This window comes from Augochlora pura, chromosome 7, assembly GCF_028453695.1.
Source record: "Augochlora pura isolate Apur16 chromosome 7, APUR_v2.2.1, whole genome shotgun sequence".
Classification (NCBI taxonomy): domain Eukaryota; kingdom Metazoa; phylum Arthropoda; class Insecta; order Hymenoptera; family Halictidae; genus Augochlora; species Augochlora pura.
In genome coordinates, this window is record NC_135778.1 from 37,514,126 (window position 1) to 37,586,214 (window position 72,089).

Below are 72,089 nucleotides of genomic sequence, written 5' to 3' on the forward strand. Positions count from 1 at the left end.
TCGTTCCTAAACGATATAATGATTTTAGCAAAAAATAACCTTCGGTTTTAACCATTAGACATTTTGACCCATTTGATAAAAAAATTGAAAAAATTGAAAAAATAGCAAAATGGAAATCCGTAACCGAGCAAGAATCCAACGCAGGCAAGAAAGAATCGCGTGGCGAGCGCTACGTATTTTCTTGTACCCTGGAGAAATACGGTTTTTGACGTCTACAATGTCCGGTGAATCATCCAGACGAGTTCGAAATTCCGGGGAAACCTGCCGACCAGGATGCTGTTGTGACTCACTCGCGCGAGATGTCCATCGGTACGCATACGTGTGTGACGTCGCGGTGAAGTTTCTCAAGGGACGCAAACTAGGTCGACGTAAATCGAATTTCGAAGAACTTTGTCCGGAACTCATTATTGGTCGACGCGGCGAGAACCGTTCGAGAAATTCGTTAGGAATTCCACGGTTCATCCGACAGAAAGGATTTTTTACGATCGATCGATCGATCGATATCGACCACGATCACGGAATCACTCGAGGCACGCGTCGTGTCGGTTTCCCGGAAATGTGTCTAGCATTACGATGATGCGCGGAATTAATCTTATCCTGCCCGAGATCGATTTGAAGCGGCATTTGCAACGAAGAATGGAGAATCGACGATCTTTTTCGAAATTGTTTGTGCTACTATGAAGAATAATATTTTTATGCATATGATATTATGCTTGCTTTATAAATACAGTAATATTTGAACACTTTACAGATGCAAATGATTTATTGAATTATCTTATGTGACGAATTTTTGATTATAATTAGACATTAAAAATATTATTGCATCATTTTCAATCTGTTAGACCTAGTAAAAAGGATACAAATTTTTTATCTCTCTCTTTTTGAGAGAACATGATAATTTCCAAAACGATTGTGAATACTAATTTGAAAAACTTAATCAGTATCGAAAAGCTGTTGCTATTTAGATAAAACAGTTTATAAATATTGCAACTGTTTAAAATTACAGAAACTTAATTCTATCCCTCTCTCCCTTTGAAGGTATGTGTATAAACTGTTCGCGTGCTTGTAGTATAAGCAGTTTTATAATAGGCGGCACGATAACGTCACTGCATTAATATACACGTGCAATTGGACATACACACATATTATAACCAGCTGTGCACGCCGATTGCATTGTATACTTCGGTATTGAAACTAGATTGCGTGTTATGAAAAAGAGGGTGTTTTTCTCGGACCATTTTAAAAGATCTTTGTGCAGTGCATTGCCATCGCAATCGTTCGAAGTGTTAATCATTATAATACAAATACGATAAACTTTCGTATATTTAAACATAACTTTATAATCAACATAAGTGCCTATTCGACAACGAATGGACACCTTTGACATAACTATAATTTGATCATAATATAAGACTAATTTTTATTTTAAACATTTTTATTTTGTCCTCGTTCGTAACAACATAAGAGACGTCCAAAGAATTTTTAAATGGCAACAAACCAGCCATTATGAATCAAAGTGTTACTCCGAATTAGGTAGATAAGAAGCTTCATTGAAAAGCGTGCATACGAGCGTTCGCACTTTATCGATCGACGTGATAAAAGAATTCAAAAGAAGCGATGTGGAAGATGGAAATCCCTGGACGTATCACTGCACTGCGGGTGTATATATATGTATATATACATATATAAAGAGAGGGAGGGAGAGAGAGAAAAAGGTTTGATAGATTCAGAGCGGAAGAATTCTCGCATACCATCGCACGATCGCTACATTAATCCAGATTCTTTTAGAATTTATTAATGATATTTACATCTTTAACGAGTGTTACCTTGATATTAAGCGCACCCCTAATTACATCGAAGTTTATCGCGTGCTCTAGTGCCACCAGATGTCGCAATGCAAATGAAAGGGGGTCGAGAAATGCGAACAAATTGTTTTCCACCCTTCTCTCAATCGAACCAAAAAATTTCGACGTAATCTTATGTATTGCCATAGCACACGATAATTTTTATTGCAATGAAATGTTTTTATAACTCTTCCGCTCGTTCTCCATTTTCAGACAAAAGCTACAATAAGGAAAATTGTTCTTTTAAATAATTCTCCCGTATAGAAGCAACAATGGAATATTTACAGAAGAATACATGGTCAATAGAATCGGGATACAAGCATAAAAATGCAGCTATATGTCCGTCTATTATTATTGACTTTGCGCAGGAAAGCGTCCATGTATGATATTGCACGCGAGAGCAAGATTACGCAGAGAATCGATCGATCGGCAACATCGAACGAACGTTTTAAAAGCTACCACGAACTTGACATCGGCCTCACGCAAGCTCTCTTATCCGGGAACAATCGGTCAATGCTACTCCACCCAGATCGGCAAGCTTTCTTTCGAAACCTGACCAAAATACGAACGAAATTTTCGTGCGCGTTCTACCGTTCGCGTACCATCCATTGCTCGACCGTAAAATAAACCGACGTTTACCACAATAAAACTGTCACGTCTCGCAATAGATAATTATTTACTCGAAATAAGCGAAACAAGTGGTCGGAAAGAAATACCGTTCTTATTGACCTTTTTACACGGAAACGTACCGAATGTACCCTAAACCAAGGATAGAATAACAATAATAACAAGGCGATTCGGTCGTCCGCCAGTCCTTTTATTCTCGCTATTGCACGTCCAGTCGCACCACCCACCGTACACCATAGGTGCACCATGGTCATTACGTGCACGTACCGTTTTTATTTCTTCCTCGTCGCCGATACGAACGACAATAATTCAACGTATATCATCGTCGTTCATCAGGCAAAAAGAAATCGTGGGACATCGATGCATACGAGTTAAGCATCTGGGCTCGAGAACAGTTAGGAACTTACCCTGCGTGAAGTGCTTAGCAACCATGATGTGCGTGGCTCACGACTCAGAACATTATTCTCCACCCCCTCGAACGAGGCTGCTGCAGGGTAACGATATATCCGGCCAGGAAAACCTTCACTTTCCACGCACGCGATTCTCGGCGTTAACGGACTGTACTCCCCGTTAAAATCACATGTTCGCGATCTGTCTACCGTTTGTTCACGTACCGGGGTGTACATGCAATTTATGCACTATGTACGACTCGAGAGACGCGACTAAGGAACACGAGGGAGGACGCACATGCTCGACAGTTGCCACCCGACTGATGCTCTGCTACAGCTTGGCTTTTCAAATGAACTAACCCTGACTACCTGCGCCACCATGTTGCCTTGTTGCTTCCCCTCCCCGTGTTCTGTTTTAACGATCGACGAAACCATAGCTGCCTTACCGACTGAACAACGTGCACGAGTAGTTTTTCATTCGGAAACGACGCGTCAGCACTAACTAAATCTTTGTGGCGGTAGTGTCGCGGAGGCACGTAACTTCCATTTCCGTTATGTCCCCAGAACCGGGTACTTTGTTTCACTTTTATCTCTTACTTTTTGCCCTAAACGGAAACTAAAACTTTTATTTCTTCAATCAGAGGTTTGTGCAGCTGTTTTATACCTTTATAAAATATTTCTGATTATGTGGCGTCCTGAGTTCTGGTTAATTTGAAGAACTCTGTATTTTTTAATCAACCAATCTTGAATCGTAAACATTTTTCAAAGTAGATATCGTTCTGTGTGCATTTAGTATGCTGTTATTTTTTTTAAATATGTGCTCGTAGCTGATAACAAAAGAAATCTGAACGAAGATAATTTAATTATGTACTATGTAAATGTAATTGATAGCGATGCCCGCTGCATGACGTGACACGATCGACGTATCGTATAACTTACGATTTTTGTATGACGTCGTGTAACATGAACTTTGATAGCATCATTCTCCCGCTACCCTGAACCCGGTTGCCATTTTTATGCCGTAACCTGACAGTTAATATTATATTATATTATAACTGTTAATTATTATATTTCCTTATATCTAATCGAAATCATTATAGACAAAAACATTGATGTTCTCTTCTTGTTTTATGATTAACTGGAATTAATCAAGAAATAGAATGCAATATGCACTAAAGTTAGACCTTAAATTAGACTTCAATTATAGAAATTGGAAATGAAATAAAAACATAGGTAATAGAAATAGTAGTAATAATAATAGTAATAGAATGACTTTGACCCTCTGACGGTTATAAATGTTTTATTCAGATATTATGACATATGTAGATTCCCGTTTCTTCCTCCATTCATTCGGTTTCCATTTCTTATAAACGTGATCGTGCGCTCGAATAAAATTAACACGCGATCTCAGGTACAGTAAGTGACGACCGTACGACCATACTTGAATCCGCAGGAACTTCCTGCCTAAACGGAATTAAAGTTTGACACGTTTTTCTGTCACCGTACTCTTTTCTGTTATAGGTGACGCGTTACGTCATAGTCCAATCGGCTATGAATCACTATGCACCGAGCATATCGTATAACACGGTTTTTCAAGGCTCTCAATCTATGATCGCCCACAGTCCTGGATATCAAGTGCTGGTTTTGTAATTATCGCCACAGAAATCAATTAACAGTTCTTCATTAGGACAAAGTTAACGGTATATCTTCTGATATAGAGTAAAATCTTCCATTAACATATTCACCGCAAAGATTTTTGTTTGTATGTTCCAAAATATTCTAGTCTTGTATATTACGATTATATTATAATCGAATTATATTCGTTATTGTTGCTGTCTAAAATAGACACAGTTCTGTAAGGATAAGAATTTGTACAGGACATGTCGGTGACCAGCGTCATTCGAGCGAGAAGTATTTACTGTGTTAGTAATCGATAGCTGACGCAGCAGAAAATCAAATATTTATTAAATATCATACAGTTCTACCTTTCTGATAGGAATTACGTGCATTTTAGTTGTAGAGCACGTATGCTATAATAATCCGTAACTAAAATCAAAATTTATTTTCAGGAACGTTTCGATGTCTTTCATTAATGTTGATCGAGACGCGTCTATTTACGCTGGACTAGCTAAAAGTATCAATGGTCGCCCACGTAAATTCGTATAGAACTGCAACAGGCACTGAATTTAGCGCAAACAGCGAGAGAGTTGCGCCAAGAAGGGGAGCCAGCCAGTGTTTATGTCGTTGGCCGCGGACCTTGCCGGTTTAGTTCAAGACAAATTACGCGCAGGCTCACGAGAGAGTTGCTGAACCCGTTCCTGGCAGATAGTTAATTCGTAGGAGGCCTACAAGACAGAACGAGTACGCAGGATACAGCAAAACTTCCTCCCTTTACGAGATTATGCCAAAAATTTCGAAACGGTTCGTTGACCTGCGTAGTGCACGGACGCACGGCCATACATCAGCGTCAGTGACGAGTTTAGCGCCGTCTATGACATTATTTTCTATTTACGAAACACGGCAGGCAGGTGGTCACGATTCTACACTCTTGTCCTGGATCCGTGCCCACCGATGATGCGTAATCTCCAGCTGGATAACAAAACGACACGAATTCCCCGTACAACCGCCGTTACGCGCTAGAGAAACCGCAAAGCGTTTGATTTAGCTCTGTCGGTTTGCTGCGTGGGCGGCTCGCCATCTCTCCGTTCACTCTCCGCCACTGCTTTACCACCGACCAATCGTCTGGTGACGTCACATTCCGTAGAAGGGGAATATAAAACCTGTTCGACCGTCTCCTTCCTTTTTTCGTAGTTCCCGTGTCCGATTCGTTCTATCCTATCTCGTCTATTTCATCCAATGCCGAGTAAAATAATATTTGAAATAGTAAACAGTAAATAACATATTTTATAGGAATCGACTATACATATCCAAATATAAAATATCCTATTTGCTATTAGAATGCGTCATATGTGTTTATTGAAAATTTGCGTCACATCGCAAATATTATTTTGCCTGCGCCAAGTTTGTGGTTGAAAGGCAAAACAACCTGAATTATATTTTTAGAATATAAAAACAATTTTGTTGTCTTCAAAATAATAATTCGGTAAAACAGTAGTTCAATATTTTAATAAATGAATGCCGGTTTACCTGAAGTAAAGTTACGTCAGTTGAAACAACTGGAAAAATTTAGAAGTTTAGATAAGATATCCATTTTGATGATAAATTGATATGACAAACATTAAATCAAAATATCTTCCGAATAGAAACGTGTGACTTGTGTCATTTTGTATTCCAATCACAGATTCACCCTCCGTAACAGTATTGTAAGACACTACATTGAATCATAACAATTTAAATTATGAAAAATAATTTGTGCTCCATTGTAAGGACTAGTTATGGAGATTACTGTTTTTATTCTTCATAGTTATCAGCTATTCTCTAGTCCTGCTATGTAATGATTAAATATATTATTTACACCACAATGCTAAATACTGTTTCCATAAATAAACTATGACTTATGGTTCATAAAAGGAAGAAACTCTATCATGCAATAGCGTAGTTTTGTATGATTTTCTTGTTTAGCGTGTCGCACTGTAATCGCGGAGTGTATCTTTCAAACAGAAACGTATGACTTACGTAGTTCTGTCTTGCGACCACAGAGATGGTGTCTAATATTTTACATAGCATTTGGAGCATTTTTTCTTGAAATGTTACCCAGCTCTGGTTTCATCTCCCTTTCTCTTGCTAGCTTCTTTCCGCTCGCCAGCGGCGTTTTTTCTTTTACCGTCCGCGCGTTTTCCTGCTCGCCGCGCCGTCATGAGCAACGAGCAAATGTGCTGATCACTTGAAATTAGGGATTCGCGCGCGTACGCGCATGCGCGGACACGCAATTTTTTGTCTCGGACGGCGGCTCGCCAGCAGTCGTCCGTCTGTCGAGAGCGTGTTAAGGACGATGGTGGTCGTCGTGTGTGAATCGCGACGACGACGACGTTTCGTAGCACGGCGGCGCCCGTCGACGATGCCTTGTCTGCGTAGCGTCGTGACGAACTTGGTATTCGCGTAACGCGAACCAAAAACCGCGAAGTTAGTGAGGAAAGATACACGGTGTACCGTACCCTGAGCAGTCCATGCGCTCCTCGTAGCCATGGCTTCAGTGAAGGTAGCCGTAAGGGTTCGACCCTTTAACAAAAGGTGCGTGTCAATATAACCATCGAGCATTCGTAATGTTTTGTCAGCGTAGAGCAGTTTGGACAATTTAATTCAGCTCGAAGTACATCATCTAGCCTAGTTAACGAGTTCGTCGATTCGGTTGGACGGCTCGTCCAGGTCCAACGAAATTCTTATGACAATGTCTACGATACGATTCCGATTATTATTCAACATGAACGCGGCTTTTCGGAGCGACCAGACAAATCCAAATTTGGACCGACGATCAATCGTATGCTTTCAATCGACCATAGTGCGACGTGACAACCGTGCGACGAGATTCTGCCACCTGCTGTCATTCGACCCCGTATTTAATATGTTTCTCCTTGTTCCGCCCATTCTCTATCGAGCCGCCGCCTTTATTTTCACGATGATTCGCGGGTGGACGAATCATCACCGAAAATGCCGAAGTGCCAAAGTTACGTGCGTGAACCTGTTCCGATTTGTATTGCAGGGAACTGGCGATGAACGCGAAGATGATTGTGCAAATGGATGGCAAGAAAACACGAATATTCAACACCAAGGTATCGTAGCGTTCAAAACCAATCATTTCGGATATTGTACGACACCGTTGCTTATTAAGGTTAAACGCTTCCTTTGTAGTGTAGTATGTATATACTTGGCGCACTGTCCGCGACGAAGCGACTCCTGCCAATCCCGAGCTTCGTCCTTAACGATCACGAACGAACTTTCTAAAAAAATTTCTACTGCAGCAAAACCATCCTTTTTTTCTGTTCGTTTTGTTATTCTTTCGTTTATTTGAAAACATTGGTGACCGCGAACCTAGCTTCGCTACGCTAAGTATAATTCCCTCCCCAAAAACGATGAACAATGTCCAATATATTAGGAACTTTTTAAATGAAGTAACGTTTTAAAACATATCATATACATATGCAGTTATCTTATCTTGACTTGAAATACAATTGTTTGTACATAAAATGTCCATTATATAATTTCATCGGCTTGCATGTATACATATATATAACACTGTTTTTGACAATAAAAATATTCCAAAATAAACCTCCATCATTTTCAGTAATTATTGAACGTAGAATACTGTTTCCAAGAATAGTGGCATTATGAAATTTATTGCGATAAATAAAGGGTTCTCTTTCCAAAACATACACTGTTTACTATGCCAAATAATGTTTCACTGGCCAGTTCGATCGCTTCGATACTCGAAACCGTGTCATAAATTCCGATTATACAGGGATGGCTATTGACCGATTAAACGCCATCCGGGCTGTAACTTCGTTGCCCGTGAACTGCAGTATCTTCATCCAGCTGAGTTTATTTGTTGTTTCTCGTTACATCATTGATATCCACGCTTGTCAAGCGAGAAATCTCTGACCGAGATCTCGCTGTCGAGATAGCGAACGGGCACGTCATCAGATCGGAGAAAGTGCGAAAATCGTTTCTGGACCAATCCTGGACTAGTTGCTTTCCGTTGTGCAGCACTGACCAATGGTCATCATCGCTGACGCACGTTTCGTTCAAATAGAAATACAGAAGATAGAACAACGGGTCAAGCATGGTCCGCTGGGTTGAAATAAAAAAATTGTTCAACAGCATTCAATCTATTTGTACATAACCCTGATAGAAATTCTGTTCTATTTGGCTTAGTACTAACTGAGTCACCTTTCCCCTTCTCGAATGACTCAACGATATAATAAGAAATCGGCGTTCTATGCGGTTTCTCGTTATTCACTTTTCTGATCGGTACGCAGAAATATACGATTCTTTAAATAATGGATGCGGCGTCCTTTGTAAAAATAACCTCCGCCATGTAATTACTAGAATGTATTTATGTAAATTTCTGTCTCCGTGAACACGTTTCAAGAAAGAACAGCTTAATAGAAGGTTATTTTCTGTAATAGTAGTATCATTCTGATCTGTACATTTTATTGTTTATTTGAAAACTTTGAAATTGAACGTAATACAGTAAATTCTCTCGAATTGTTCCTTCACTTTGTAAATAAAAATAGTAACAAATTCATTAACATGTTCCAAGTATGCGCAAACAAAAGTTGTACAGTTATAAAACGGACGTTTGTGTAATAAATAGGACTTAAAGATTAGAAGAGTTGGAAAACGAATTTGTTTAGCAATATATTGATTAAAACATATGTTTTCAACGTTCTACGTTTACGAGCTGTCCAGTGGAGCTGTATATTTGCGTAAAAATATGTTTTTCTTTTCAAATATCGGTAATTGTGTTTTTTTCAATTTAATGTTTAAAGAAAGCTAGCGAAAACGAAGCCAATGGATGGAGCACAACTGACGATTTCGTGGAATTAAGTACCATGACTCGAGCACAGTAGAAACATACCATTGAGAACCTCGAATTTCTTGCTGCATTGAGCACACTGAACGCAGCTCTCGAACGATAATGATCCTCACCTTAGCTCTCGCGCTTATTGTGGGTTGCATGATGGGCAAACATAAGGAGTTTTACTTTTTAATTGGCCGTTCGCTTTGTTGCGTAATATTGCGGCCTGGCTCTCGATAGCGAGCGATTAGTTATGTGGGATGTAGCCTAACGAATGCACGTGACATAACGGCCGTAATTCGCTGGTCACTTGCGAGCGGTACGCTTCCTTCTGTCATCACCCTGACCGCCACTAACAATAAGATTTCTTTCATCGAATCAAACAATCCATTCCAAGAATAATGCTATGATAGATGTATTGTACACAAGGTGAAATATCTATCGGCGGATGCCGTGGTAGCATGGTTGCATTTTAAGCGAATGGCCAGTGCACAATTCTTGATTCGAACCTATTAATCGCTAATCTTGAGAGTCGATGAACTCTCCAGTAAATGTGTTAATGCTTTGCTATTTTGTTCATAATTGTTTGATGATTATAATTGAACTTGAAAAAATATTCTACATTAATGGGACGAGGTATTTGAATAAAGTTTATCTTATTGTTTTTCAGACACCGGGTAGCTGTAGAGAAATCGACAGAGAGAAGTACAAAGACTTCACATTCGATCATTCCTATTGGTCCTTCGACACGAATGACGACCACTACGCGTCACAGGAAGAGGTACAATACGATTGCCATATTTTCTTAATCAAATTATTAGAACGACGTTGTTCCATTTTTTGTGGTGACACAAATAACACTATGGAGTTGTTGGCGATCCAAAATAAAATCTTAATAATTAAAATACATGTCATATTCGAAATATAAAAAAAATGTTTATACTTTCATAATATACGTATCATAATTCACTTTTACTTGCCAGATCTTTTTGTTAAAGTATTAGAAACCATTTAAATTTGTTGTATTGATATACGTTTATTGTTAATATAAATAAGTACTTATATAGATATATATGTATTTACAAATTACAAAAGCGTAGACTTTGAAGAGATTAATTTTAATTTTGACGATAGATAAACAGATAGACCTTTAAGATCGTATTCGGCAACGTTTTGACGATGAGCCACGAACAGAATTAAAATAGAAGACTGGTACGCTTACACTGAGTACAACAGACATTGTCGTAAGAACAAACTTTAATTTAGAAGATTTTCCAATACTTTCAGAAAATATATTACAAAATATACAATGGACTATCACGTTAGTCTAAACGCTAAAGAAACATGGAAGTGCTCCATCTTCATCGCGTGTACTTTTATTAAACATATAGTTCACTTTTTGTAGACCGTGCACACTACGGTAATGCAATTATTGAGGGTTCTGAAGCGTTTAGCACTCAAATCTGTTGCAAATATATACGTTAAATAATTCTTACTGACCGGGTAATAAATTATCCGGCAACAACTCTTTGGACGTTGTGTACCGCTATTAAAATTGGCTCCGCCACTGAATACAGTTAATATATGTATACATACATATATGCAAACACACATACTTACATACGTCAGGTGTGTATGATTTCATGCGTGAAGATAGCAGTGATCAAAAATATCTCTCCACTTTGAATCGAGTATAATGTCTTGTGTCAATGCACTAAGTAAAATTTATAAATCTTTTGTTTTTCCTTTTTTAGGTCTTCTATGATCTTGGTACGGACGTAATAGAAAGTGCCTTCGAGGGCTACAATGCCTGTGTCTTTGCCTACGGCCAGACGGGGTCTGGGAAGACCTTCACGATGATGGGTTCACCGGTAATATTCCAACAGTACTACGTTTTACAAGAATTCGTCCATCGTTCATCATTTAAGCATTTTCGAGCTCGAAATAATTAGAAGGTCGCATGCTGAAATTAGGTTTCAGCAGTTCACTGCTACTAGTAGTCCCAATTATATCCAACATTTTGTAATAGTTCCATTGTACAAGGCTATTTGTCGGCACTTGTGGAATGTTTCTCTAAAAAGATATGATTTAGATTATAATATAATAATGAGTGACAGAGTTTGGATATAAAAATTGATAGATAAAAGATTTAAGATTAAAATTTAAATCAAGATATAAAAATATACATCATATTCGATGTAGAAACATTCCCCTCTTGTTTAGAATCGATAACATGTTATTTTTACCAAAATACCAGAGAATCGTTATCATTATAAAATCAACGTATAACTTAGAACTGTTTAAAATTTTTTTAAATATATTTCGTACATATGTAGGAAAATCAGTTGACTCGAAAGTTCATTATTGGACACCTGATTGTTCACGAGTGCTCTTTGAACTGTGAGAATATATCATCTTGTGCTAATACTACTTAACATTTTAGGCTAACGATCGGACAGTAGTATAAGACGACATAGATTCGGCACAGTAGAGGGGGTAGTGTATTATCATATAAATACATAGTAGTAAATATCGCACGAATAAAATAAAAAAACCATTTCTATACTTTCCATAATTCTCTATGATTTTCTTATTCGCTGAAAATAAATTTGTTCAAGTTTCGCTAACGTCTGATTATCATATTATCATGCTTGGACGCACATCTCACGATTGATCGCAACCAACCGCCGAGATTTATTGTACGGCTCTAAAACACATTCGATCGCGACTTTCACTCGACTGGCGATTTCTATGAATTTTTCACGTACGAAGCAGCACCGTTCATATTTTTTATTTTTTGTTGCATGCACGTAGGAGGCTCAGGGACTGATACCACGGATTTGTAAGACGTTGTTCGCCAGAATGGCTGCAGGGAAAGAGAGTGGAGCGTCGTATAGAACCGAGGTGTCTTTCTTGGAAATACACAATGAGAGAGTGAAAGACCTGTTACGACTTGACCAGTCACAGTCTCATTCTCTCAAAGTGCGGGAGCATCCTAAAAGGGGACCTTACGTTCAAGACCTGTCCAGCCACCTCGTGTACGATTATTCAGACATTCAGGTAAACGGATCTTCCCTCCCACGCCCTCCGCTTCCAGCGAACCATTTGTAACAGTCTTTCCCTTGGTTTCGCAGGAATGCATGGTAAGAGGTAACACGCACAGAACTACAGCTAGCACAAATATGAACGATGTGAGCAGCAGGAGTCACGCAATTTTTACAATAACATTCGTGCAAGCCGGACTCTCCGAAGGCAACATGCCGTCGGAGACCGTTTCCAAGGTGCATCTTGTCGACTTGGCCGGAAGGTAGTTGATATATAGATTTAAACACGGCTCTTAATCCCTAAAATGACCTGATTACAATATAATCTTTAAATATGCAAAGAATTATGAGTTACATGTTGTTCTCCGTTTTAGTGAACGTGCAAATGCAACAGGAGCTACTGGTCAACGACTAAAAGAAGGTGCCCATATCAATAAGTCTCTTGTGACTTTAGGTTCTGTGATATCAGCGCTCGCGGAGGTCAGTTCCACGAGCGATGTGTCTTCGTCCTCGAAGCGAAACGTCTTTATACCTTATCGAGATAGCGTGCTAACGTGGTTGCTAAAAGACTCACTTGGAGGTAACTCAAAGACTATTATGATCGCAGCTATTAGTCCGGCCGATTGTAACTATGGTGAGACACTTAGTACGCTCAGGTATGCAAACAGAGCGAAAAATATTATCAACAAACCAACCATCAACGAAGATCCGAATGTTAAACTAATAAGAGAACTCCGAGAAGAAATTCAGAAACTGAAATCGCTTATTGGGAAAGATATGGCAAGTACACAAGGACATAAATATAAAAAGAATCGTATTAAATTCTTGTTGCACTCGCTAGCATCCTATGATAGCTTTACTATCATGAAGCGTACATAAGAATATTATGATAAAGCGTAAGAAGTTTGTTTTATCGTCTATAATCTTGCAGAGCATCGAGAGGCCACCACAAGTATTACTAGCACAAATTCATGAGAAGCAAGAGCAAGAAAAGGTATTAACGGAAGAGTGGACGGAAAAATGGCGGGAAACGCAACAAATTCTCCAGGAACAGAAAGCGTTGGGTCTTCGCAAGAGTGGCGTGGGGGTCGTTCTAGATTCTGAAATGCCGCATCTAGTTGGGATCGACGATGATCTTCTCAGTACTGGCGTCACGCTTTATCACCTAAAAGAGGGCAGAACGTTAGTTGGAACAGAGGAAGCGCCGAATGCACAGGTAATATAATCGAATTAAACTCTGTATTTATACCGGACGTCTCAAAGTTTTTCGATCGACATTGTACGAATGTTCTCGCACAAATATAACCAAAGAACTTTGAGACACCTTGTATAGAATACCCCAGTTATGTAAACATAACGCACAACTCGATGTGTATAGGATATCGTATTGACCGGCGCGGACGTCGAGCCAGAGCACTGTGTGGTGGAATTAGATAGTGGCGTAGCGACCCTTCATCCCCTTTCTCCCCACTGCTGGATCAACACCGCCCAAGTGGATAAACCGACGCGACTGTCGCAGGGTTGTATCATTCTTCTGGGCAGGAACAATATGTTCCGATACAACGATCCGGCGGAAGCGGCGAAGCTGAGAAAGGAAGGTGGAACGGGTAACGGTAACTTACAGTCGACAGTCGTCAATCTCTCCAGATTGTCGCTCTTGAGCTGGAGTGTCTCGGATTTGCATGCCTCCTCCTCTAGCGATAACCTGTTAAACTCGAGCGAGGACCTCCGAGCGCTCGAGGAGTTGGAGCAGCAGAAAGCTGCACTTATCAAGGAAAAGGAGGATTTCAAGGTTCGTGAACAGATGAGCCAGCATTGCTACGCTTGTTCCGCGCATTACACGATAGATACTGCTTTTTAAGTAGGACAGTCAATGTCAAGAAAGGTTGTTAGAAGTACGCAATACGCTCCGAAACGATAGAAAATTTAAAACGCCATGGAATTGCGTGTGTTCTCTAATTTGTATTGTTTGTTTTCACGCATGCAGAGGGAACAGGAGGAACGAGAAGAACGGTGGGCAGCGCGAAGAGAAGCCCTGGAAGGAGCGCAGCGCGAATTGGAACGAGAATGGGGCGCCCAGTGGAAAGAATGGGCGGATGCCATAGCGGCTCTTGAGTCACGTCAACGCGAGTTACGTACCCGACGTCACATCCTGGAACAAGAGAGACGTGACGAAATGACGCAAGTAAGTGACACGGACGCGCCGTCCCCGGACTTGAACGTAATCTCGATCAAGTATCAATGTTACCTCGTACTTATTGCTCTCGGTGTCCTTATTTGTTTGTCTGGCAACATCATCATCTACTCGCACGTTTGCCCGTTGAACATGTGACCTATATCCAACAAGGAACCAATCGGTCCCTCGTGCTATTCGAACTCGAATTATATCATACCTTGTTCACTTAACAATCTGCCATCAAGCGGCAACGTACGGGTTGTTTCATCTTCATTGACAGTGGTAATAACGATGAATCTCGTTCTGACTTAGATAGTAGAGATTTCATTAAAAAGACTAAGGGTGCTTTCAATATGGCGTCTATTAGATCTACATATGAACTGTATCATATGTAACGTGCATAATTGTTAATGAGACAATATTTGACCGGTACTGTGTATATATTATGATATATGTATATAAATATAAATATTATATATAAATATATATATATAAATATTATATATATAAATATTATATATAAATATATATAGATATTATATATATGAATATATATATAAATATTATATATCATTTGTAATCTTCGTTTTTATAAAGTTCGTGCACATGAAATTACCATTTCGTGTACCAGAATTTAATGTCGATTTCATTCGAACTGCTTTTTTCATTCAACATAGTTTTCATTTGTACTGTATTCACTTTTCGTACCAGAAGTGTTCAATTTTATTTTGAAATTTCCAGTTACTTAAAAGTTGTTCAAATTTTTTAAAAAATCGAAACGTTTATTGTAAGCAATTCCAGGGAATAGAAAAGATGAGATGGCTCTTAATATTGTAATGAACATAGGATTTTTATTATTTATATAAACTGAGCATTTGCAAATAAAAACTAGTTGCATAGTTTCTAATTCTTCGTGTATTACTATAATGATCAATTTTATAAATCTATAGAGAAACTATTGAGCTATTATTCGTGATCAGCAAATTTCATGTGCATTGACCCCGATTCATACGTCCGTGATCTATTTTTTCTTAACACCAATGCGCCTAATTTTACAGAGATAACATAGCTACCTAGAATCTAATACGTCTATTTTATCTAGCGATTCTAAATAGAAAAAAAACAAACTTAACATGTGTATATGTATATATACGCATACCGCCGGATCTAAACTGTGCCAGTGTTGACGAGATATTGCCGGACAAATGGCATTCCGTGGAATGTTATTACCTATTAAGTACCTTAAGTAGTTTTTAAGGTGGTACGTAAGGAGCGAGAGCGAGAGAGATAAAAGTTATGTACATATCTGGGCTTGTTCATTTTGTAGAAATTGTCTATATGGGTTTGTTATGCGAGAAAGGAGAAAAACAAAACGAAACTATTGTTATACCGATACTTGTTGATTAATAAAATTTTCTTACGAAAATTGGCCTACGATCTTCCACGATAAGTTTTGCACGCACACTGTATTTCTGTTTCTCACGTACTCGTTAAGTAACATGTCGAAAACTGTCGAATTAACGACTCCCGATTAACAAACCCAATTGTATCTTTGTTGATAAATACGTTGGGGCACGTCCGCGCGTGCACTGTGTCTCAAGTGCTAACATGGGGATTAGAGAAACTAACAAACCGAGTTCTCAAGGTAACGTATCGCGTCGACTTCATTTGTCTCTACATTTTTTTAATTCTTTTTTGATATTCACCCGCATTCTTATTGAAAAAATATGTTGGTAGATTGAAATTTGAGTAAATCCAATAAATCTTGATCCACCTCACGTAAAACCTTTTTGTATCGTCGATACACAGTACAAAACCAGCATGTTTCATTTATTTAGACCCCTTGAAATTTATTTTTTTGTATACCAAGACTTATGCTTTTTCCAGATCTGAGCACTGATCGAACATGATTATTTCAAAGTGATCACATTCTTTATTTTTTTTTTATTTCGATAATTATTCCGTAGATACGACATTTCGATTCATTTTGTATATAGAAGAAGTTAAAAGTATTTGGAGTAATACATTATTTGAATTCTCATACTTTAATCTTGTGTCTAATTTATATCAAGTTTAATCTTTGGTTAACAATTCGTATAATTCGAGTTTGTTTAGTTGTTTGCTCGACAGTATGATTACTGCATCTTAATTATTTTCTATTTCGTTTTAATTTTTTGTTAATGCATCCATATGTATATGTGTGGTACCAGGTAGGAAGTTTATGTAGGGAAGTTACCTCTCTGCGCACGACATTGCAGTCCAAGCATCGTCAGTTCCAAGAGTTCATAAGCAATCATGAACGTGCTCAAAGATATCATCTATGGTGGGAGAAGGTAAGATTTAGAAAAAGGAAATTCAATAATTGCAGCACGTGTAATCTCTAAGAAAGCACGAATCATATAATCGCACGCTACACAAATTGTGCATCGTGACTCGTTTTTCTTTATTTATTTTTTTCATTTTCATTTCGATTACGTGGGATTATTGTGTCGAGACCCGTCGTACCGTTTCTTAGTTCAGAGAACAAAATGTATCATTTCAGACGGACGACGGAGCTGGCAGCGACGGCAGCTTGCCAGAATCCTGGTCAAGTCTGAATGATGATAAATGTGTCGACGCAATGCGAGAGCTTGTTCATCACCATGTAAGTTGATATAAGAGCACATAATTCATTGTTATGGTTTGAATTTTTTAAACCAAAATCAACTGTATGTCATAATGTCTAATCCTGGATATATTTTCTATTGATCCATTATAGGATCTATTAAAATATTTCTAGTAAATTCATTGACTACTTTGTGCACAATGGTTCTTAGGATTAAAAGAATGAATTACGAGATAAAGTTGTGGATTATACTGGCTTTTTTAGAGAAAGAACTGGCAATGTTTACTTTTCAGAAGAAAGAACTGGCAGCCTTGGAAACTGAGCTACAAAACAAAGTGAAGTCGCTAAACGAACATCAAAGCAAAGTAGATAAAATGGAGGAAGAATTGATGGAAATAGCGAAGAAGCAAAAGCATTTGTTGAATTTGGAAGTAAATACCCTAACGTTGCTTACTGATATACATGTATCCAGTCGACGGTTCAAAAATGATAACGATGCGATACTTCATTTAATAGATTAAATATCTGAGATCTTAATTATGATTGTATAGAGCATTCTTCTATATTATTTAATATATTAACTTCAATTTTTGTACACCGTCGACTATTTTCTCTGTATTTTGCTGTTACTGATCATAAATCTACCTCTTTGCCAGTTGGAAGGAGACGGGGTTACAGAGAAGAAACTGCTTCTTGCAAAACGATCTCAAGAACAACTTCAGGAGATCTTACGACGTAAACAGAGCCTTTCGTTAAATTTGAAACGTGCTTTACCCGCATCGCCCGACGAACATTCATTGAGCGGTGACGAAGTCAATTCGAACGGAGACCCGTTCCTGAACGTGTATAATAGAAAACTCCAAATAGCGTCCGCTTTGAGTCTACTGCCACAAAATCTTCCTAGTTCTGTCGAGACTGCGGACACCTTCCACACAGCTGCAGCCGAGTCTCCGGAGCCTCGCATTCTATTCGAAGACGCGAACACTAAAGAGTCTCAGGTCTTATTGGACACTGAAGAAAAGGAGCCAGATAAAAAACAGATTAGTCCCCAGAAGATTTATTTAGAAAATGATCGAGCCAAATTACTCGAGTTAGATAGTAAAAGTTTGAATGTAAGTAGGAAGTCTTCCGGTGAGAGCATCACAGAATCAGAGAAATATAACGGTAGTGCTAACGGCGAGAAAGCTGAGTCGAAGTCTCTCACGAACTCTACGGTGGAGGAAGATGTCCTCGAAGACTCTCTGGAGTCGCCGGTGCAACGGGATCCAGCAATGAAACGACTGAACCAAAGAATTGCTCGTCAACGAATGATGGTGATGAGATGTCTCGAAGCACCCTCCAAGGAAGATTTGAACCGGCAAATAGCGATCCTGCAAGATCTTCAGAAACAACAGATCGAGTTGGAAGTGTCACTTGTGGAGGACGAACGAAAGTGTAACGAAGAAACCAAGTCACAGTGCGGCGATAATAGACTAGGAACCGGTGATGTAAGCGATCGTGTAGAAACTGTAGAATCAAAAATGTGCAGTGATGTAGAGACCACAAACAACTTGGCCACCTTGTTGACAATGTCTACAACGCGATCCCCGGTCTTTAGGTACAATAGGCCTAACACCAACGAGGAGCATGTTCTATCAGAATCAGTCGCAGCTAGAATACCTTCTGGAAGAGGATATTCTACAGTTTATTTAACGGTAATTGTTATAGCTACTTAGAAATAATATGTTCCTGTTAATATATCTATTAATCATTTTCTAATTTAGAGTCAGAATCGAGGTGATCGATTGAGTAGTCCATACTCTTTGACAATCACGAGGTCTTTGCCATCCTTGATAGCGAACGATACTGACTGCGACAATGTAATCAACATGATTGTTAGTATACCCTCCTACGTAATAAGAGGAGCTGGTACCTCCAGCCACTATGAGTACGAGGTACGTGTAGTAGCCCAGGATGATAATTGGACTCTTCTAAGGCGTTACAGAAGATTCCGTGAATTGTACATTTCAATGAGACAAAAGTATGGTAGTAAGGTAAATTGTTCTCCTCTTTTTTTTTCACCGAAAAAGTTATTCTAAAAGGATATATGCTCAGCAACTTCCTTTTTTTAAATTGTTTATACAGGTAGCAGCAATACGCTTTCCACCCCGGCAAGTTTTCCCAAGGTCCGAGGTCGTGGCGCGACAACGTAGGAAACGATTAGAAGAATATTTGCGACGGTTGATACAGGTCTGCTCAGAGTTGCCGCATTGTGAACCTCTTTATAAGTATAACGGCAACTTGAGTAACATAGATAAGCAATCATTGTTAGAATTTAGTTCATTCTTCCGACGGGGAACATTCGAAAGCAGCAAATACGGTACAAGTTAAAGGATTTAATTCCCCTGAAATACGAAAAATGAACTATCCTGAACAGTGAATATATGTATAGGAGATGTTTAGAATTCGTTGTATTTTTTTATAATGATGAACTGGAGGTAAAATATTAAAGTGGGAAAAATATTAGCGAAACAGTTACCACCTTGTGCGATGATTATCATTTTATATTTACCAAAATACGTTTCCAAAAGTTTATTGTTTATAAGACTGATGTATATCGTGTACGTAAATATCTGTTTGTACTTAGTATTAGCGAAAACGAAAAGAATTGATATTTAAGGGAAATGCAAGATCTGGCTAGTCTCGAGAATATTTTCCATATAGATTCTGATGAGCGTATTCTAGCTTCAGCAGAACTTTGCAAATGTACGACTAATTGTTACGGGTTGTGGGTATTTTCCTAATGTTTTCCTCTCTTGTTACGGGCAAGAAAAGTAATCTCAAATTGTACAATTCCTGCTTCGTTTTTTAAGACTTGTTGATTTCAAATTCGCGCGCGCCTCTATCGTTGATGATAAGTACTTAGACCAGTATTGTTATACAATGTACGCACGATACAACGCTAAATTCGTTGTGCGCACAACCACGGTGACCATAATATATTCTATAATCGGGCATGATCAGTGCTCGTGATAATAATTAGATTTTCAGAAATGATCGCGTTTATTTTTCCGTCGGACTGCGTCTTTTACACACTGTCGTCGTCGTGACTGAGAGAATCGACTAGATATATATTATTAAAAAAAAACGAGAAAAAAATGAACTTCCTCCTAGTATGTAGTTAATAGTAAACTTATTGAATCATCATAATTTTACGAACTGCAAAGGATATCATATCGCTGTTGAAGTTCTTCCGGTTCCGGGGATTTATATATAATATATATTGTATATGTATACACTGCGTATATCGCGGCGAAGTTTGTAACAATAAGGAAAAAAAATTGGATAGCGGTGTTAAAATATTAACGTGATACAACATGCTTGGCAATGAAACCGGATTCTTGTTAATCAATGCTATAAAACTTTCATAGTGATCTGTCATTCTTGGCAAAATGTTTAACCATTGTATTATAAACATTGCTTGACGACAGACGAATAAGTTATGGTAAAAATCTTTATAAAAAGTGTATACGCTTATCAAAATATGCAATTTGAAAAATTATGATTTTGCAATATACGGCCAATGGTCATTTTGCCATGAATTAAAATTATTCGAACTTATTAACGAAACCAGTGTATATTCGATTACGATTGCTTGTTGTTTAATTATTAAATGGCGAATGAAACTTATAGCAATACGTATCGTGTATTATTCAAATGAATTTTCCAATTTGTAATTATGGTAATAATTACTTATTCCATGGCTGTGTTTAAACGGACTTAAACCCCAAGGAATTATCCTGATGGATGACTAGCGTTACTAGTGGCTCACAGCTATAAGGTGTGTACATTTTAGTGAATTTGTTTAGGCAAACATTATACCTCATGTTTCATACGGTTTCTGAAAGAACGATCATGAATTGTTTTTTTATACTTGATCCGTGCGAGTTATGTTCTCTAAATGTAACAATGAAATACAATAAATTGTCGTAGTTACATTAATATAATTATTTTCAGTAGGTATTTTCGTCATAAAATAAGTGATCAGAAATAATATTACTTTAAAAGTACGAATACAAAATTGTTACAAAGTTAATGTTCGCAATACAAACTAAATATTATTCAGGATATCCGAAATTCTCTATGTACCAGACAAATACAATTGTTATTTATTATTTTTCTTCTCTTACAAATGTAAACTGTCTTTTGTTTTTAGCACTGTTCGAAGTACAAGTCTGAAGAGTGTGGAACATGAACGAAAAATTTAAATGAAATAGGAGATCTAGACACGATCAAATGTAAATAGCGATTACGTTTTGTAATAAATAATACTAAATAAGATGTTATGATCATCATACCTATCGTTAAATGAACACTTGCTCGCTTGCTAAGCTATCTGCAAATGGCGCGACGATTACTCTGGTAGCAAAGTAAAACGTTAAACCAAAAGTGATAGAAATTGGCAGAGCTGGCAATGCTTTCCTAAATATGGCCAATAGGAGAGTCGTCAAACCCAGACCCTAAAAAAAGAAAATATTGAGATATTATTTATGTTACGAACACAAATACAATTTTTTAATTGAATAACTAAAACGCGTACAATTACGATTACATCTATAAAGTTCGCGAAACTGCAATGAATGAATACGTACAATTAAAATAGCAATGAAACAAGCCAAGGTTGTATTCCAGTCACCATAACTAGAAGCCTTTCCGACTAAGACGCTGTAGAATATAAAATCTCCAAGACCCAACTTGAATCCCCGTTCTTCCTCGGTAACCGGAACTATACGCCCTTGTGGTTCACGTACTACACGATTATCTTGTTGCCTTGAAGCTTCTGTCTGTGTAGAATTATCAAGCACTTCTTGTGCCCTCCTTGCGCCTCTGTCGCCTAAAAGTGAAGCTGTATGTTAGTCATTTTAATTGCCGGCAAGGTGAATTCAGTCATCTAGTACCGTGAGTTTCTATCCACTCGGGAGTAAAACCGCCTTCTTCTGCATCTCTTGCTGTAGGATTATTTTGATTTTCTACTTGATCATGTACAGGATTTGTTGTACCATCATCGTCGACGGAATCGTTGCTATTTATTGTTGCCGCTTGTACGAAACCCGTATAAGTCGCCGACGTTGTATACATCACAGTCGATGAGTAAATCAAAGCAGCGAATATAGATTCATTGCGTTCTTGAGCAGTTTCTACTAATATCCTCAAAGGACCTTTCGGTGGTAATACCGCTATCAAATCTATAGACATCGATAACGAATAAATTGTAGTTAATTTATAAGGATAATTATATATCTTGTACGAGAACTGTCTTACCCCAAATACTAATAGCACCTAAAACCACCCATGCTGTCCACTCTGGCAAATACTTGATAAAGACAAGAGCCATAAGTGCAGAGATGAAAATAAGATATGCTTGTTGCAACTGCAAAGGGCCCTGCCAATGTATACATATCATGCCAACTACTCCGAAATTCCATGAGATTAAACCTAATGTGAACAAATCTATTGGAATGTTGTAAACCTTTAATATTTGCCTGAAATAAATTTTGTTTTTACGTAATATAAAAAAAGAGACGCTGACAGCAGATATATGTAAGCATACTTACTCGCAATATAATATAGAAAACATGAATAACAATAATAAGGAACTTGTAATCAACCATATACGGATTACTCTATAAAATTTATACTTGTATAAGAATATAAGTGTTACAGTCATGGAAGCGATGACACTTATCAATATTAAGGCATTGGCAACTGCTTGCCAAGCTTTGGTACTCGCATCTGCAGTATCTTCATGAAATGGAGTATATAATCTGAAGGAAACAGAAATGAATTAAACATTATATTTATTCATATAAGTCTATATTAGAGATGTTCCACGTAAAAAAAAAACACTTACAAGTATATTCCTTTGGTTGTGTAGAAATGTATAGAACTAATGGTGGCAACTACAACTAACATACAAAGTGATACAGGCACAAATAATTTAATGACATGTGCTGCTCCATATTTTAATTCTTCTTCCTCTTCATCTCTATAATTTCCAGATCTATCTTGACCGCTAGGACCTCTTCTCCCCAAAGGTGCATTATTTGACGTACCTGGTGACTGGAAATTCAACCAATAAATAAATTACATTAAAAATAGGTAGAATATACAACAATTTTTCATTTATAAACATTCATAATGTCAAGCTTGATAACTATAATAACTCCTTACAAAAATACATTTATAATTTCAATATTAATTATCAAAAATGTTTTTAAACCTCCACTAATATTTAGAAATATCTATAAAGTATGTTGATGTTGTGTTTATTATTTTTAATAAAGTCTGAATTAGTGACATTTTTTAAGTACGAACTACACAGATAAAATGACACTTAACATATGAGAAACCATTCTAGATATGGTAAGTTTATATTTCGAGTTGAACAAATTTTTACAACTATCGCGAGACAATGAAGAAAATTGATGACTTCTCGAGGTTTTTCAAGTCACCGATGTTCGATTATAGTCAACAAGGGACCATAATTAAATTATTTACAGAGTTCTGAAAAAATAAAAAACTATCAAATATTGTTGTTTTACCTCCTCATTGCTAAGTTGTGAACGCCTTTTCCACGCTGCGACCAACCCTAGGTCATCTGATCGAGATTCCGCTACGTGACCGTCCATGAGACTTGTATATTCGTCGGCCGAATCGTAAGTGTCGCTCTCAGACATTCATCAACGTTTGTACGAACGAACTATGCTAATTCAACGGGTCTCCGCATAAGAACTTTTTGACAGCTACTTGAATGGTTTTTTTGTACTTCCGCGCTTCGGTTCGCGAGAGACGCGATCAGTGACAATCACGTCCAGCAAAACGATAAAAGAGCATCCATTCAATTTTCACGGATTAAAAGGCCTGTATTGTTCGAAAAATATAGCACAAAAAACTCTCGACCGCGTAAAACTGTGCTTACAATTAGTTTATAATTGTCAAAAACCTTCGATAACTAAAGCTAATAGTGGCCATTTTGAAGATGACTCACACTATGCTGTCCCCTACAGTTCTGTCGCAGAAACTGAAAAGAATAAGAATTCAAATTGAAAATATTGAATGTACAATAATTAGTCCTACTCCTGCATAACTACGGGCCGTAGCTCGATCCATTAGAGAGGGTTAATGTAGCATTTTTTTGCTTCGATTGATTCGCAATTTACTGGCGAGATAGTGCTGCCCTCGCAATCAAATAAAAAAGAGAAAACAACGAGTAAGCTAGAAAGCATGAAATCAGTACATCTGCATGTGGAGCGATTCACACTGACGAACAATGTAGTTTATCTCGCTTTACCATTCTTACGGTCTTACTCTTTTCACGCGTCCGTTTGGCGCGCCATCGGAGTCACGTGACGCGAAATTCGATTTTTAAAGAACCTTCAAATAATAAATTATTACTTCACAGTGAATCTGTCAAAACATTGAGAACATATTTACCTGAAAGTATCTTGAACAGCTTCTGCAAATACACTGGACGCAACGAATTTCATTTATTTGAAAGTTCAAGCTCCGAACGAGTGCGCGTAAAGAGTGAGATAGCTAGGTTTCCTAGACGTGTGCACAACCATTCATAGATCTGATAGCTATCGTCCTCGTTTCTCTTGAACGTATCGCATATATATTAAAGTTTCTCATGTTTAATTCATCACAATTTTATTGTGCAAGAAAATGTACATTCCATCGCAGAAATGTGTATAATTAATACAATATCAGAGAAATCTTTGGGCAACGAATTCGATTTACAGTAGAGCAATGTGTCTTTTGGATCAATTCGGAACATTACTCTCTATAGAGGATTAGCTAATGCGTCCAATACAATTTTTCTAGCCGATTTCTACTCTGCCCTATGATACTGTAAATTCTGCAAATGTTTCTTTACAAAGTCCGGATTCAATGATACAGATTTTACAGCATAAATTTTTGTTAGAGATATCAGAAAGTCTATTGATTAGTTCAAGAGCCGCTTGTAATACTACGAAACTCTAATTTAACTGTTTTCATTGCGCTAAACAATTAAAACAATTGAAACATATTAAGTATTTACGGAAAGAAAATTATATAGAATCAGAGACGTCTGATTTAATACAATGAGACCAGTGTGATCAATGATAGCTTTTTTCGTATTATAAATAAGACAATTGCTGTACATACATGTATGATATAAAATTAAGTAAGTTACAATTATAAATCTCTGTGATTAAATTCTATACAACAGTTCTACTTTTAAAAACGATTGAATGAGGTTCTATGTTTTTGCCAAAAATTATTGTTAATACTCTTAATTACAGAGATATCTGTAACATTACTAACTTTACACTTCATACAGTAACACTCAGTTACATTGAAAAAAAAAACGAAGAAGAATGATTAAGTTACATCGTTTGTACATCTCTCTATTTCGAATAATCGAAAATAAAGAATCTCCGCCATTGTGTATCATTCCAACTACTAATCGTTATAAAAATTAAGAAATTAGAAAAAAAAATTGATAATGCAATTTTATGCGGCATTATTGACTGTAGATTGGTTCGTTTACACAAGTTCCGTTCCGAGTAATTACAAGCGCAACGTTCAGTAAGAAAAATATTTGAAAACTATGCTAGTAATGTTAACAGCAATTTGTATATTTATAACATAAATAATAGCAAGTAGTTATTTTAATGGTACTAATGAAGATAGTTGTTAATTAAGTACACTGTTTAGATACGATTCGTAGAAGCATCCTTATATAAGACTGTAATAAGTTCTTTTTCCCTTCGTTTATATGTATATATCGAATATACGTATACATAGACCAATATCTTTCGTTTTCTCTCGTTTCAGTTATGTAGCGACATAATATTTCGCAGAGCGTAATTTTTTTCGCTCAGTGACCACGAGGTCATCTGTGAGCGTAACAATTTATGTACAGTACATATACACAGCTCTTCTCAATTACTACTTCGTTATAAATTAGTGGAAAAATAATGCTGCTTTGGCCATGGTCTGCGCATTGGTGATCATTCACCCTACATCTTCGTTGCTAACCCTACATTTTTGAATGCGGTCTCTTGATAATCTTCAAAATGGTAAAAAAACTCGAATATTGTGTTCTTTCCTTTTTTTGTTATCTATTATGATCTCAATTCGAATACTAACATACAGGGTGTTCAATAAAGAGTTTTCAATATTTATATGGTATATGTATAAAACACACTGTACCGAGTGAAAACCTCAGAAAATATAGGTCGAAAGGTCGATCACTTCTGAGATGTAAACATCTTTGTTTGTATAATATTAACCCTTATCGTATCACGTCCGCGTTTTTTTCTTGATGCCGTCTACCGCTTATGTTTAGGTAGAAGCAAGAAAGTCAATCATGATGTTAGTAAATAGAAATGTTTGAATCTCAGAAATAGTTGACCTTTCGACCTATGTTTACTAAGGCTTTTTTACAGAGTTCAGTGTGTCTTATATACCATATAAATATGAATGCCTTTTTTTTAAACACCTTGTATACGTATATATATGTATATAATATTCATCACATTATATGTATATCATTTCCCCTAAAACTTCTGTTCATATCGACAGCGACAGCGACCAATAATATATTTAATACTTTGATTATTATCACTGTGTGTATTAAGACAAATCTTTTTTTCTAAAGCAAACATGTTTTACTCTCACGTAATAGTATTCTGTTTCTTTCGCTTTCTCGAAACTTTTCTCGATATCGTTTTCCTTTTCTTTCATTTATTTTTTTTCTCTTTAGATTTACCGTTTTTCGGAAATAACACATTTTGACACATTATTTAAAATACTTATATATCTCGAGTATTATAAAGCACCAAGTACCTGCAACTTTGGTATGACAACAGAACTGTTCCCTAATTTGATCTCTTCCACTATACAATGTACACGAAAACTAAGACACTCTTTGCCCTGGTAACACGTAGGCATCAACAAGATTCCCTTCTATTTGTTGAAATTAAATAGAAAACGTACAATGGAATGCTTCGACTTCTCCAAAAGTTATTAAAAAAGAAAAGAAAGTTATTCGCATTTAGTTTAAAGAATGAATGAAGTGTAAGAAAGATAATTGAATATGGAATGTAGTTGTGTGAAAATGATTCGAAGAAATTCAGCCAACGCGATACGCGACGTTCAAGTACAACTTATTACAGTATTAAGAGACACGTGACACGCTACATGTAAAACATGCTGATGTCAAAAAATAACATTTGATTCTTATCAACACTCTCATAAACACATTCCGTGATTACGTAATAACTATGTTCTCTTATCACCCATTACAATTACAGGAAATGAAAAAGTTATTCCTTACGAAGGCATGTGTGTAACATCGAGGAGCTCGTAATATAAATTAAGATATAGAAGCTTTTTTTAGTCAATAGAATTATTTAAGCTTACCTAGTTTCAAGTACGAGGATAAACTGATCTTAAGAATGTACTGTACAATGAAAAGTAGTTGCCTCGACGACACTAATAATTGTATATATAACAAATATAGTTCCGCTATTGTATCATCTATGTCCGTTAAATCCTCTCATATATGTTTATGTTCCAATAAATTAATTATTCACGTTGCAACAAATAAACAACGATCTGTACATTTAATATAAAAATTAAACCTAAGGACGGAAAACAGAAAACGCTAAGACTAATCAGATATATTCGATGACCCCTTATAAAGATAACATTCAAAATGACTGGTAACACAATGACCCGCCATTCTTAGTACTGACAAATTTCACCACCTTCATTGCATAGAACAGCGGATCACCTTTCTGTATAATGTGGTATCGTAATGCATTGTGTCAATTAGCATTTCAAAGAATTTTCTTAAATTACAATTTCAGGGATGTTCTTTTCAAACAACCTCTTGTGCAAAAAGTGTTCCTTTCGTTTATGGTATTGATATAAAATTCCTTATTTATATCTTGGACTATCGGGAGGTGTGGGTTGAGTGTTCGCCCTCTGCTTCTGTCCTGTTTTGAACGACATCTTTTTTACAGGTCTAGGTGAAATTCCATGAAGTGCAGTACTTTCGGGAGTGTCATTGCTGAACCATACTCTGCTTCCATCGGACACTAAAAGCAATACAAAAGAGATTTTACCGTCATTGGCACTGTATTTGTTAAATTTAAACCAAGCTAAACAATTACGTGTGTAGCTAAAAATGCAATTCAATTAACACATGAAACTACATGGTACTGAAATTGTACATGCAATTTGTCTAAAACGAAATGTAAAATAATAAGTACTCTTTGCTATGTACACATATCAAAATAATTGCTTTAAAAAAATGATTTTCAAATAATAATAGCCATTATTTTTTTTTTTTTTTTAAATAAAACGAGCACTCTAGAGATAAAACACTGTGATAGTGTATAGATACTTTATGTGATTAAATTTGGCGTAAAATATTTACATATTGACTTCTGAGACTGTGAAAGAGACAGACAGGTGAATTTTTAAATGAGAGTACATTCACACAATTTGCAAAAAGCTGGTCACAGCATATAATGCTAGGAGGGGTTTTAAAGAATTGTTGAAATTCGTGAAAGTTGGTATCAACATTTTTAGTTTCGGCTACTAACACACTTCTAAAATGCTATATACACACAGCACTGTATTCTCTATCTATAAAAGCGACATGAACAAAAGTGGCATATGTAATGAGATATGAATAGAAGGAAACTGTATCGATCTATGCCTAATATGCACATAGAAAGGGAATTTTACCTCTGAATAGATTGTGTAAGACTGTTAACAAAAATTTAATTAAGAAACATGTGGTTATTAAACAAAGAGCGTTTGTAATATAATTTTTTCCAATCTTGTTTTCAGAAAGATAGAATTTTGATCATATGACAAGTATATCGTAATTATTTTAGAGTTCAATAAAGTTTGAGTAAATTGTGTAATGTTGTTTAAAAAAAAGGTAGATATATATATTTCAGGATAGTGTAGAAGACTGCAGTATATATACTAACATATTATAACATATAGAACCACTACCAGATAATCTATAGGAAAAGAAAGGAGTATACGAAAAATAAACAAAGGATACAGTTCGTATAGATAGAACGTAAACAGCAAAGAAAAAAAAATAAATTATAATACTACCTTGTCGGATGGTGTTACAAGGTGGGTGGGGGTTAGTGGACTGAATTAGTCACCTCTATTCGCGCGGTTATCACTGCTCGCCGCCGATGAACTTCGCATTCCGGAACGACCCTGATGCGAATCTATAAGCGCTGCTGCGAGGTTTGACGATGCTGTGGATTGCACGCTTGTTGTAGATCCTGACAGTGTGATATTGATAATAATAATAATAAACGATCGACGTATCATGCAGAGACTATTGAAAAAGGGGATTTGCTGTTCAGCTGTAAGCTGATGAGCATCTATCGGACATACTAGAGAGAACTCTATGTCTCGGGGCTGCTATGAATAATGAAAACTGTGCATTGGATTAAACTGCAAATAAACACAGTATGCGCGTAGCTATGCTACAAGTCTGAACTGGAATATTTCTATAAAACGTATATAAAGATTTTTCGGTTTGTTTTTGTACTAACATAGACAAACTAACCAGATACGGAGGAGACCCCACTGAACGGACTTGGCGGTTGTACTGGAGAATACACGTTGGCTGTAAACTCTTCAAACGTTGTGGCTTCTTTATGATTTCTCATAACGGTATCGATGGACCTCGCCCTCTCTTCGTAACTGTAATATTTTACATTAGCAACGCGTAACATTAGTTATATATCAAACTAATATACTCACTAATGTTGATACAACGTAAGCGTAGACCGTTTTGCTCTACTCGCAGCTAGAGCAGTTGTCCTCACTAATCCAGGTAAAACTTTGTCCTCTACAATACACTCGTCAAACAGTGGCCCGAAAAATGGAATTTCGGGTTTTCGAGAGATTTGTATTCTGTACAATTTATTGTGTAACGGATAGATTACTATTAAAACATCACAAAATTCGGTTGGTATGATATCCCTGCGATAATCTCTCCAGTGCTCGGACCAAACTATATGAATCTCATCGTTACCGAGATGACGAGTCTGAAACGATATCGAGTATAAAGATAATTTCTCCATGTTATTTAAGCTGATTGATAATTACCTTTTGTAACAAACTTTCGGGACTATCAGAAGGCATCCTCGTCGCAACATGAAAAAGAATTTCAGTGAAAGATGTAGCAAAGTACGGCGCCGTGACACCAGACGCTTTACCAGGCACAAGACCACCGAGAAAACCCGTATGCGATTCAAGTTCAACTTCCCAGGCTAATCTTGCAATGAAGCTCTCATATTCTTTGCTAGCAGTGACGTTGCTCAATATGGAATTCTTATCTTCCTGTCCTTGACTGACATATATCACTGCGATTTTATGCGTTTCCCTAGACCGTTGACTGTCAAGATTTCGCAGTTCTCGCAACAGCTTCTCGTTTTTCGAGAGTAAATGCAATTTTCTACGCTGTTCCCAACCAGATAATCCCAAATGCGAAAACAGAAGACGGCAGTGATGAAATGGTGCTGGAGGTGGACGACAGGAAGGCGGACTTATTGCTGAGGCACACATACTGAAACGACAATATAAAATAGCAACTGACCTAATCAAGGATAAGAACGGCTTTAATTAGTCGCAATTTACCTAATATGTTGATTCCAATTGTTGATATGCTCTTGTTCTGCATTTCTCTGACTGAGAATGGTTGCAATAGTTTCGCTTTCGAGGTAATAACCTTGGGGAGGATTCGCTGGTTCATTAAGTGCTATTTCTGGATTGGTTAATACTTCTGTACTTGTGTGCCCTATGTACTGTAAGAGCTGCGAATAGAAACGTCAAATATGAAGCATATAATATTGACACATTGTAACTATTAATATGTCTCTAAATCGACGAACTATTCAAAGATTAAACCTTACATCATCTAAGTTATCCATATCACTTGCACCATTCGTGAATGTAGGCAATACGTGAGGTTCACGGTGGCGTACCGTGTGTCGAGTAGTGCACGTTTGAGGCGTTATAACGCTGCTCAAATCCTCACTGTGTGGCTTTGTTTTCCATTCAACTAAAATGTAATACATACGTATTAAACTGAAACGAAGTTGCCAACGATTGAACTACCGCCAGATTTCTCTATTACCGTGCTTCGTAAATGCTATTGGAATATCATCGTCAATAGATGGTTGACTGTATAAGATAGAGCTATCCCATGAAGCCTTTCCTGCCAAATCTCTTAACAAAACTCGAACCAATGACGGCGCTGTTGTTAACCCAGCAGTAACACCACCGCCAGGTGCATCCAACGCAGCCAATTCAACAAGTGACATTATCACAGAATTTGATAGCATTAGTAATTGCATATTCGGCGCATGAAAGATGGCAGATGACAATTCGTCTCCATCGATTCCTGGCACGTCATCCAATTCGACGACCAACGAAGACAATCGAGCTGCTCCAATGCCCATTGGGAAGTGTCCCAAATGATTTATTAAATGCATCATTACCTATAAGTTTAATTTTGATATGATATTGATGCTTTAAGAAGAAAAGTATCCAGAATATTTTACCATTTTGGCTGCCAGCTGAACAGATTGAATATTCCCTCTACGAGGAGATTTTATGCTAGTTTCATCAGCCAAATTGTCTAAAGTAATATCGGGATCGAAGTCGTCGTCTTCATCTTCGTGATTTTTACCTGACTGTGATAAACCTTTACCGCCTTTATCTTGTACTATGTTATCCAAAACCTGTACAAGTAACATCCCACATTAGTTATGCAAGAGAATAGAATTGTTACTTTAGTCGTGCGTAAAATACTGACGGTGAATAATGTCATTAACAATGGTTTTCCCTGAAACACCCGTAGTAAGACACTCGGGCCTAGTTGCATGGCCCATTCGCCCAAACAGAACAACATTGATATTATCAATTGTCCGCGCCTATCTCGTGTACTCATATATCCAAGCGTTTCTGATAAAATCTGGAATAAAAATATAAAATTATGTACATTACTTATACACAACATGAATTTTAAATTTTTACTAGAACATACCTGAATTATTTTCGATGGCACATTCGGATACAATTCCAAAAGGATATCAGCTTTATCACATAATAGCAAGAGAGAATCACACGCCACTTGGGCTACAGTAGCATGACTGGCCTAAGTGATAAAAAGCATAATTTTTTATTTTAATATGTTTATATTCGATTAACACTAGAAATACCAAGCAGCGAGAAAATTCATTTTCATTTGCTTAACAAATTGCTCGCATACGTTTCTTATGATTCGATATACCTTTTATTATAACGTATACACAAATAATGAATTTATTTCACAAGTTTTTCCATGTGTTCTAACGTACAGCACAAAAAGAGAGAAGCGTTTTTCATTATCTTGTCTGGTATTTCTAGAGTTAATATTTTTTCGTTGTCACTAATTAGTATTAAACAGAAAGTACGTTAATCACTAATATATGGGAATAAATAAGACTGAACATTAAAATATCGTTGGACGTTTTACAGGTACATGTTCGTGCAATAAAACCATGCAATGTTGACAACATCCTTAAAGACACGTAGACATCGGTTGACAGGTAAATACTGTAACAACACATAATAAGGGATTCAACAGAGATTTGTTAATCCAAGAAAAACTACCTGGTCCATTAATGGGTAACAGAAACCGGCTCTGCGACGCTCTGCCCCTTGCATCCGCTGTCAATCAGACTCAGTGGAAGAGATACTGAATTTTTCACTACTACTATGACATGTACTACATTTAACGCAATTATTGTTAAGTAAGTCCACCTAAGAAATCGCAACTAAAAATTCTATTAATACACTACATAGCGCACGCTGTCTTAATGAAAAGGTACGTCCCAAGTGCAAACTAATGTGATCTAATTCAAATGTATAACATGCAGACTCCTCTAAAACAAAACTGATCGAACAAAATATATTTTTGCAATGAACAACAGACTCGAGAAACTTACCCGCAGCGCTAAAAGGAGAACCGTAACGGATTCTGGAATTCTCGGGTGTTGATTTTTGTAACATAGTTCCCTGTAAACGAACATAGCGATACTTGATAGCGCTACGCATCTTGCAATGCCGGTCGGTTCGCGTCTACAACTTCTTAGGAGTATCGTAATTATATGTTCCTAAAATAAAACAATTCGTATAACATACAATGCGTTTACAAGTTCGTGTTATCTATATCCAATTACTTTTGCATCTGGACACGTCATGGTTACAATATCTGTTGCAGTGGGTTGCAGTACTGGTAATTTAATTGTAGTCGCAGGCAACGACAATAGCGATCCAATTATGGAAACAGCCTCTGTCCTCGGCGCCTACAATAGTTTATTATTTACATCACTACGGTTATATTATTGTACAATTAACTTATGTAAATCTTACAGTACCCCAATGTCTTGGCTGCTTAATATAACATTAGCAGCATGGATGTAGTCCAAGATCAATAGACTGGAACCAGGAAGATTCAAACTGAATAATCTTGGGCCCGTATACTTAACAAGGACGTGAAGCACTTTAGTATCGTTGCTGACGATACCGTTGTGAACTGCACGATAAAACAAAGTCAAGTGTTGCTTTGGTAAATTGATATCCTGCGGCTGGATTGTTAAAAGACAAATCAAACGATATGCTGCCAATTTGCCGACTTCGTACTGTGCAGAAAGCTGTATCGCCTGAAAACATATAAATCGTTTAATAATCATTTTCTTCTTTAAGTACATTATATTTGGTAAATATTAACAACCTTAAAACACCATGGGGCAATAACTGTTAACGGTGGTATGAGTTCTGGAGCCGGAGGAGTTGCTTGATTATCTCCAGACACGCCTTGGTTTAAACGAATCTATTTCATACGAAGAACGTAATATTTATTTCATTATAATGTATTAGCAATTATGACGACCTATGACCCAGTAAATACCAACTTTTACGAGCGTTTGTGTTAGCTGCACAAGGTAATCCATTACTTGACCGTGAAGAATTGGATCTTGAATGTTATTTACATCTCCTAATGCTGACAGCATACGTCTCCATAACACCACTGCCACATCGGGCAACCATCCCCGAACTCCGCCACCTGCCATAACAGATCTTCTTTCCGACGCATCGTTAGTGTCTGCGAAGTAATAATTACATTTTAGCGAAAAATTCTTTCCTAAAATTTTCTACAAACCTATTAATTGTATACACATATTCACTATAAAACGGAAACGATATATGTCGAATTGTCCGTATATAAAGAAAACAAAATTCCTGTACATACGGTTGTAGTTAATTCGCAGAAATGTAAGCAAAGCATGTGATACAAAGAAATTATTTTCCGAACGTATCATATATGTATATCTTTGTTAGTATTACATCAATGATTTATGAAAATGTTTACACGCTGTTATGGTATCGAAAATATCATGTTTTCATAATCGTATGCGGGAAGAGCTGCAAGAGTACTTACCAATGCTGCTGCCGTCAATGTTTTCAATTTGTATGGGGCTGTCTTTATTGCTGTCAACCCCGCTGCTGGGCGTCGGAGACGGGCAACGTGGCGACGGTGGTTCGCTATCAACAATGACAAGGCTATCCAAGGATTTAGCACGTCTATTAGGCAACATTTTCCTCGTTTGTCCTGCTGATGATGTCGTGCCGCTTGATAGCAACCGAGCCATGTCTTGCTCTATCGATAGGGGCAGTACTGCGCGTGTGGAAATTGTTCACACTTAATACACAAATAAGCCACAAACAAACAGGAGAAATGTATATCTGTATCGGATGGTTTTCATTTGACGATTCGTCGACTGAAAGAAGGAAAGCAAGCGCACAGAAGACGATATTGCAAATGACGGGGATGGAGGGTAGAGAAAGAATGAGACGAGACAAGTGTCTGGCTGACACTAGACTGGTTATTTTTAAACCAGTGTCAGCGTCCAAGCGAAAAAGTAAGAGACATAGTTATAAATAAATTTGCACGCGCTATCAGCAACACAGATGGCACTACCGAATTGCAAAAGTCACCAGAACTTGACCGAAATAGAGAAACAAAGGTAGAGAAAAAAGGGGTAACACTTCGCAAACCAAGATATTTACCAGGAATGCCACTGTGTACCGTATGAGTACGGTTCCTGTGGAGCTTTGCACGAGCTTTTGCACTGTATATCGTATTATCACTTGCACTACGTGGAAGAGGTCGTACCTTCCTCAAATCTCGCATCGGGTGATCTATTTGAAATAAAAAGATTTAGAGTCGTTAAAAACAGTTTATTAGGTGTACCAACATCTTGTTCACTATTTTCTGTTAAATTCAGGGAAGATATTTTTTATCTAAATTATACTGTTATCTCTCTAACAAAATAGTGGTGGTAATTGGTACATCTAATACATTTTCAGGATAAAATTATCGCTACTTTATACCAATAACATTTTCTTTCGAGACTGTATGACTTTCTTGATCAACGCTTCCTTTGCGCGGCGGTTGGACACTTCCGGTAGACGCGGCACGACTCCCAACACCGCGACGCTTTTTAGTCTTTTGCTCACTTAGTCTATCCAATGGTAGATCATTCAGATCTAGATTGTACACGTGCCTGGCAAGTACCCTCGTTAAAGTGTCCAGTGTTTTCTATAGAGACATTAAAAGAAAAATCTTTTAGATCATTTATTAAGAGAAAGTCCAGTAATCGTACTAATTGTATAAAATTGAAATAAACCATCATTATGAGAGTTATATTAAATTTATATTTAATTCACTTACAGCCCATTCTCGAATTAATTCTTCCCATTGAGTCAAAGATGTCAACACCTCTAAGAACTGATCCCATAACTGAGTAGAAATAATAACGTTTAAATTGGCTTTAATCCACGTGACTATTAAGGTTTGAAATATAGCAGGTGCAAGTTTGCCACCGATACTCTCTTGAACTTTCCTTCGAGACGACTTCTCGTTTAGAACGAGCGACGTTATTTGCAGCAATACCCTAATAAATAATCAATGAAATTAGTTATGCACAATGTTAGTATCGAAAGTGATATAAGTCATGACATATTACCTAAGCAATTGTTCCCAAGTGCCTGGTTCTAATCTAGAATGCATAACGACGTAACGATACACATTTAAAACTCTTTTACAGCTATCCGTTTGTTCTTCGAGTAGCGTCATGGACGCGTTCGGTCCATAATTTTCTAAGAAAAATACATTTGAAGCCTGCGTGATGAATACTTGTAAAACATTTTGCAATCCTGCTCTAATAAACAAGTTTTCTCTGTGTATAGCACCGAGGTACGAATCGTTTCTCAATCTCGTTTGACGGTAAGATTCAGACGGACTTCTGTCGAAATCGTTCCCGTCTTTTCTGAAGCTGTCTTCTAGGTCTCTGTCCTTGTGTGTATCCAATGGTTCTAACATGAATGGAGGAAGCTCCTTGTAACATAACAATTCAAGAATATATTAACAACCTCAACTGTTTCACAGTAACACTCGATCAACGCTTACTCGTTTACTTACATTCATCTGAATCCAATCCTTATAAACAGCTATAGCCTTTCTAATAGCACCAGCATGATTGAAGTCCAAAAGGAATGCTTGTCTATATAACTCATGTACAAAATTCACGTTGTCCCTATTACCGTAAAGAACTTCCCTGACAAGAGTAACTGCCGAGACAGTATTATCCTCTTGATTTTGATTTTCCTGTTGAGATACAGTTGACTCAGGTGACAATAAAGTTGAATCAGCCGAGTTTTGTGTAACAGAGACACGACGAAGTTCCGACTCCGCGTTTTCTTCGTTCGGAGTTGTGCTAAACAAAAAGAGTACACCAAGATGACAACCTGTGTATGTTTAAAACGGCAACTATTTGAGACTGAATTGTAATACCTATGTGAAAGATGTGCGAAGAGACCATCTTTTCTAGCAACATGCGTAAAACTAGCGACCCACTTGATCAACGCAACTTTACACAAAACATAATTATCCTGACTTTGATTCGTTGGTTTACGCATCATAGGTAATTCTAAATTAGGTTTGTACAAGGAGAAATTATCGTCGAACTCAGGACAAATGTAGCGAAGGTACGTAGCTTTAAAACGTTCTAATAAAAACTGGAAAGTCTTGTGCTGTCGTGAAGCTTTATCTCGCCATTCTATTTTTACAACCTGCAATTTAAATGAAAGAGAGCTTCAGCAGTGTACTAATAAATATTGCAATATAAACTGTAACAAATGTAACATACCTGAGTAACCATAAATTCAAGCAATGCTTCTAAAAATCGAACAGTCTCATTATCAAGAGGCTTCTCCCCACTTTGTGGAGGTAAAATGGGCCCACTGTCAACTGGAGTGACCGGACTCTGATTCGAGCCATTGTCATGCAAAGAACTTTGTGACAATTGTGTATCATAAAACTCCTTTTTATCCTTATCATCACAACCGATTACTTTTGCATGTTTATTCCTTCCATCCACCTTGCGTTCAGACTTGTAGGGGGATGGTTGTTGGGGTGGAAACCCTGGTACCAGATTTGCAAACATTTGATGTATATGATCGGGTGCATTTTCACCGAGTGCTTGGTACCATAAAATGAAATACCTAGAATAAATTTGGATGAAACTATACATTAGTAACTCAAGTAACTGTCTACTTAAATAATAAATTTTTACATTTTCGCTATGTGAAATTTATTGTTCCAACAAAAGTTTCCTAACTTTTTAATGATAGAAATAATCTATGGAAACCTGCATACCTTATAGCTTGTCTACGAAGTTTCCAACTATTACCAGGGTGTAAAAGTTTTTGCAAAATCCTTGCCAAACTGTGACACTGCCATCTCCTGTTAAGAAGCTCAGGCAGAAGGGTCAGAACTTTCTCTAAGAGCTGCAGAACTTGCTCCAATTCCTCCCTATGTGCTTTATGGACTACAAGAAAAATATTTATTTACTAAATTTATATTGTGCTACTTCCGGTACTTTCATACTATGTTTTATTAACAGACTAAAAATAATAAAAATAGCACCGGGTCATAAGTATCCTAAGCACATGCCAGTTACACTAAAGGATATATTTGTAAATAGTTGGATACACTGATCAGATTAATGAAACTGCGACATGCTTGGGACATGTATGTATATATTCATTCATCTTTTACTCACCAATGTGGAAGGAAAGTTCTGACAGCAAAATAGAGAGAAAACAAGCAAATAGTAAAATAATTATAATATCGGGATAATACAAAAATGATATTTCATTTTCACACATTCAGTACTTCTATAAATAAAACTGCATATGGTTGCACTGATAGAAATAGATATCGCAATCATATCCACATGTATATGCAATGCAGTTGTAATTTACAATTTTTAAGATCTAGACTTTGTAGATTTATAAATGATCTTACCTCTTTGCCGCAGATTCGCTTCAGCCGAGACAAAACAATCGTATAGAATAAAATAGACATGGCTGAAGTTGCCTTCAAAAAATCCTTTTGCTTCATCATTATCCACATTTTCTGTAACAAGGTATTCATATTTTATTATGTATCAAACATTCATTAAAATTTGATATTGTTTTTTATTGCTAGTTAATTTTAGCTATAGTTTCAATTTTCTTTTTTTTTTAATTTAATTTTATTTAGTTTCAGTTTATTTTACTATTATCCTGTAACATTTTGTCATATTTTTAGTGCATAAACATTTGTAATGCAGATATTACACAAGATTCGTCTCATAGAAAGATGTATGACATCATATTGGGTTTTATGGAAATATCTATGACATCATATGGAGCTTCATTCTAATATTTTCTATACGTACATATACTTAAAATTCTTTCTTTAAGTCTAATTATCTATACAACTATAAATCAACAGAAAAATTTATGCAACAAGCTCTAAACAAATACATTATAAATATAAAGTCGAATTTCCCTTTCCAAATTTTTTCATAACTATTTGAAATTTTGATTAGAAACAAGGCGTAAAAATTTATTCAACAGTCGATTGTGACCATGTTTGAGCACACAGTTCTGTCTATATATAATAATAATGTAACATTAGATAGAACTGGAGGCCACGGTAGGTTGGTTAATGTGGTCATGCGGTTTGGTGATTAGATACCAACCGCCTATGAATACTACAACTATTGTAATTCTAATTGCATTCAAGTTGACTCCGATAATTCTTCAACAAACCGTATAACAATGTTCTTGTAAAATAAAAACTGTTTCTTCCGAAAATTTTTGAAAAGTACAGACAACAAATAACGGCCATTGTCGTTGAAAAATATATTAATTCGATTGTCATTTTCAATTTATGTAATTTACAGTTTCGCTAAACCAGATCGCGATGCGTTTCTAAAAAAAAATATTGTAACATTGTAACAACAGCTGACGACTGGAAACGGCCAAGTGTTCTAACGTAGGGAAGGATTCATCGATTCGAATTTTCATCGGATTCTTGAAAGTCCACGATAACGTCAATAACGTCTCGTTAAGTTGACGCGTAGGCGGCAAACGCTAACAAAATTGTCGCCCCTCTTAATCGTCGTCGTGTTCATTAGCTCGGAAACTGGTTATCCGCGGTTAACGTCTACGAACGAATTAACGTTCGAACATCTAATTACGGGACGCGACGCGGCGAACGAGAAACAGCTGGGCTCACCTAGGACGATCTTGAGATGCTTGAACCGCGTCGCGCTATCCTTTTTAACATCTTGAATTTTCAGTGTTGACTTTTTGACGTCTACATGTAATTTTTTGCTGAACATGATTCAATGCGAGCCGCCGCCGGCCGCGACGACAAGAACTTTCATCGATAGCGTACAAAGTGGTCCTCATGGATACGGGCCGACTAACTACGCACTGTCAACATGTCAGATACTTGAAATGCACGGCCCGTTTTATCACGGTTTGGCGTCAAATTTCGCGAGTGCACACACCTCCGATCAGATGTACGTGGCAGCCATCTTGACATCCTCGCCGCGCACTGCTCATAACCTGTCGGGGCAATGACATCACCGTATGCACGGTGGATTCGTTTCTCTCATCTTCACGAAATTCAATTTATGTGTTCGAAAACCGCACATGCGACAGTCAATTATCGAAGTGTTACTTTGTTACTCTTTCATCGAAACGGTCCCACTTGAAACCAGCCGTTTAAACGGGATTCATGCTTTTTTGCGAGTACTGAAACTGAATTTTTTTGAAAGCTGCCGCCACAAACCACACATCGAATAGACCAATCACGTAATGTAGTTCCATAAGTTCTATATTGTTCTCGATTTTTTAATATGAATTATTTCCAGTGTTACCGACAGCCCATAATATAGATATCTCAAATTAAACAACTTTTGAATATCTTTTTCATTTTAATACTGTCTTAAACTCTTAAAAATTGAATACAAAATGTCGGAGTTCTTAAGTTATAAATTAATTTTATAATACAGAATCAAAAACATATTCGTATACTTAAATTCATGAACTATCGGTAATGATGATTTTCTGTGCCCCAGATAAATCATTTACCCTGTTTTATCGATTTATGGAAACTTCATTAAAAAATTAATTTTGACGTAATACAAATAAATCTGAGAAAATATATATTTTTTAAAATTAGACTTCATTCGACAAAATAGTATTGAAAAAACTATTTGCTTTACGTTTTACATAATAAGTATTCGCTTCGCGTGGAAACCCTATGTTACCCACTGAGAGTATCGAAATTCACTAGATGCCGATTCACATGGGTTTTCTAATCTAGGGGTATCCAAACCAGAACTGACGTTCATTCATTCAAAAGTTGCAGTAGCATATTCGTACATTATGTCACATACTGATAAGACTTGTATGGAATTATCTTTCAATAGAAAGATTAGTTACAGTCAACGAGCTAAGGTGAAAGAATTTTGGCATTTTCTTGACTCTGAAGCTCGATTAAAGCCATACACCATACCATCAGGTAACAGTCGTGATTTTAAATTACCCTTGAACCGAATTCAGCAAATATAGCAAATTCTTACCATTTGTTCTTCAGCTTATAAATAAAAAAAGGACATTTTGGAAAGAGGCGATACGATTATACGAACCTCGTTGCTCTCTTTGATAGTTGTCATAAAAAGGAGCCACAAGGCTCGAATAATCGTATCTCCTCTTCCCAAATTGTCCGTTTTAGTTTGCAAGCCGAAGGCCAATTAGAGAGTATTTACTGTATTTATTGTATATCTCTGCGTTATATTGTACATACAATATTTCTTTACTATATCTATTCCATTAGTAGGAGCTGTAGTAACAGTTAATTATGGTAATTTAGTTTCTTGTTTCGTACAGTCTATTATTTAATCAATTTTTCATATTTATAAACGCAATGAAATATGAAGTATAACACATTAACGTTGACACCAATCAAGTTAAATTAACAAATTAAAGTGAATTTACAGTCACCGTAAATTCTAGGTAAAATTTGCGTGGAAGAACAAAGCAGCGACAAATCGTTGAAGTTAACGAAAACAATGTGGCAAGATCAGCTGAAATTTTTCCGGGAACATGGATTGGATAAAGCTGCGCTCGCAGCAACCGATACTTGCAAGCTTTGCAACATTGGGACTACCGATAAGTGAATAAAAAGCTACTAACAGTGACTCTTGTTAATATTCGGACACTTTTGAATATGCAATAACTTTTTTGTAACTAGACTAAAAAACTTGAAATTTTTTAAAATAATATATGGACCTATCTACTTGACCATAATGTATGCGCATAATTTACCATGATTTACAAAACACATTTTTTAAATTTTTGTCATAGGCTCGGGTAAAAGAATTAAGAAATGAGAGCTATGTCAAGGTTATGTCAGTGTGTTATGGACTTATGGTCACGTAGACTGGTGCCTCTATCATCTAAACAAAATTCAAGTGCTTAGTTTAGTTCTAAAAAGGTTATGTAGAAATGTTCGAACGTTAACAGGAGTCACTGTAAATAAAACTTTCATGTGCTTATTTTGGACATTTCAAACAGATCTTCGGAATTGGCGGACATGGTGGAACAGCCGTATGAAGAGTTGTTGAACGACATCAAAATCTTCGAGGAAAAATTGAACAATAATAAAGACGATTGCGATTTAATGAAACATTAAACGTTTTGCACCATACGCACACAAGTCACACACACACTGTGTAATTTTCTTAATTATTCTTTTCAGACTAAATTAAACTGATCGAACAGTAAATAATCGGTGTAGCAAAAATCGGAACAACTATACGGAACAATTGTATTCTTATCTGCCTGCTTATATCGTCTCTGTAGCCATACTAAAATCTTTGTGAAAAATTATAAGTAGATTGTCACTAATGTTCGCGTGTTCTCTGTATCAATACCATTTCAGTTCGATCGAGAATCGCAGCGGGATGAGAACGACACGCGCGGTTCGCAAGAAATAATTGTAATAAACATATCAGATTGATGCGAGGGGTGAACGAGAGTTAACGGACCGTAAGAAACGTTCGACGAGTATGATTTATTTGCGCATCAAGGCGGATACATGTGTATTCGTATGCGTCTCGAGTGCACGCCATCGAGTCCCGATGCCGTTCACGTTGTACATTCGGTCCCGTCGATGCTTCTGGCCTGTGGAATTGGAAATTGGAACAAGTTAGAATATAGATGAGCGGGATATAACTCACGGTTCCGTGGTTCCGAGGAGTATCGAATTTCTGTGGTGCAGGCGGTCGACGTTGTTCGGTCCGAGCAAGGTACCCCCTGCCACAGGAGCCATGAATGGGCCCGAGGATGCTGAGGATCCTTACACGACATCTGCCCCCTCCTCCCTCCTCCCCCGCCCCACGAGTCTCTCGCGTTACCATCTTTACTGTCACTCCAGCGCGCATCTTTAAACTTAAGCCCGTGTTTAGAGGGCGGATTAGGTTGACAAATCTTACGGGAAGCGGAGAACATTTGTTCCACTGGCGTGGATCCAGAGTCATGAAAAATGATTGCAAAATTAGCAGGTGTTGGGAGTGATTCGTCACCTTCGTGTCCGATCTGTGTTGCGAAGTTGAACTCTTTTTGGTCGCGTCACGTCTCTGTAATTGTATTGTCTGTCTAACCTCGAGGAACAATGTCCACTATATCGTTACAGGTTGTTTGATTTCAACTACTAGCCGCGTGATCAAGGGAAGCAATTATTAATTTGAGATTTATACAATCGTAGGGTGTTTATGAAAGCGTTAGTTTACATCGCAGATCGTAGAGGTTTCTACTCCGTTTTGAACTTAATAAACTCGCCCGATCGATCAGATTAATTGTGCTTTGCTCCCAGTTTCTGTTAATTGTAAGTTTCACGAGACTAAAGACCGCGATAATAATTTAATAAGCGCCGCAAATGAGGTAAACCAGAATGTGGGAACGTAAATCAATTTTGACACTATTTAATGACCGCCTCAACACAATCGGAGTAATATTATGCAATAATTCAAACTGCCCGGATAATTATCCTCATTTTGAATATCGTTTCTCGTTAACGAAGGATGCAACTAATGAACTACACACAACATGATTTATGCGATTGGTACAGTATATTCGCGGCTATTCCGGCCTTTTATATAATTTCCACTTTTTTTACATTCTTGAAAAATAGATAATTTTCGAGCTATGGCGTAGTTGAATCAATGCTGTTACCAGATATTTGAAAAAAATTCAATCCATTTTATTTTAATAGGCAATGCGGTTATTCATGCACGTCAACCATAACTCGGTCATCGAAGCTCGCCCTACGTCTACAGCGTTCACCCAATTATAACGAACTACTGTCACGAGCCGCCATTCAAAGAAAGTTATACCATCGACAATATCGAGCACGCTACAATTCCATATTTCTAATTTCACTACGATCTCGAGGAATAAGGCTATCAGTAAGTATAGTATAATTATGGTAAGTATATTAATTATTAGTAACTATAGTATTAGTATAGGGCCGTTGAGTTTAGACAATAGGAACTCTTTTTCCCAGCAGTTGCTCTGCTAGTTTCGATAATTTGAAATTTGACACTCGGATATCTGATGTCGTCGACTAGTATAAACTTACCCTTATAAACGCTGCGAAAAAGCGGAGATATATTAAATCTTAAAATCATTGCGTCGAATACTATCCTTTGACTAACTTATTATTTTATTTATCAATCTTTTCCAATACGTTGCCATATTTTTTAAGATATACTCCTTCGTAGCAAAATGGCTCATTCACGATAATATTCAGAATAAATGAATAACAACGAATACAAAACTGAAGTGTTCAATCAATATCCAGGTCGGTCCATCAAATATTTATACTACGGGCCCGACCGGACCCAAACCCAGCCGTCCGAGCGTGTCCGGTTAAAAAAGCGAAGTCGAGGCGCTAATCGTCGCAACGCGCCCGCGAAGATCAATAAACAACCCCGGAAGAGGGATATAGGCGGCGGCACCAACAATTTACAAAAAGGAAAAATGGAGTAGGTGTACAAACAAAAACAGGCGAAGCGATACACACACACACACCGAGGGAATAAATGAAAACCGTGGCAGGGGATTGCCATCCGGCTATCGACGCGACGCGTTATTTTCACGAAGCGCGCGCGTGGAAACAATGAGGGAGGTAAAAATAGTGGAGAAAGACGGTGGAAGAGACAAAAGCGAGGCGCAGCCGGGTATGGGGGGTCGTTCGACAGGCGGAGGAGGTAGAGGGGGGGGGGGGGGTGCTCGTTGACGGAGATTCGACGAAGCAGAGATGTTTAATCGGTGTTGGCCCGCATCAGGTTGATCGAGGGCCCCCCAGCCGGCCGTTCGAGGGCGACGCCGACGATGAGGACGAGGACGAAGACGGCGAGGACGACGACGACGACGACGACGACAACGACGATGATGACGATGTTCAGGATGCGGAGGTGGGACGGAGAGCACCAGGGAGAGGGACCAGGAGAGAGTTGCGGGTTCTACGATGACGGCTGGAGGGAAGGGGGCGTAAGCGGAACCGGGGTGGGTACCAGGGGAGAGAGGCTGCGCCGTGCCGATGAAGCGAACAATGGAGGCGGGATGCTCATTTGTCAGCGGGCATTGTTGTTCACCCGGCCGGAAACACGAGCTCCGTGCTCTCCTTTCTCTCTCCTTCCACCGACGACCCCCTACTCTTTTTCTCCGTTCCTCTCCCCTCCCCCTCCCTCTACACCTTCCGCTCGTTTTCAACTGGACCACCGTGTACCCCCTACCCAGCTGATCTTCGAATCTCCGTGCTACCAATCATATCTGTGATTTTCAAGCCTGATCGATCCCGGATTCGTTGATGGCTCCACGCTTCGTCAAAGTTATTCCTTCTACTCGAATGCTCGTGCTAAATAGTACATCTGGTTTACCGATGGACTGCAAGATATGGTAGTTTTCAAATAATACTGTTCCTTATTCTACTCGGATGAACTTACCATGCCGATTAAAATGACAAAGAAATCGTAATTAATATATACGTTCATGTAGTTATTTAGAAATTTATATAATCCTTTATTAACTCGTCATGTTTCTTTCCAGCTATTTACATGGAAAATGAACATCCCATATTATCGATGATATCAATCGCTTACGGACAATATAAATCTCTTGCGTTATCGAGGAAAGTGTATGGTATTATAAAAAGGTATACAAAATTATATGAAATATATACGACAAGCAAAAACCGTTTTTGCAATACTATAAGTTGCAGTGCTATTGCGAGACGCGACGAATGCTAATTCTGTCGTAGGCGCGATAAAAAAAACTCTATCGATATTTACAAACATTGAAGAACAATATCTTCCAATTACAATTTGCACTGGCAATGATTCTCGGAAGAATGAGTGCGTACGACGGAAGTTCAGATTAAACTTCCTCGAAAGCAAAGCGTCGGCCAAACACACGCCTGTCTACGATTACCAATTCTTGTAACGCGAATTGTTGCAACAGATCCCTCGGACGACACGAAAGACAAAAATTACGTTCCTATGCCAGTATAAACAAAATCATCGTATATTACAGTTGGTCCAGTGTAGCGAGAAATTGAAAAGGATCTTTATCATTTTATTACATATTGCCACTACATTCAGCTTTCAAATAAAAATACAACAAATTACTGTCTTTTTTGCGGATTACATAGTTAATCTTTACGAATCTTTTGATATATAAATCAAGACAGATTCTGCAAAACTATTATAACCGCAAAACCATATTTATGTCGCTAATTATTATTGTTCTTCTTTTGCAGGTTATCAAGAATGTTTAAAAATTTATGATCAGAACGTCGCTAAGGTGGATCTTAAAACTTGAACCGAATTCGTTACAAGACTCGACTGGCCCAATAATTTAACGAATCACACTTTCATCTAAAAATAAAAATTCCAATAAAAGGTTGAAGTTACAAAAGCCCTGTGGTCCAGGATTAATTATAAACGAATTGTACTTCAAAGTTATCAGCGTGCATAATAAGTAACTACCTCTAACTCGAGTAGTAATCATCATGATTTTATTACCGACCTTTTATACTAAAATTGTTCAAACAACTGTTATTCCAGGCCCCCGATACGAACCGTAGGACCCGCGCAACATTGATTCCCGAAGAAGAAACGTATCTCCCGCGTGGTACGGGAGGTTTACTGTTCGCAGTACACGTACTTCAATTAAGAATGTGTGCAACGGTGTTCGAAGAGTTTCTTATATCCGTGTAGCCTGTGTCCGATCACCCGTTAAGAAGGAAGCTCGGGCCCGATGTCGAAGATAAGACGTCGGGGCGTGGAGAAGAGAGGCCCGGTGGAGAGACGTGTCCCTTTCTCCGCGACGCGGTGCGGCGTCCGCGTCCCGAAGCGGCTTGGGCACAGGGCCCCGAAGTGGTACCGAAACATCGGTGGGACCAACGTTACCGGGCCCCCTCACGTAATCCACGGATACGTCGCGACGAATTTGTACGGCTGGCCAATGAGCCAGAAGCCACCCTCGGTGCCCTCATCCTCTCTCGCTCCTTGTTCCCTTCTCGCCGCTCCTCCCGGCTCTTCCTACGGCGCGTCATCCTTTCGCCGTCCAGAACACACAGAGAAGAAGAAGCCACGAAACCGGGCCCCTCGCTCAAAATGGCTACCGTCCGCATCGATGGGCATCCGATGTAAACTACAAGCGCCCCTTTCGACTCCCTCTGCCTTCCGCTCGTCTCGCCAACAGCCCCGCGGGGCCCCACACGCCCCGCTCCGCGCGCCGTCACCGCTCTTTCTTCCTTTACGATCGACAGTTTTTCGGTTTCGACGTGTACGATGATTTTTTCCGGAACGATCGGTCCACCGATCAACGGCCGATCTACAAACTGCCTGCGGTTCGGCCGGATCCGCTTCCATCCACCGTCGATCGGTGGAAACGCGCGGCTGGTGGACGGTGGAACAGGATTTTTCGATTGTCCGATTGTTATTTGAAAAGGAGGCGACGCGCTGTGGTATCTTTTCTTGATATGTAACAGTTGGTTGATTTATACGATTTTTATGGTCGCTGAGGTTGAACGCGTTGCCAGAAATACAAGCTTTGGAATAGCGAATCGGACGCTGCTTGCATAAGCATTGTTTTTAACTTGTCCTGTACGAGCGTTAACAATTTTCCGACGCTTGGCTATGATTGTATTTATACAGCGGAATTTGATGCGTTTGTTACAAAATTTACTCTTTGTACACGTATTTATGTATGTACTCTCGGTAATGGCATTGTAAACGAACTGCAGGCAACAATCTATTAACTCTGCAGATAACTATCTTCGTTCAACTATCGTTTCGCCCTCGCACGTTGTTGCCGCGCGAACGACTTCGTTCGACCGTAATTTTTTACAATAATGGCAATTTCATTATTTCCACATTTGGTAACGCCGGCCACCTAATCCGGTCAATCGATAGCACTGTATCGAGTTTAGTCAATTGCCACCCGAAAATTCGAATAACAGCAATATTTACTATTCGTCGGGATATTCGGCAAACAGAAACGGATCGTGCGCGCAGCCCGGATATGAGGGAATTAATTAAACGCAAGCACGCATTGCGGCCTGCAATTCGATGCTCAGCCGCGTGCACGTATAATATTGCAATATGTAGCCGACCAATAGAATGCCACATTGTACCGGGGGCCGTTCAAGACTATAAAGTGTCGATCCTGTGACCGGTTATTGAACATCGAATATGCCTGTCACTCTCCTGATAAACAATACCGCACGGGATTTGGCGCAATAATTCATCAAATTTGATCATTATTATTTCAATCGCTATTACAAATTGCGCGATACAATGACGGAATGGCGGAGCTCGATACCGGCGATTTTTTTTTAAACCGGCCACGCCAGCCGACGCTTTATGCGTCGCTATATTCGACGTTCTCGTCGCGACACACCGTAGTTGACCGTTTTATGATTTAAAAATACGATTATGTTTTAAAAATAAATTGCGATGAATACAGTAATTTTTGCAATGCTTCTTCAGTTGTAATAAAATTCTAGCCTCCTGTCATTTACTCCTTTGCACTCTGCTGATAGTTATGGAAATGTCAAAATTATTATTGTTAATTATTACTCTATTTAAATAGAATTATTTACGACGTTACATTTCACTTGAAGCGAAAGAAAACTACAGTCAAACGATTGGATCCAAAGAAATCGTTCAATAAAGTATCGGTTTTGTTTAAACTGGCATCGAGACGCGTTGATATTCAGTCGATGCTTGTTTCATGGAAGTAAAAAAAGGGGGGGTAATGCTCCTCGTTGGCGTCGCGGAACGACGATCGAGAGGAACGGCGAACGACCGCATCAATGCAAAGAGATCATTTAGTGCCCCGCGGACCAACTCCCGTATACAGCCGGGGTCGTTGCCGTGTAATTTCACGGGACGGATAATGCGATGTTAATAGAATGGAATATTGGCCGGCGGTTCCCATAAATCATGGTTAATTTGGCAGAGCTATTCGGTTCTAGAAGCGGGCTTCCTAACTCTGTTCCTCCTCGTCGCTTGTTCCTCTTCTCGCCGGTCCCCCCTCCCCCCTCTCTCCACCCCTCTCACTCCCCTCGGTCCTTCAACGACCGCCGATCGTGTGGCTTCTGTCGGTCGAAAGAAGCTCGTAAAACTGGAACCCTCTTCGACGACCCTGAACCGCGGTTGCTCCACATATAGCCCTTCCATTCTGCCGTGGCTTCGCTCGCAAAACCATTTCTTTCCGTGGCCTTTCTATCTTCCCCTTGACCGATCGCGCGTCCGCGCTCGGAAACAATGAACGCGCGTATGCTAGGTCTTGCAACGCGAAATATCCGATTACTTCATTTACCGTTCGCAGGTTCCTCCTTCTACATTTTTTTAGAAATTTTGCTGTTACATTGACGAGGTCGAAAGTGTCGTAATTATTTGTTTAGAAAGATATGTGCAAGGATGACAGGATCTGGAATGCACAGGGTAACCTGTTCAATGAAAGAGTGCCTGAGCTGCATGCTTTGTTACTGTTTATTATTTTATTATTATTACTAGTACGACTTTATCACTATTTATTAATTCATTACTATTTATCAGGGCTGGGAAAAATTTGTAATAATTTCATTGGTGATAGTAAACATATAATATGATATGTGATATATGGTATACGATGTACGATATATGGTATGATATTATATATGATATAATATGATATAATTAATTACATTGTATTCATCGAATTAATACTACAAATTAATTTACGATGAACGTATTGTGTGATCATATATTTCAAGTTGCAATATTGCTAATTCCCCGCTACTAATTATATAGAAAAGTAATTATATTTCTAATTAAAATAATATAATACTACCAGCACATACACACGAATATTCAGCAATTAATATTACCATATAATACAATACAGGAAATTGTACCAAATTATGACCTCTGTAATTTTGTCTGTAGCTTTCTTCTTTGTTACAGTTTTCTGTGGCAAATTATTAAGTATGTCATCGAATAATTAAGTAATTTCTGTCGCTTAAGATAACTGAACTGAATCACTGATTTTACAGGTTATGAATCACCGATTTTACAGGTTATAAATCGCCGAGAGAAGACCACCTTTTTCGATTCTCTCGACTAGAAACATCGCGTAGATTTTTTCGAGGCACAAGCACAAAACAGTTTCGTAATTAACCAGATAGACGTTGCCCTCGCGCTCCTTTGTGAAACTATTAGTTCCGCCATTGGACCCGACAGGTGGATAGGCTTCGAGTCCGATCGAACTCGTGATCGGCCAACGGCGGACCCGGCGATCGATCCTGTTAAAATGTAAATTTTATCACTCAGAAAAGTCGCCCGCCGCATTAAACCGCAATCTCATGAGAGCTAAATGCGCATCGTTACGAGCATTCGACTGATCACGGTCTCCCGATCGTCCATCGTCCGATAGCAAAATCACTCCGTCCGACAATGTACACCTACAACAATCCCGCGTTGGAATTCGTTCGACGGTCCGACGTCTCGATAAAAAACCATAATAAAAATTCCATTACGCGCGGTTCGTTACTTTTCGAGCGAAACGCGGCGCGTTCTTCGTGCCCCTCGGCTGTTTCGACTCCATAAAAAAGACATTTGTTTCAACCCGCGGTATATCTCCATTTAACGCGATTGTTTTTATTTGACGCGCGTGAAATTGAACCTGTTTTGCTTGTAGGGAAACTTCTATTTTCGAACAATTTATCGGATACGAATATAAATATCGTATGAATATTCTCTTGAAAAAAACGATACGATTTTTTGGCGCAACGTTTCACGGTCTAAAGGGTCGATTTATTATCTTTCCTCGGAGAACGTTGTTGTATCGAGTTAGGTCTTTGACAAACGAAGTATGAGGTTTCAGTTCGTCGGAAGATAAATAAATTGTCCGTCGACGTCGGATCAGCGAAAATCGGTCGGCGGCCGTCGGAACCGATCGAATTTGCAGGAAATCGAATTCCAGGGACACGCCGACGGCGGTTCCCGTAACTGTTATCATTCTAAAATTACTCCGCGCCTCGAATCACTCGGCTCTGGGGGCGACTCTCGGTTTGACTTCATTTTCGTTCCGTCGTAAACAATGATGTCACGCCTCCGCTCGCGGCCGGCCACCGGCTCTTTGCCGGATGTTGTTCTTCAATTAATGTGTGCCTTATCGACGCCTGTAAGATCCCCGTCGTCGTCTCTCCCTGGAAAGAATCTTATTCAGCGGCAGCGCGCGCGCGCGAACTCGCTCGGCGATGCACATTTTCACGATCGCGTTCTGTTTCAATAAATACCGTCCCGAAACTGCGCGTCTTTTATTTAGAATTATTTGAGGTTAGAAGGATCGATTTACAAAATTAATTTCACAAATTATCTGCACGTTTTCACGATCGCGTTCTGTTTCAAAAAATACCGTCTCGAAACTGCGCGTCTTTTATTTAGAATTATTTGAGGTTAGAAGGATCGATTTACGCTTTAATTTAACAAATTATCATTGGACGTATTCCTATAAAAAAACTCGCTAAAAATCTAAATAAATCGCTTTCTGTTTCAAAAAATACCGTCTCAAAGCTGCGCGTCTTTTATTTAGAATTATTTGAGGTTAGAAGGATCGATTCGCCGGGAATTTAACGAATTACCTCGTCTCATTGGACGTATGCATATAACAAAACTCGCTAGAAATCTAAATAAATGTAGGCTTGTTATTTTTATCAACGGACCGAGGTTTTATAAGCAAAATAAAAATTGTTTCAACTGATTGCATGAAACGCGAGCTAGATAGGAACCAATAAATTGTACATGTTTTATCAAAATCTCCATTTATGTGGTAATGTGAAATGGTTATTTACAGTGTTCCGTGTATCTTGTGTTAAAATTGAAAGCAGATTTACAATTTGGTGAGCAGAATAGTTATAATTAATTGTGGTGAACGATAAAAGTAACAGCAGTTTCAGAAATCTTCGATTATTCATAAAAGAGTAAATAATTGAATACTTTTATAACTTGAAAATACTCGAAAAATTTCAGTGCTACTATTAATAAAATTGTGTTTAAAAATTAAATGTTTTAATTATCTATAAAATTTAATTTCACAAAAATCTAATCTTATTTAAATAAATTATAAGTAGATCTTTGCTTCAATTAGACCGCGTAATTTTTATGAAAATTAAAATTGTTTAATCACAAAATACAGAAGCTACAAACTACACAGACAACGATTCAATTCTTTAATAACTTAAATAAGTTGAAAATGATGCAACGGTCCTTAAATATTACTCTTTGATTTACTCAATTTTGCTATAAACTTATAAATTTCGCAGCCTAGTTACAATTTAAACCTCAAAGAGGCAGCGAACGGTTCCCGAAACGTTTTCCAAAGATTTTTCGCGTTTTCGCTGAAAAACCGCGTCGCTCGATGCTCGCCGAACCGAATCCATCGTTGTTTCGCCGGTGAGCACAGGAAAGAGAAGATCCGCGCAATTTGCCATGTAAATTCGATCGTAGCACGATTACGCGGGGTTTCTGCTAAACCGGGGCTGATCGTCCGGGGTGACCAGCCCAGCTAGACGTCGTTCCGCTGATCGATCCTTGATCGATTATATCCGATCGGTATGTAGATACAGATCCACGGAGATCGTGCCAGATGGCCTATGGGTTATGGATTATGGGGGCCATTATGGGGAGTCGGTCGAGTAGCCGTAATGAAATTAGAAATTAAGAGAGGGAGACCTCGTTTTAAAAGGATCATCGAGGTCTTCCGGAATGACCTGGCTTTTCCAGGAACGTTCACGCTATCGAATTCCTTTCTTCCTCTCCCCCCCCCCCTCTCTCTCTCTTTCTTCCTATCTCTCTAAGAGTGTCTCACTCTCTCTCGATCTCTCAAACGACATTTAAAAAACGAGATACGCAAAAGTACCATAACCATAAAGCTTGATGAATTTTCCATATCGGCACCTTAAAAATTAACTTAACATCGTTTAGGAAAAAACTTACTCAGTTTTCAATAATACTATACTTTATTATTTCAATAATACTATTTTTTATTATTTCAATAATACTGTTTCATCGTCGCCTAATAATAATAAATCGAAAATTATTGATAGCTATGACAAGCGATTCATGGGCTATCAATTGGGGTAGAAATACGATTTATAATTTGCCGGCCGATAAAGCGTTAAAACTTGCGAATTTCTCACACGTTAAAAATGACAATATTCTCGATGAATAAATTCTTAACCTTCTCGCCTAACCGGTGCACCGATCCTACGCAGTTTACGACTAGATCCGCGAGTTTCACTCGCAGCCGGCATTCGGCCGAGTATCGCGTTCTCGTCCGGACATTTATTCCGGACGAAATTTGCCCGGGGTGAAAATCAAACGGGAAAAACACGACCGTGAGCCGTGGGACGAGGCGATCTGATAGAACAAATCTCCGCGGAAGCGAAAACCACTTTTTTTTCCCCGAACATAAAATATTTACGTTCAGAGCTGCGAGCACCGGCGGCCGATGAAACAACGTTTTCGGTCGGCGCTATCGCGTTTTAATGAAAAAACCACGGCCGGATAAAAGCAATGCCCGACAAAAATAACAGCGTATTAACGGGTCGCGACAAGGAAAAACAGGGTTTTGTACGAGCGTCGAAATTCAGGCGAGACCGCGCCGCCGCCGATTCTTGGCGATAGGAGGACGATGCGTGTGCTGCTGCTGGCGGCGGCGGCGGCGCGGCGCGGTGACGCAGCCAGACGGAACGAATTATTCTAATTCGTTCTGTATTCGGGCTGGCGCGTCTCTAGGAAACGGCCATTAGGCTTTTAGACGTGCCTAACCGGACCTAGACAATGGCTCAATTAGCGAAGAAGACCGACGACGAGCGCAATCAGTCGAACGGCGCTCTGTCCTCCATCGACCTCCGTTCCTTCCAAAACTTTTTTAATCGTCGCTTCCGCTCGATCGGGGCGCTAATTTAGCCGCGAAACGAAACCAATTCGCAGAAAAATCCATTTTGCAACCGGCGGGCATCTAAACGGAATCAGTATAATAATATTAATATTTTTCTGTAATAATATGGTATAATGTATTATTGTAGAATAGAGGTTATAGAGAATAGAAGATATAGAAACATATAAAATAGAAATTTATATATCCATTATAATAATAATATTAATATATTTAACATAGATTTTATCTTTTCATAGCGATACGATTGCAGTAGACGCAATTCTAAGCATAATTAACCCTTTGCAGTCGGAGTCATTTTACCTGGAAATCCAAAATATTTATTCAAACTTATAGTTTTTCCATTTTACATATCCTGGAGCATTTTATACGCTCTGGAGTTGAATTTTGTGACTCATGCGACAGTTCTTAACAATTTTTTAAATATAAGTAAATTTTTTAAAAATTATTTTGGATCGTGGCATTTTTAGCGGCGCCTTAAACAACAAACGGTTAATATAATAATAATAATAACATTAATATATTTCTATGTAAGTCCTATTTTCTTATAGCAGATTTTATACATTCCTAACCTCTTACGACTTCTTTTTAAAACTATGTTCATCAGCACTTCTTCGTTATTAACAATTTATTCGATGGAAGAAGAGGATTTTTATTTCCCAATTGTCTTTATTTATTTTCACTCTTAAATTTTAATGACAGAAATTAAAAATTTTGTTTCAATTTAATAGAAACGATTGGCGGTCATATTTATTGAATTATTATACAAAATGTTCGTCGCAAGTCTGAAACGTTGTTACAGTGCAAAGGGTTAAATCGTACACGATAAATGTAATACGACACGAATATCGAAAAAATATTATTTTCCCAAGTAAAAGTGATATTTAAAAAATTGTCGCGAGTCCAGCAGGTTCTCGCGCCGTTCGCGGACAGGAAAAAGGGAGCACGCCGTAAGTTGTGTAACCAATGAATCATTCGTCCGCCCGGCAAGAATCGCCTCTAATATTTGCCGGTCTATCCGGAATAATTTCACATCGATCTACACGTTCGACTCGCCTTCTGTCAAATCGCCCGATTTATATTCATTTATTACAGTTTTATTTAGTATACTCGCAACGAAAGCGGAACATTATTCATGGAAAACCGGGATCGGTTTATGGGATCCAGGCTGACGTTAGTAATTACTCGTATAATTACACCGGCCCGGAGTGTTCGCAGCAAGTAGAAAATCACTGTTATTAATACAAAGCCGGTGTCATGCGTGACGAAAATGGACGCTCGAAAACCGTGAAACGATGACGGAGAAACAGGCGATTTATGCGGACGTTTCCTAAATTAATTTCCTCCATTAATCGCGCATCATCTGAAACAATATATCCGCGGCGCGATCACTTTTCTTCCGACGTTAATGATATGTAACTAATATCGTTCCGCGCTGTTTAAATTAGCAAACGAATAACGAAGTGTTCGGGTTAAACGCGGAAACAGCACTTCCAACGCGTATCAACATTATCGATATCGTCCCGATGACAAAAGATTCGCGATTTCACACGCTTGGCGAGCGAACGTCATTCAATTTTGCAGGCCTTAGAATCTTTCGTTATATGTTTTTGATAATTAGAAATTGTCTATTGGCTTTCTTTTTAATAAAAGTCTTTAAATTAAAAGGCCGTATACTTTGAAGTTTTAATACAAAAATTTATATACCTCGGACTCTGTCAATCTGTATGTAGATAAAATTAGTGACGAATTTAGATAAGTTTAGATAAATAATTACAAATTATGAAACGGAATACCTCCACCATATTGTCACTGTAATAAATAAAACTAAATGTGCTTTTTTCCTTTAATAATTATGTGCTGAGAATAATGATGAAGATCAATGGTAGAATAAGTTGAGAATAATGTTGAAGAATAATAAATGAATTATTAAGAATAATGTTAAGAATAATAGGAGAATAAATTGAAAATAATAGAAGACTAAGCTGAGAATTATCTTGAATAATAATAGAAGAATAAATTGAGAATAATAATTACGATTTGCTATATGACTTATTTAATTTTCTTACAAATGCATATATACAATTTACGGTCTAATTATTGCTACTAATTATAGCTAATTAAATTACTATAACAATTATTGTATAAATCTTACATAAATCTATAATTACCATAAATCTTCTGACACTACTATACTGGAAACATAATAACCAGCAGAGTCGAGTAAACATTTCCATAATATCCGCCACAAAAATTGCATTTCGACCAACTTTTATTTTATGGAGGGGGGAATGCCACCGCACGACGTCTCGTGGTCTAAAATAGATTCGATTAGGGTCGAATGGTGGGAGAATAAAATGGCACCGATGGCCCTAGGTGGAGAGAAAGGGATGCACACGCGACCGGCCGACGAGGCGACGCTTCACGATTCGCGCCGTCGACGACGACGGAGGAAGTGAACGGGTGGAGGGTTGGGGACAAGTTAAAGTATTAAGTAGCCCGTCGCTGCGTCCGCTGTCAGTCTCCGCTCTAATTAATCGTAATTGACGGCCGCGCGAAGCCTCGCACATTGCTAGCAGCGTGCACTGCACTCTTTCTCGTTGCGCGCCGCGTGTCGTGCTGCATAATCGTTCCGAACCTCTTCCGTTCCACGCTGAAATCTGCCCGTGAACCGTCTCGCTCCTCGCCAAGAAACACCAAGGACCAAAGGATCTTAATATATCCCGGGCACGTTCGACCGAAGCGAAAGAAGTCCGACGTAGAACGAAAACCTCGACTTCCTTGGGCATCGTCGGCCAAAATTTGTTGCCGAAATTTTCTGAGACAGCTTCGTTCAATTTTTAACACGTATTTGTCCGTCGTGAATAATTACCAATAACCAAATGTCTAGAATTTGTCGTTTGTATATTATAGAAAATAAGTAATTATTCTTCTTTGAATTCGAAATAAATTAAATTCTAGTTTTTACCAAACGGAGATCGTTTTAAGAAGCTGGTATAATTATAACCATGACTGAAAATATTATTTTCAAGAAGTTACGTTCTTTTTATATAAACCATGTTATTTTTAGCGTTGAAAGATACTGTGAATGGCGGTGTAATAAATTACTGGGCTAATAAGTGATCGCAGCTTAAAAAAAAGATGAAAAAATAAACTTTACGTTCACGTTAGGTTTGCCCTGTTTTAAACAATTACTGGCTAAATCCTATTATATGTATAAATATAAACCTAGGCGTTAAAAGTGACTCGCCTGTGTTACACAAATTACAGTATCGAATTTGCTTTTTCTTCCAAATTTTACATTAATATACGTTGGGACAAATAAATTTATTCAATGGTTTCTAGGTTATACAAAAAGGCACAGCACAAAATTTTGACCAATACTGTCCGAGAAACGTTTACTTCCACTGTGCGACGTAACGCGTCAACCATCGTCGCTCCATAAAAATCGAAATAATTTATTTAACGAAACGCGAGCCGAGAGAAGCTCAGACATTATTATGTTTCTTATCTGCAGAATTTATTTCGCGTCCAGTCCACTCTAATTAAGGTCGGCTTTTAAATTAGCTTTTAAAGATGGCCAGAGCAATCGCGTTTGATGCATAGCAGTCGGCTTGTTTTCGGTATCCGAGATCAGGTGCTAATTAACGTCAAGACCGTATTGAAGGAAAATTATGCTACTTTATTCGTGTTTCGCCTCGCGATATTAATATGGCCCGGGTGGTGGAAACGTATGCACGGGGGAACCCGTAATTGGATACAACGTTTCCTTAAGAAAAACTACCCTCTCAGAATGTTTTCTTCTCGCGTACGCGAGCCAAGTAACCTTAGATTATGTTAATTAATGAGAAAATGTTTGAAGTTTAATGAAGAGGATGAGAGTTTCGCGTTACGCGAACCTTCATTACCGTTTCATTATTTGCGATAGACGACCTCCCTCCCCCTCGAACGAAAACGTTAATAACAAATTATTAATCGCGATGTGAAGACGTTCGTTCAAGTTTTATCACCGCGGTCTCCGAGAAACCTAATCTCGGAAGAATATCGCACGAGCATTCAAAAAACAAAAGAGCGCGGGGAGGATCGTCTTCAACATCTGATATTAATTTTATCATTTTATAATAACAATGTTATTTCAATCCATACTTTTACGTCCAAGTTCTTTATATTTCACAGATATTCATCTTGTGCTAGGATTGTAAATTGAAATAAAATATACGTAGAAAAGAACAAAACTAGTTTACAATTCGGCAATATTATTAATATTTTAAGTTCGTTTTATTTTTTATATCGTGTCAATTGATCTCACGCGTAGAACTTGCTTTTAAAATTAAAATGGCTTCGAATGTAAAAGGTTAACGTGTAATTATTTTTTATGGCTTTATGTTATATTCGTATCGTATGCATTTATTTATATTATAAATTAACAAGAGATCACTTAGGTTAAATTTGTTGTAAATACTATGCATGAGACATCGCGTATGAACGGATTAAATACTGAAAGGTTCAACACGAAAATCGTTCGAATCCCAACGAAGGATCTCGGGAAGCGATGATGCGCGCGCATCGTTAAAAGGACGTTTCCGGGTACGTCAGATATCTCACCTGACTTGTTTCGCATCCGAGTGTCCGGCATCCCTAGAATAAACCCCGATCGTTCGGTTCTCGGAAGAGCGATAGACAAAAATAGGACAATGTTGCCGCGCGCGCGCGCGCTCGCACGCGAGAAGAGTTATCCGGCCGGTTTAACGAAGTTCCCGCGGAAAGATTAATATTTTGCCAAACGCTGGTCGTCATCCGGCTGTCACGGCTTCGCCCCGTCCCAGCCTCTCTAAAGCCGTACGGCTGAAGATAGACCAGAATTACGTAACATCGTGCCCAATTTGCATGATTAGTTCACCCATTTTTCATCGCTGCCCCGAGAGACCGGTTCACACACGGTCCACGCGCTAGATACTGGATTCTCACGGTACGTACGCCAATTGGAGTCAACTCATCTAAATACTCGCGCTGCCCACCATTTGCCGAGACCGCAAACCGAGGAGGCCCCATTATGTAACCGTCGTGGTAGACAATTCTGCCCCGCATTCGCCAATTGTGCCCGCCGATCCTCTCGTTCCGCGACAACACGGTCCATCGGGGCCGCTCTCTTTCGTCGATCGTTGCTGTTCCGTCGCGATCTCACCCCCCCCTTTGCCACCACCTCCTTGCTTTGTCGATCTCAGACAATTCGGGTAGCCATGATAGATAACCGACTACTGTTACTCTAGTTTATTTTTAAGCTTAATTCTAATTGTTTGTACGAGTTTCTGTTTTTAGATTGAATTTTGGTAATTTATTTGCTGCACACGGTAATTGATATTATTTTTTAGACAAAGTACTAGGAGAGAATGACTAGAGTGACTATTGACAGCTCTAGGGTAACATCGTCCAATTATGCTAACTATGGGAGCTATTAACCCTTTACACTCGAAGCCATTTTAACTGTAATTCTAAAATAACTTCTCCGACATATAGCATTTCTATTTTATATGACAAAATGTATTTTATTATAAGATATGAGATTGCAATTTCCTTATGACGTGTACACACGTCGTACGCAGCTAGCAGGTTAACCCCTTACCGTACTTTGGCGAGTCCGACTCGCGACGGCAATTACTAGTAATAAATTATTAAGTATGGATATTATTATTCTGTCATTATTATTCTATGTATTATTATTCTGTTCTTTGAAGTTGGAATATAATTGTAATTCTTTGTTATTAATATTTAAGCATTCGAGTAAATTCAGACACGGAATAAACAAATCTGTCCCTTCTAAGAAATTATATTAATTGAAAAATTCGTGATCGCGGTAATTGTGACGAAAATGGTACGTCAAGGGGTTAACCTTTCACGCTATACTATCGTATAAAAATCGTTACATGGACCAGTCCTCGCAAAATATAAACATTAATAAATTCGTTCGAAATTATACTTCTTCATTGACAATATATCATTATTGAACGAAACATCGGCGTACAAACAACAATCTTCTTCGCGCAAGAGATCGTCGCCAATGGAACGCAGTTCGAGGCAGCCGCAGGCTTCGAAGAATTCGCAGGGCGAAAGGGTTAATCCGTGCCCCGTGGAGTCGCGACACGGATCCCGAACCCGGAGCGTATCTCCGTGCGCGGCACGCGCGCGACCCGGCGCCCAGCGCAGCGCCGCGCCGCGTCGGTTCTCGCGCAAACGCGCGCACCTGCGAGAGGAAACAACGACGCGGCCGCCCGCGCTGGCAGGCAGGCAGGCGCAACGACAAAACGGCTCTGCTCCGCTCGCGGGCCAGGGAGCGAGCGAGGCGAACGAGCGAGCAACCGGGCGAGCGTGTTTCGTGAGCGACGAAACGGAGCTTCAACGTAATGATATGGTTTTCGGTTTCCGTATTGAAACACGATTCTCGGTGGGGTAGGTCGGGTGTGCGGGTGCTGTGTACGCGCCCGTACAACCGTGTGTCCGTGTGTGCGTGCGTGTACACGCGGGCGGTCGGTCCGCGCCACGCCGTCGAAGCCGCGCGCGCGTAATTTGTCGTAGGAAAACAACGTCCTTCAACTGTCCGGACGGGATTCTGAATGGACCAACGCTGTCCAGTCACCGGAGAATCCAGCTGTTCGGGGCTCTCGCGCTCGCCGCGGCGCCCTCAAAAGACGCTTAACTCGATGACCCGGGACGATTATAGCGCGCAATTCTACTGCGCGAGCAGACGGGTTCGATTCGTCGGATCTAGCACGATTATGTTGGTTGCATAATCGGATGGTCGACTCGATTTTTTAATGAATGGTGAAACTGATGCGCGGTCTGATAATTAGGGTGTCCCATAAGTCTTTTCCACGCTACGCGATGTATAAACTCGAGAGTATGCTCGATGAAAGTCCACGATATAGTATGAGCGATATTGCGGATGCAGCTAATATCCCTAGGACAACAGTGCATAATCATTAAATTAATAAAGTTTAAATAATATTAATATAAAGCCAAACATAAAGTTTGGCTCCCAATTAGATCAGCTTATTGTCGAGGACAACCATACTTGTGAAGTACAGTAAATTTTTTAGAATTCTCGCTCAGCTTGTAAAGAAAAATGAACAATTTGGGAAAAAGAGACACGATTATTTAAGCCTCGCGGTTCATTTTTATACTTGTTGACAATGTGCGATTATAAAAGGAAGTCGCGAGGCTCGAATAATAGTGCCTCCTCTTCTCGACTTTAAATGTTAAATTTGTTGGACTATTTTAATTATTTATTACATTACTTAATATATAAAATTGAATATATGACTGTAAATGCGACTATAAGCGTGCGACTATGACTATACCTATAACTAAATCTGTCTCAACGTTGCCCTAAATATATTTTAAAATTGTCCTAAAACTACAATATATTCAAATATATTATCTATATTCTCTACACTATAAACTTGTAAAAATTACAATTATTTCCTCTGCACTTGCTTCATATATAAATGCACAATCGATAATATTTAATTTCTCTAATTGCATGTAAGCACACGCCAGCCACTGAATTTGTACGCACAGAGAGATTCGTATGGCATTACCTAGGCGAATAAATTGCTTCGAGATTGAGTTTGTGAATTTCAATACCTAATCGCACGAACTGTCGTTATATCACAAAGTTGTCCTTTCTAAGACATATACCGCTCTCGCTATGGCGAAGCTGCGGCTGACCGTTGCACCGCTTAATTCCTGTCTAGAATTACATACAAGCGGCCGACGATCGACTCCGTAGTCGATCACCTGACACTGCAAACTCTTGTATATTCCCTTTCTGCGTGGCTTCGTTTGTTCCTCCGGCTCTCTGCCGATCAACAGATTTATTTATGCGCAACGCGCGAGCAAAAAAAAAAAATTAATATCGATCGCGTTCGCAGCTCCGCAGGTGCGTGTTTCTTGAGACGGATGGTATTTTAACATTGGAAACTTTTTGATACAGAATTCTTTTCAGCGAATTGGAATTGTTATTACGTTTATAGATTTATGTTGTAATGTTATAGAATGTTACGGAAGCACAGCTCTGTAATCAAAGTATGAACTATGAAATTTTATAACCTATAAGAATTAATTTAGTTCACGAAAGAGCAATCGTTTAGTGTAAGACTCGTTAAATATATTTTCTTTCTAATATACTAAAAATAGTTACTTGATTTAATTAGTGGATTTAATAATTAGTTTCGTCACTAAACAAGAAAGATATCTACAAAATACTAAAAATTGTAAACTGTACCATTTATCAAAACAGCACACTGCGAGAACAAATGTTTCCTACTTGAATCGTACAAAATAGGGGTTAAATAAAAATCTATTTCTTCTTTTAATATCTAAAATATCGAACACGCTGCAAAATGTTAATAAACTCTTTTATTATCCCCAACGCGATCTATATCATTGATACATTTCTCCCATAATTCTTTAAACATTAAAATATACTAAAAAAAGTTAATTTATGCGTACTGCTTGATAATAACAAGACTGAATTTATTTTCACACCCCTCAATTTTTATTTTAATCGAAAATTTATTGAAAAGAAAGTACTTGTAGCTCCAACAATTTGACAATAAAGAAATCATTTTCTCCCGCATGGTAAATTTAATATTAATTAGGAAATCAACAAATTCTATATACGGAATTACAATAAATTCTAGGCTTGCCAATAACGAAGCTTCCCACCCCTAACGGCCGCCGACGAAACCATCCGACAGAGTAAATCCCATAGATCGAAGACAACGTACTGAACCGAGTTTCCCGATGCTCCCAATGAATCGAATCCCAGAATCCCGACCACCGTCGAACAGGCAGGCTTCACCTCGTGTGTCGGGCAACACTCGTCACCAACGTTCGAACGGCACAACCACCACCACCACCGCCCCGCGGCGTCTGGAAATAGACTCGTCCCGTGACTTCCACGAAAGGTGGCGAGCCGCCCCTGTAATCCAATGTAATCACTCCAGGGAGAAGGGGAACAAGAGTTATCATAACGACGTTACGCTCCCGGTTGCCGGCCCCCGTAATCCCATAAATTCCACCCCTTCGGAACGTCGGCCGCCCTGCGCGTCAACCCCCCATGAACCGCGGGTGCCACGACCCCCATAACGTTCCGGCACCCGGTGTTCCATTGGACGAACCGGCCGGCCAATCGTCTGCGCGAAATTCCACGGTGTCATTGTTGCGCCGATGGGGCACCCAGATCTTCGACATATGTTTGGCGGCTCGGCCAAGGTTTCTATGGGGTGGGCGGTTGGGAGGGGGGAGGGGGATCCGGAGGGTTGAATCGGAATTAGGGGAGGACGATGCCCGGGGATTTCTATTTGGTAGTGTTGCGCTGATTGTAATTGATTGTTTGTCCACGATTATTTCGATACGTGGAGGGTGACCGATTTTAGGTTGTAGATAAGTCATTGATTTAGTAGTGTTTAGTGATTATTTAATTATTAAATGGTAGGGTAAAGATGTTAGAGCTTACGTACCGTAGTTAAATAATAGAAATGTTGCAAGGTTGTATCAGAAATTATCTGTCAAAGTTAGTGCCATCTTAAAGCTGTCAATATTCACATGATTGCTATTTGGCAATATTATAAATATTTATTTGCACTTCAGTATTCTGTAGACTAATAATTTTTAGGCAAGCGAGGTCTAATATTTTTTAATTCCAAACGATGAACTAAACCAATAGCTGTATTAAAAATTATATGATTCGGTTTAAAGAAATAAAGTTTTGACTTTTATTCACCCTATACGCGCTCACTTACAGAAAAACGAATTATGTCATATTAATAATTGCATTATTAACAATGCATAAATTCAATGTAACATATATATTCGTCTACAATTAACGAAGTATGTAGAAAACGATTCTTTCGAAAGATTATTCTGTTCTTTCGGGTTGTATTCCCGATTCCCCTGAAACAATCAAATTAACCCTTCCAATATGGATTCCGTACATGATACGGACGAGAGCTATAGTATTCAATCCGTGTTACTTACCGAGTAATTTGATCTACCAATAAATGAAGCTAATTCTACGCGAATTACAATATAAATCAATATAAAACACGAATATAACCTAAAACTGTTAAAATAATGCGAGCAATAGATATATGTTCTACTTTACCTTTTCATTTCATTTGGTAGTGTATACGTAAACTAATAAACAGTATTAAAATAATATAGTATTAAATAGGGTATTAAATATAGTATAATATTAAATACAGTATTAAATATAGTATTAAATACAGCATTAAATATAGTATTAAATACAGCATTAAATATAGTATTAAATACAGTATTAAATACAGCATTAAATATAGTATAATATTAAATACAGTATTAAATATAGTATTAAATATAGTGTTAAAGTAATAAAACAGTGTATAACTAAAAATCACTTGTTGCCTAGTATTATTTCTCTTCTCTCGACGTTATATTTTGCATTCCCTTTGCATTGACGACTCGTTACACAGATTCCCGTATAACCCCATCGACACGTTTCGTCGAAACACAGAAACCGTGAGCAAATTGCGCAACATCCCCGCCGACAAAATAATTCCGAGATTCACGGAGAACAGTGGATTGTTATTCTACGTTCGAATAAAATCTCGACGATCTCCGGCGCCCATTAACCGCAGAATATCCACGGCGCGCGGCGCGTTAATATGTAAAAATGTAAATCGTCGTGGATCACGGCCGGCCGCCGGAACCTTGTCCACCGTCTCCTCTCTCACTCTCTCTCTCTTCTCTGTCCTTTTCTTTCTTCTCTATTTTTTTAAAAAAGACACATCCATGTTCCGGGAACAGGGGACCTCAATCACCGGTGCTCCGGCGCGGCGGTCAAGCAACCCTTGAAACCGGCATCGATCGCGCGAAATTGCGCCATTAAGAAATTAGGAATCGCGTCGTGGAAACGGGGGCAAATTGAAATCTATCGAGAGGGAGGCACGGGCGAGGGAAAGAAGTGGGGGGGGAGAGAACGAAAGGGAAAGAGAGCAAGAGCCAGAGAGTTATAGAGAGAGAAAGAGTTATAGAGATAGAGAGATGGTTATAGAGAGAGAGAGAGAGAGAGAGAGAGAGAGAGAGAGAGAGAGAGAGAGAGAGAGGAAGGGAGAGAGAGAGAGAGAGGGTTGTATAGAGAGAGGGATAGGTGGTACTATGCGAAGAAGCCGCGGCGAGGGACGGCGGGGAGGGGGGGCGATGCAGATGGGCCGTCAGCCTCTTTTCCGCAAGGGCCTGCAATAAATTTAAACAGGGCAACGAGGGGGGCAGGGCCGGTTTGTGAGCGGGCGATAACGATCGAACGAGCGTCAGAGAAGTGCTAAGTAACTACCGATCGTATCGAAGATAGAACGCACGACTACGAGCCTCCGCTCTCTCTCTCTCCCTTTCTCTCTCTCTTTCTCTCTCTTTCTCCACCGTCGCTCGTGTGCGTGCGCCACGGTGCATCATAGAAATTTCTTCACGCTATCGACGTCACCTAAAACTGTCACCGATACGAGGCGGCCCGACAACAATAGGCCCCGAACGGGCTAAACAGCCGGCTCGTGTTTGACGTTTATGAATCGAATTTCGTCGGAACGATTCGGGGGGGCAGATAGCGGTGTACGGGCACCCCTCTCTCGGACGCGTCTGTCACGTACGTGCACCGTGGGTGTGTACACCACATAGAAATATTGTGTATATTTAGGCGGGTTAGATGGACCCGTTACAGGACGAGATCCGGGCGGACCGATGACGGGACACGTCGCCGAACACGTAAATTGTTTCGGCAGTTTCGAGTTAATCGAGGGTGGTTGGACAGAGAGAGAGAGATCGCTGGGTATAGTTCTCGAAGAAAAGATTGTTTGTACAGTGAAAAATATTCGAACGATATCTCAACTTGAAATTATAATACGGGGTTTTTGTATGCATAAAAAGCACTTTGTCACATAAAATGAAAGCACCATAAGCCAAACAACTTACTTCAGATTCACAATTAAAATGGTTTCGAGTGCAAAGGGTTAAATCTTTTTACGCTCTTAATTTCTTTATCTTTTTCTAAGAATAATTGACACAATAACAGAAAAAAAAATAATAAAGTATAATCAAGTGTGATCGATTTAAAAAATAATTCAGCGTGGGGATAAAATTTTTCTATAAACTATTCGCGCCAGTTTCATTCGTACCAGCAGCCTACCTACGGTTATAGCGGAGTTATCGTTGCAACAGCCTGTAGCTGTTGCGGGGTGAAAGGGAGTTTCCATTTTCTTGGGACTAGGGGAACGGTCGGGGCGGTAGGAAAAGCGAGGAGCGTCGAGGTCCAATTATTTGCGAGATTCGGTTACGAGAAGCGACGTCACGCGTCGAATGCAGCCGCGAGGGCGAGGGTGACGAGGGGAGAGCCTAGGAGCGTCGACACCACGGGAGGGGAGGGAGGATGTAAGGTGACACCTCTGGGACAGGTCTGGCTTCCCGTCAAGAGCCCGTCCGAGATAATCATATTCATAATTCGCGAGTTCGCGGAACGTGCACCCGCGTCGTGCAAGGAAAGGACATTGTGGGCAAAAGGTGACAAGGTTATTTTTCTTTTTCTTCTCATTCTTTTCCTTTTTCGTCTTGTTTTTCTTCCGCCGGCTGCGCGAAAAGCAAGTCTTTACGTCCTGTCTTGTGCCGCTCCCCTCTTCTCGCCTAACTTAGTTAATATTATTATTATTATTACTTTCATTAGTTATTATTAGTTTTATTATTTTTGTCATTATTATTATTATTATTATTATTACTATTATTATTATTTATCGTTATTGTTATGGTTAGTATTATTTATATATTTTTGTTATAGAATTGTATCGTGTTTGCATCCATTTAGCAGTATCTTCAAGGGTATACAATATCTGTTGGAGACTCTGTCGATTGAAATAAAAGGCTTAAACCTTTCTCTTAATTTCTCTTATTTTAATTTAATTATTTTCTAAATTTATATCTGACTGTAAGTAATAAATAGTATTTTCTTACGATTTAAATATTCAACGAAACAGTAGTTTCAAATAATATTTAATTTAAGCATTAAACGTAACAAGATTTCCAAATAATATTTACTATGACACAATATATTTACTAACGTGAATCAAATTATTTAAAATTTATTCTTACCATCAATTTTCCCCAATTTTCCCAGCTCTGTTTGTTGGGCAACGCAACATTGCCGAAACAACAAGGAAAACGGTACGGCGATGCTTCGTCGCTGTACTCGCGTGGACGCAGCGGGAATCCGGCAAATCGTCGCCGCGATCTGTCTCTAATAGAGAAAATTGCAGGTATAATACCGCCGACGCTTTCACTTTCGCGTCTCTGTCTCCGCCGTCGGAGGAGATTGTTGCTCACCGATGTCGAGGAAGAACAGATGGCGCGTGTCCGCGCGAGCCGCGTTTCAAATAAATCATTGATCCGAATCGTAGAATGTAGTTGAACCCTTTGGCGATGATTTTATCTTCGGTAGCACGGCTAAAGGCTTTGAACGATGCGGTCAGCTGTTTTCCCAATGTGTGCGCATAGGAAGAATGTTCGAGCGATTGAAAGTGCTTGTTATGTTATTTGAAATTTCTAACGCGCGTGAGAAAATACGAGTGTCTCGCGACGGAGTATTTAATTGACCTCTAAAGCGGCCATTTTTGGAAAGCATAAGATTGAAATATAAAGATTTTAACTCTTTGATCTCGAGTAATGACTTCGCGGCCCAAGTAAAAATTGTTATTCCGAATTTTAAAATTGTAATAGTATATCAAATTTGTTTATATTAAAGTTTGTATTAAAGATGAAAAATGTTAAAAGTATAAGCAATTTATGTGTCAAGAGGCTCAAATTTATATTCTAAGCAATATTTCCTTATTTGTGCATTTCACAAGTGCAAGCATTGTATGTGTGTCTATAGGTTCGACTTTATATTCTAAGCAACATTTCTCCTTTTGTACACTTTTAATCCGAGGACATAGAAACTGGAAAATCCACTCCCTATTGATCTCATTAAATAAATTTCGTGCACTCATAAAACCTAATAAAACTGTCGTCAAAGAGATGCTATAAATTCTTTAAATATCATATAATTTTAAAATTATAAATAATCATATTACCAAAATTAATTTCACGACTAATTCGAACCTGTCAAAGTGCCATCCAAGTACCATAATCCGTCACAATAATAAATAATCATATTAACAAAATTAATGTCACGATTAATTGTCAAAGCGCCATCCGAACAGAGAACAAAACAAAATCGTGCGCCGTCGACCGATTCCCCCAAAAAGGTAACCCGTTAGCCGGTCGCCGTCAGAGCGTTCGAGGCTTCCCGGAACGAGCCGTCGCAGAGAGAGAGAGAAGTGAGCATCGAGGAGGCCTGGTCACGGGACACGGGGCCCGCGCGTCGGATAAAACAATGGTCCCCGGGCGGCGTACGATAAAAGAACGAGCTGGCAAAAGGGGGCAGAGGGAACGCACCAGGAAGGGAAGTGGCGCAACACCGTGAAAAGGGGATGGCGAGCAGCGGTGGATGTCGGGCGAAGACCGAAGGGTACGAAGGGAAAGAGAAAGAGAGATAGAGAGAGAGAGAAAGGTCCGAGATAGTACCATCGGGAGAGCAAGACGTCGACGGAGTGGCGGATTAGAGGCGGCTTCTCCTCCTCGACTGTATAGCGAGCGGGCCTATTGTCGGGGCCGCATAATACGGTTATGATTTAGTTTTGGGTCGTGAGGATGCGGAGAGACCCGGGCGAACGAATGAACGAACGGGAAACTTGTGGGACCTGGTGGCACATAGGGAACGGGGGAAGGGAGAGAGAGGGGGAGGGGGAGGGGGGGGACTAGCGGGAAGAGGGGAGGGTTCGGCTGACGGACTGTACTGGTCGCGAGGAGGGCCGGGAGAGAGAGGCGGCAGGGTTGCCCCGGTGTCGGGTTACAACGGGGCCAGGGCCCCGCCTGGACATCCACACGTCCTCGTATCCCGTGGACCCACACGCAGTCGGGGCCCTTTAAGCGTGCCCATAACTGCGTGTACGGAGGGCCCGCGATCGCGCGTGTGTCCCTTCTTCTTCGTGTGCCCCCCTCCCCTCGCTTCGCCCGGGACCCCTCAACCTCCCCGCCCCGCCGCATTCGTTGCTCCTAGTTATCTCTCTACCCTTATTCCACTTTTCTACCGAGGGGACCTTTTATTGGCTACCTTTTGTAGTACCGTTTCACCGTTCTTATTTCCCTATCCCGCTGGATGGCTCCCTTTTTTTGGACGTCTGTTTCACGGTGGATAACAATGATGATGGTTTTCGTTGGAATCTTTTTTTGGGGGGAGGGGAGGGAGGGGATACTGATAGGCAGGCGGGAGGGACGACGACGACCTACCTTTTCATTCGCTGTCTTTTACGGGGAGCCCCCGTGTTTTTTGCGGCCCTTGTTTTCCGATGTGTTTTAAATTGAGCTAACAAGCTGTACGCGTCTATTAACGGTGACTCGAACGTTTAAAAGCTGTGTCAGCTCGACCAAAATATGGATGGTCATAAATCTAGGCGGAATAATTAAATTTCATTTCGATTTAGAAGAAATACAAATATTTATTTCGATTTAGAAGAAATTGAAAATATTCATTCCAAAAATATTCATTTCGATTTAAAAGAAATTAAAAATATTAATTTCGATTTAAAAGAAATTAAAAATATTCATTTAAATTTACAAGAAATTAAAAATATTCATTTGAATTTAGAAGAAATTAAAAATATTCATTCCAATTTAGAAGAAATTAAAAATATTCATATGGATTTAGAAGAAATTAAAAATATTCATTTGAATTTAGAAAAAATTAAAAATATTCATTTCGATTTACAAGAAATTAAAAATATTCGCATCTAGTAAACCTTTCGTTAAATCTCCGTGACGAGTCCGACTCGTTATTACACCGCAAAAGGGTTAACCAACAGAGCGCGACAACGTTTATGAAACCGCCTGTATACCACCGTGTCGCAGTGCCGCGCGTCTACACGACGGAACGCGCCAAATCCGTATCGCGAGGCCGTGCCCACCTACGATTTTCCAGAAAGATCCGCCGGGATCGTCCCTCCAGATTCTATGAAGGCCCCCGGAGGGGGTCGCGATTTATCTCGTGGCCCGGAGGGGGGGACCACGCTCCGGGCGCGCCGGCACACCGCTCCGGGCTCGCGGTAAAACGTCGGGGACGGAATTTAAATTTCACAAATTAGTCCGTCAATTACACCCTCGGTGTAATCGGGTCGGCTGATCTCGAAGACGTTCCCCCCGCCCGACGCTCCCCCCCCCCGACCTGCCCTTCCCCCCTTCCCCCCCCCCCCCCCCCCCCCCCGCCCCTTCTCCCTGCGCGCTTCCACCGTTGGTCTCGGAGCGCACGGGGTGGACCGCGGTTCCTGGAAAGCGTGGGTGCCTCTTCCAGGCAGACAGGATCAGGATCTGGGCCCCCACAAATCATAACGCGGGTGCACGCGGAGATCCTGGACAGAGATCTTCCTCCACGCCTCGTCCCCTCCTCCTCCGTTCGTCTGTCTTTCTCTCTTGCTCCGTCGCTCGATCCCCCCGTGCTCCCGAAACGGCAACTTTCGCTCCGCGATCCTCCCGCAGCTCACGGATCCACTTCTCGGCCCGCAATTCTGGGGACACCGCGAACGGAGTTCCCTCGACCGAGGACCGTACACTCCTTTCTCGCGATCTTTACACGTCGCTTGACAGGAAATTGCTATTAAATCAATGTATTAATATATTCGTTATAATACAATTACTTTATAATTACTGTTGGAGTTTTGACGATGATAGACGATTGAAGAACAGACCCACCGAATTGTTTTATGACTGTTTATTAGGGTGAGCGACGGAGGTTATGGACGACACGGGCATTTTCAGTTCAAAAGTGAGGTTACCGTTAAAGTAAATGAATGAATTCAAAATTAAAAAGTGACGATTTTTACTAATATATTTACTATCTGTAATAATTTCCAATATGTAATAATTAATTTTTAATAAAGTACACTTAAGTTTGAACTCAATTTAAAACAATTACAATGTTTGTAAAATTACAATTACATAACCTGAAATAAGAATAAGACAATAATCGTTTCCATCAGAATTTCATCCATTCAGTTCACTGATGAGTTAATAATAAATTATTATTATCGCTTTTTTTGTTATAGTTTGTAGTTGTCATGTTAATTAAATTAAATAAGATGCGAACTGTATGGCTTTCAGACGGATAGGCGGAGCCACGGATTTAGATCGGTATCGTGGAAGTGTTGCCGCGACAGCGTAATCAATCGAATACCTTTAATTGCACGCGATAATGTCACGCGCGAACGTTGCGAGGCTGATATTACGTTCGGCAACTGTGATATTTACTTTTCTTGGCCGTATCGTATGCCGGCTCGATTAAAAATCATATAACAGAGTGTTTATAGCGGAAGTGGCGCTTAGCGTGTTTCAGTTTCTACTCGCGCGGGGGATTAAATGACAAATACTTTTCGTACGTTGATATTGCTTTATTTTCCCCGCTGACGATAATGATAGATAGTTGAACTTTCCATTTATGCAAAAGTATGAAAGTTTGCTAATTCTGTACCGTGTTACGGAATAGGTTACTTAATGATATTACCGGAGAATTATGGAGTTATATTTGAGGCGTAAAAATGTGATTTCATACTAAAATGTACAACTTTAATTATTGAAAAATTGTGTTACATGAATATACTTCTTCGATAAATTTTAAATAATCTACACTCGTTTCTGAAATTATTATAATTCGAGGGTTAAAATTCGATATTTAAAATTTGAAGGTTAGAATTCGAGATTTAAAATTTGAGATTTAA

General features: G+C 38.9%; 4 protein-coding genes across 17 annotated transcripts in view; 1 reads left to right on the plus strand and 3 right to left on the minus strand.

Moving 5' to 3' along the window:
* The window catches only part of Myo81f (unconventional myosin 81F), a 49,669-nt gene extending 46,503 nt beyond the window's left edge, over positions 1 to 3,166 (minus strand). For both annotated transcript variants that reach the window (XM_078185624.1, XM_078185623.1), the window contains exon 1: positions 2,879 to 3,166. In XM_078185624.1, coding sequence (XP_078041750.1) covers positions 2,879 to 2,903 — 25 coding nt within the window. In that variant the 5' untranslated portion in view covers positions 2,904 to 3,166. The remainder of the gene's footprint in view (positions 1 to 2,878) is intronic.
* A 3,622-nt stretch (positions 3,167 to 6,788) lies between these two features.
* Klp98a (kinesin-like protein 98A) lies at positions 6,789 to 20,837 on the plus strand. 2 transcript variants are annotated; one of them, XM_078187417.1, is made up of 16 exons: positions 6,789 to 7,051; positions 7,521 to 7,590; positions 10,006 to 10,116; positions 11,090 to 11,206; positions 12,150 to 12,395; positions 12,470 to 12,642; positions 12,754 to 13,159; positions 13,311 to 13,595; positions 13,758 to 14,171; positions 14,367 to 14,564; positions 16,766 to 16,888; positions 17,098 to 17,199; positions 17,454 to 17,591; positions 17,817 to 18,854; positions 18,924 to 19,193; positions 19,285 to 20,837. In XM_078187417.1, exons 1-16 carry the CDS (start codon positions 7,005 to 7,007, stop codon positions 19,528 to 19,530), a joined length of 3,984 nt encoding a protein of 1,327 aa, XP_078043543.1. In that variant the 5' UTR covers positions 6,789 to 7,004; the 3' UTR covers positions 19,531 to 20,837. The 2 variants fall into 2 exon arrangements, with proteins under 2 accessions (XP_078043543.1, XP_078043544.1); XM_078187418.1 differs by lacking the exon at positions 16,766 to 16,888.
* A 146-nt stretch (positions 20,838 to 20,983) lies between these two features.
* Psn (presenilin) lies at positions 20,984 to 24,261 on the minus strand. Of its 2 annotated transcripts, none has more exons than XM_078187419.1 (7): positions 23,742 to 24,261; positions 23,051 to 23,259; positions 22,755 to 22,964; positions 22,462 to 22,682; positions 22,098 to 22,385; positions 21,792 to 22,045; positions 20,984 to 21,659 (listed from the first exon to the last, which is right to left on the minus strand). In XM_078187419.1, the coding sequence occupies exons 1-7, from the start codon at positions 23,874 to 23,876 to the stop codon at positions 21,504 to 21,506; spliced, it is 1,473 nt and encodes a 490-aa protein (XP_078043545.1). In that variant the 5' UTR covers positions 23,877 to 24,261; the 3' UTR covers positions 20,984 to 21,503. The 2 variants fall into 2 exon arrangements, with proteins under 2 accessions (XP_078043545.1, XP_078043547.1); XM_078187421.1 differs by having other exon boundaries at positions 21,792 to 22,033; positions 23,742 to 24,257.
* A 571-nt stretch (positions 24,262 to 24,832) lies between these two features.
* Positions 24,833 to 40,251, minus strand: LOC144473500 (putative Rho GTPase-activating protein CG5521). 11 transcript variants are annotated; one of them, XM_078187407.1, is made up of 30 exons: positions 40,191 to 40,246; positions 39,914 to 40,113; positions 38,654 to 38,764; positions 38,409 to 38,426; positions 38,003 to 38,174; positions 37,494 to 37,848; positions 37,139 to 37,416; positions 36,767 to 37,061; positions 36,312 to 36,682; positions 36,017 to 36,239; positions 35,677 to 35,884; positions 35,353 to 35,484; positions 34,724 to 34,960; positions 34,197 to 34,387; positions 34,016 to 34,114; positions 33,660 to 33,944; positions 33,462 to 33,587; positions 33,228 to 33,395; positions 32,285 to 32,395; positions 32,054 to 32,212; positions 31,800 to 31,979; positions 31,373 to 31,736; positions 31,149 to 31,297; positions 30,874 to 31,049; positions 30,343 to 30,802; positions 29,995 to 30,281; positions 29,798 to 29,934; positions 29,382 to 29,507; positions 28,945 to 28,965; positions 24,833 to 28,289 (listed from the first exon to the last, which is right to left on the minus strand). In XM_078187407.1, exons 2-30 carry the CDS (start codon positions 40,017 to 40,019, stop codon positions 28,129 to 28,131), a joined length of 5,706 nt encoding a protein of 1,901 aa, XP_078043533.1. In that variant the 5' UTR covers positions 40,020 to 40,113; positions 40,191 to 40,246; the 3' UTR covers positions 24,833 to 28,128. The 11 variants fall into 11 exon arrangements, 10 of the variants coding, with proteins under 10 accessions (XP_078043533.1, XP_078043536.1, XP_078043532.1 ...); XM_078187410.1 differs by having other exon boundaries at positions 29,382 to 29,480; positions 39,914 to 40,251; XM_078187406.1 differs by having other exon boundaries at positions 39,914 to 40,251.
* Between the last annotated feature and the right edge of the window lie 31,838 nt (positions 40,252 to 72,089).

Excerpts from the sequence above, each read along its gene's own strand:
- Klp98a (XM_078187417.1), top strand. The coding sequence starts at position 7,005 with ATGGCTTCAGTGAAGGTAGCCGTAAGGGTTCGACCCTTTAACAAAAG. Across the intron at positions 7,591-10,005 it reads CACGAATATTCAACACCAAG|ACACCGGGTAGCTGTAGAGA; the intron begins GTATCGTAGCGT and ends ATTGTTTTTCAG. Across the intron at positions 14,565-16,765 it reads GACGTGACGAAATGACGCAA|GTAGGAAGTTTATGTAGGGA; the intron begins GTAAGTGACACG and ends GTGTGGTACCAG.
- Psn (XM_078187419.1), bottom strand. The coding sequence starts at position 23,876 with ATGTCTGAGAGCGACACTTACGATTCGGCCGACGAATATACAAGTCTC. Across the intron at positions 22,683-22,754 it reads TTTTCTATATTATATTGCGA|GCAAATATTAAAGGTTTACA; the intron begins GTAAGTATGCTT and ends AATTTATTTCAG. Across the intron at positions 22,046-22,097 it reads CGAGTGGATAGAAACTCACG|CTTCACTTTTAGGCGACAGA; the intron begins GTACTAGATGAC and ends ACTAACATACAG.
- LOC144473500 (XM_078187406.1), bottom strand. The coding sequence starts at position 40,019 with ATGTTCAGCAAAAAATTACATGTAGACGTCAAAAAGTCAACACTGAAA. Across the intron at positions 37,849-38,002 it reads CTTCGTAGACAAGCTATAAG|GTATTTCATTTTATGGTACC; the intron begins GTATGCAGGTTT and ends AATTTATTCTAG. Across the intron at positions 36,683-36,766 it reads AGGATTGGATTCAGATGAAT|GAGCTTCCTCCATTCATGTT; the intron begins GTAAGTAAACGA and ends TTATGTTACAAG.